The 60,948-nt window shown below is 40.7% G+C and overlaps 4 protein-coding genes across 4 annotated transcripts; all 4 read right to left on the minus strand.

The window, feature by feature from the left end:
* Positions 1–5,852: 5,852 nt before the first annotated feature.
* LOC143958102 (olfactory receptor 1G1-like) lies at positions 5,853–7,793 on the minus strand. The gene has a single exon (XM_077467554.1). It carries the CDS (start codon positions 7,690–7,692, stop codon positions 6,751–6,753), a length of 942 nt encoding a protein of 313 aa, XP_077323680.1. The 5' UTR covers positions 7,693–7,793; the 3' UTR covers positions 5,853–6,750.
* A 15,823-nt stretch (positions 7,794–23,616) lies between these two features.
* Positions 23,617–27,020, minus strand: LOC143958037 (olfactory receptor 5AR1-like). Its single transcript, XM_077467482.1, has one exon. It carries the CDS (start codon positions 26,912–26,914, stop codon positions 25,970–25,972), a length of 945 nt encoding a protein of 314 aa, XP_077323608.1. The 5' UTR covers positions 26,915–27,020; the 3' UTR covers positions 23,617–25,969.
* Positions 27,021–38,939: 11,919 nt separating this feature from the next.
* Positions 38,940–42,274, minus strand: LOC143958103 (olfactory receptor 2A12-like). The gene has a single exon (XM_077467555.1). It carries the CDS (start codon positions 42,196–42,198, stop codon positions 41,257–41,259), a length of 942 nt encoding a protein of 313 aa, XP_077323681.1. The 5' UTR covers positions 42,199–42,274; the 3' UTR covers positions 38,940–41,256.
* A 14,920-nt stretch (positions 42,275–57,194) lies between these two features.
* Positions 57,195–60,560, minus strand: LOC143958104 (olfactory receptor 1M1-like). The gene is made up of 2 exons (XM_077467556.1): positions 59,591–60,560; positions 57,195–57,526 (listed from the first exon to the last, which is right to left on the minus strand). The coding sequence occupies exon 1, from the start codon at positions 60,525–60,527 to the stop codon at positions 59,673–59,675; it is 855 nt and encodes a 284-aa protein (XP_077323682.1). The 5' UTR covers positions 60,528–60,560; the 3' UTR covers positions 57,195–57,526; positions 59,591–59,672.
* Between the last annotated feature and the right edge of the window lie 388 nt (positions 60,561–60,948).

Raw genomic sequence — 60,948 nt, forward strand, 5'->3', positions numbered from 1 at the left:
TGGCTTGCTTTAAGGACTCTGCGTACCCTGCCTGCTCTCTGTGTATGACCCTGGCTTGTATTAAGGACTTCCCCATTGCTCCATCAGCCTGATTACCTGTACATGACCCCGGCCTGTTTTATGGACTCACTTCTACCTACCTGCCTGATTACCTGCGCTTGACTCTAGCTTCCTCCAAATACTCTTCTACAGCAGTTACCAGCCTGATCATCTGGGTTAGAGCCTCAGCCGGGCTTCTTGCAAAACTTGTCATAAGCATTAAACACTGCACAGAGTTACAACCCTCTCAGGACTTATCCCCTTCCAGTGGTTTCCCAGTGATGATCACTCAAGTCCTGCAAAACCCTGCTGGCAACTTGTGCTTCTTTGTACCCTATACCCTTTGTACCACCTCCAGGGGTATAGCATGCTTAGCTGTGAGGGGAGCCGCTCTCAGCATCTCAGAAAGGTAGGTGACACAGGTAATTCAAGTCTTAGAATACCACTCTAACCATGGCTTCCAAAGGGCAGTTATTACATTGTATTTACCTATGGAGAAAGAAAAGAGTATTTGGTAGGTGGCGTGTGTTTGTATGATTTGGGTCACTTCACCTATTGTAGGGCGTTATAGTCTTTCCAATGTCTCACTAGTGCTAGGCACGCTGTGAGCAGTATGTGAGTTAGTACTACTCGAAGGTCCGGAGGCACTGTGTGAACCTCTAGTGATAATAAGGCTATTCCCAAAATAACAGGTATGGGTAGTTTTACTATCTGTGTGATTTGATGAAAAATTGCGGACTGGAAGACTGATAGGGAAGGACATGACCACAATATGTGGTAAAGAGTTTTTGTGGCTCCTCAATTCCTCCATCAAGAGGGAGAGACACGTGGTGAGAACTTGGAAATACAACGGGGCATTAGACACCAGGATAATTCACATAAGTTTACACTTTTTTTTACTGTGTATGTAGAGAAATGGAAGTGGATGGGTTGCTCTTCAGAAAGTGAGAAATCTGAAGGTATTTATAGTAATCTAGAGTGCGTACACCAAATTCCAATTGCAAGGATCTGAAGGTTTTGAGAGATGGACCTATCAAAAGATCTTCTGCAGTAAGGATACCTTACAGAGAATGGTTCTCAGAAGGCTTGGCAAAATGCCCAGAAAAATCGAAGATCAGCCCATTGAAATTAGCCAATGGTGCATAGAAATTCGCCAATGTGAATGCACATGCGCTCACGGGCACGAACAGCCGCAAGGATCTGGTGCCAAGTGGACTTTTTAACCGGTTCCCGACCGACGCACGCCGATGTACGTCGGCAGAATGGCACGGGCAGGCAAATGGGCGTACCTGTATGTTCCCTTTAAATTTGCCACCCTGCCATCGCGAGCGTGTGAGGTCACACTCTGTGAGGGGTGCTCATCTCTTATGGGGGAGCACTGAGGTGAATTGATAAAAGCACAGATTTTCGAGGATTTGTGAAGACTCATCAAGTTAAACTTTTTTTTCTGACAGTATTCATTAACTTTTTAATTGCACTTAAGCATGGGATTTATATTATTATAAGAAGAAACACAAATTAATTTATTATATTATTGTTTATTCACATGTTATTATGATGGCACTCATATTGGCACAGAAGAATTGAGACACTAAGTGGTTGGATACATTTATTAACACCAGCGCAGCATTATTTGTTGTGAGTTGTACTTTCGACAAGAGCCATTGATCAACTTAAAAAATAAATCAATGCATGTGATGTGATATAAAAGTTTTCTCTTTACTCACTACATTCAATGTTTTCTGATAATCTTTAATAAAATACTTGAACAAAAAAAAAAGTGAAGTTCCTTTCATTGGCATGAGTGCATCTCCATGCGTCACAAAGGTTGTTAGTTTAAATTGAATGTTGAAGAGATGGCGGGGCTCATTTTTGTGATGTGGTGAAGTCAATATTTGGGTCCAGGGTAAGATTAAAGTCTCCACACATCATCAAGGAACCTTGTTGAACTTAATTGATCTTGCAGGTTAACTTGTGAAAAAACCTTATTTGGTGCACAGGCATAGATCCCGAGTTAATGTCGCAAATATGGATTAAATAGCGACCATTAGGGTCAGCAATTGAGCTATGTAGAGTGAAAGAAACAGTATATTTTCCAGCTCTTAGGAGCCCATGATGATTGGTAGTCTAGCTGGTTGTAAAGATATGTGGAAAGCATTTAGGGGGTATTGCAAGTTGTAAGAAGAGCTTCAAAGATATTAGTGGTGAAGGTGCGGAGTTCTGCTTGTTGTACAGTTTTAGGTATGCCCCAAATTTTTATATTGTTTCATCTAGATCTATCTTCAGTGTCTGCCAATTTGGCCTTTATCCACTCGATATCATCATCTTTTGCTTTTTTAGCATCCACAAGATCATTTATGGTGCCAGAAAAGTTGCCTATTTTTGTTTCAATATGCTCTACTCTGAATTTAATTGCCTGTAATTCCTTGCTGAAATTGTGCATACAGAACGTCATGTCCACATGCAGAGAGCTTCTCAGTGACATGAGCATGTCCTTTAACGCTGTATTTAACACTGATTGGTAATTAGTGGGAAATTCCTCTATAGACTCAGGCAATTCCCTTGTATCTTCCCCAGAATCATTGGTTGTATTGTTAGGGCTCACCTCTATGCTTTGCCTTGATCCATCCATCCTAAATTGTGCTTTCTCTGGGCTCCCTAATAATGGAGTTGAGGAGAGAAATTTGCATTTTTTTTTTCAGAAAGTTGCCCTTGTGTGGCGAGGTACTTATTTGTAAGGCAGGTGGAGGGGATCGGGAAGCTGAGGGAGATGTGACGGCACCATTTTGTCTGCTCCCATGCTGCTGCTGAGTAAAGAAGGCAGTCAGATTTTGTGGCTTTTATCCATCCTCTTTCTGGACATGGCTGGTTGGCTGTTGTGTGCCGCTGTGTCCCATCTGAAAGCCTCTCATGCGGCCATCACGGTCCTTGGTCAGCCACGCCTCCCTTCTTCACACTTATTATTGGCTAGTGGACAGAGTGATCTAAAAGATTCTAAATAAATATTGCTTCTCTTTTAGCTTCCATCATTTTGTAGTTATAGGCTGCCAGTGAACTTGGAAATTGGATCGCACACAGATTATAGTCAGTAAGGAAAGCTACAAAATTACATTTTGTTGGGTAAAGATGTCCCAGGGTCACCACAATTTAGGAGGGGTGACTACAGACAAAAGAGTAGAAAAAGTAAAAGTCACAAGTAGCCATCATCCTAAAAACATTATCCTTCATTTATAGATGGGTAAAAATTGTCCAGTGGCTGCAGCAAGAGGTCTAAATGTGGGGAGACATGCCATAGTCAGCAATCTTCCTAAAAAAAATGAGTCCTACAGTCCTTTTGGTGGGTATATATTTTTCAGTACCACCACAGTTTGATGACAGCAAAGACAAGCCAAAATGCAGAGACAGGAGTCACAGTGGGATTGATTTACTAAAACTGGAGAGTGCAAAATCTGGTGCAGCTCTGCATAGAAATCAATCAGCTTGCAGGTTTTTTTTTTGTTGTCAAAGCCTAATTGAACAAGCTGAAGATAGAATCTGATTGGCTACGACTCGTCACCACCTACGTTAGATTCTCACCTCTATATGCGGAGGTGGGCCAAGATTTTACTTAACCCTTTATCCCTCTCACAGTGGCAGCAGATCTGGACTTCTATTGCTAAAGCTTCCAGGTGCGTGGAGCAGAGACAGACGGCCTATAAGGTCTTGATGTTTTGGTACAAAACCCCTGAAGTGTTGCATAAATATGACCCCTCACTATCTAGATTGTGCTGGAGATGTCTGCAGGCCGTGGGTACACATTATCACATTTTTTGGGACTGCCCACTAATTACACCCTTTTGGTCCTCGGTTCAATCTCTTCTCCAATCAGTACTGGAGACAGATGTCCCATTGAATCCTACACACTACCTACTGGGTCTTCCAATCCCGGGTATTTCTAAACATGCTAAGAAACTGATGGCATTTATTTTGCTAGCTGCCAAAAGAGTGATCCCTACCCACTGGTTGTCCCCCACACCACCGATGCAATCACAACTGATTTCGGCCATTGCACATATTCGCAGAATGGAACACATGACAGCCCAGATCCAAGACTCTCTACCCCAATTTTCTAAGACTTGGGATATATGGGATAATTTCCCACTTAACCCGGAATCCACACGTTAACACTTTGCCATGTGTTTTCTAGGACGACTGGTTGAGGTTAGGCCTCAGGATTTGTACTTCCTACCTCCGACAAATATCCTCTTTTCTTTCTCTTTTTTTTTTTTTATTATTTTCTTTTTCTTTTATTATGTAGTTACTGTACTCAGATCCATGGTGTTCCCTCCCCCCTTATTCTTTTTTCACCTTTATTGTTAGCTATATGTGCCTTAATAACTTGAAATTCTCACGAGGCTGACTCCTGTGTCGAGTCGGCAATGACAACATTGTCTGTTTGTACCGGATGTGTACTTTTCATGTATTGCAAAAAAATTTCAATAAAAATACTTAAAAAAAAAAAAAAAAAAAAAAAATCTGATTGGCTACTATGCAGAGCTGCACCAGATTTTGCAACATGCGATTTTAGTAAATCAGCCCCTGTGTCTTCCTATTAAAACTAAAGATTCAGTCCCCATTTCATTTAAGGAGGTGTTTTGGGAAAGTAAGGGAAGAAGGAGATGGAGGATAGGTATCAGAGGGTGGTTATGATGGTATTTGGCTGACCATTACATTTCACTAAGGCTTAAAGTGATTGTAAAGTCTCGTTTTTTGTTTCTAAAAAAAAAAAAAAAACATGTTGTACTAACCTGCTCTGTGCAGTAAGTTTTGCACAGAGCAGCCCAGATCCTCGTCTTCTCAGGTCGATCTTTGGATCTGCTGGCCCCTCCCTCCTGTTGAGTGCCCCCACAACAACCAGCTTGCTATAGGGGCACCCAAGTGGAGCTGCAGCTCTCTGTGTCCATGCAGACACTGAGCCCCGGTTTGACCCTTCCCCCTCTCTCTCTACTGATTGGCTAACTGACTTTGATTGACAGCAGCGGGAGCCAATGGCACCACTGCTGTGTCTTAGACAATCAGGAGGGAGAGTCTGCAATGGCCGAAGCAATTATGGACATCAGTGGAGAGAGATGAGGCTCAGGCAAGTATTAGGGGGGCTGCTGCACACAGAAGGCTTTTTATTGTAATGCATAGAATTCACCTTCTGCCTTTACAACCACTATAAATTAGAAGTCCAGTCAAACCCTAACTGAATTTAAAGCTACTCCCAACCCCATTCTAAACCTTTTCTATCTAATCCTTCAAAGAAAAAATGCCTATATTGTACTTACCTATTCTGAAGCTGCTCTGTTCCAATCACTTGATCGGGTCCCAGTGCTGCCTTCATTGTAGAGGAGAGACAGCAAACAACAGTTGCCCCATAGAAACGCTATGGATGATGTCAACGCATAAGTTTTGCAGCCATTTCTTGGTCTACGAATTTTTGAATTTACAAATTTATGAATTTTCGAGTTTATGAATTGCAATCATAATGAATGACTCGAAAAATGAAAGAAAAAGAATGACTGAAACGAAAATTAACAACTTTAACGGCAGTGCACATGTCTACTGGTTAATAAACAGTGCTACACTATTGACATTTCTGGCATCTCTTCCTCCCCATCCCATTTGTATAATTATACATAAACATTCTTGTATTTTTTTTTTTTTTTTTATTGACAAATTAAAAAGGAAGAAAATTCATTCCACATCATTGTATTGATGCCCTATGTTCAGTAAGTTTAAATAAATAACAGCAAGTGCATTTTATAAAGAATTGTCAACTTAAACTCCAGAAAAAAATAGTTTTTTAAATAAATATTTTGATGCCATGTGAGACAAGAAATGATGGAAAAAAACTTTCTAACAGAGAAAGGGAAAATTACTGCCGAATCTGATGGTCAATGTAATTCAATAGAGCTATTCTTAAATTATGCAATGCATTTGGTAGTTTTTAAATCATTCTTTTAATATAATTACTTCTGTTTTTAAACATCTGTTTGCAAAAATTTAATTTTTTTTGTTGTTTACATTTTATATTTACAATTTATATTTGAATTGACTAAATATTTAACAAAAATATAATTTGTGTTTTTCAACAGTGCCAAAATACGAAAATGAACACATTTTTCGGCAGGGCACATGCCTAATTATAAGCATTACACCTAAATTAATTTGAATGATAATAAGACCTTCCCCCCCCCCCCCCATGTAGAACAGAGGATTAAACAATGGATTAGTGAAGGGATATGTCACTAAAAATAGCTTGTTTGAATTGAACACATTGCTGGAGGTGTAAAAAATGTACGAACTATAAAAGAGGAAGGACATCACAATGTGAAATGTGCCGGTGGAGAGTTAATCAAACTAAAACAGAATTTTTTTTATATTATTCTCTTTTTGTTGGCTTTTAGAAAGAGAAAAAAACTGAGATAAGTGTGCATGAAACTGTATGCCTTTAGGAATCCTTATGTCCATAGAAAATTTTGGAATGTAAAATAGTTACAGAGTTATTATGAAGTAAAGTGATGTACATTTAATTTCCTAAATGTGGCCTGGACATCCAGGTAAAACTGACCCTTGGCCAGAAAAATGTTAAGCACAATAACAAGTGACTGACATTTTCTGAAAGGCATTACTAATATTTTTTAGTCAACTAGAAATGCAAAAGTGTCAATGGTCACATATTTGTTTTCAGAATGATGCCTGGATTAACCTTAAGTGATAATAAGACCTCATAAGTGCCTCCATAAGGTCCTTGTTCCTCAGGCTGTAGATCAGAGGATTCAGCAATGGGTTAATGAGGGCAGATATGACTGAAAACAGTTTGTTTAAATTGAACATATCGCTGGAGGAGGGAACAAAGTAAATAAAAAATATGGAGCCATAAAAGATGAAGACCACGGTGAGGTGTGATGAGCAGGTGGAGAATGCTTTCCTCTTTCCAGTCTTGCTATGGATTCTGAGGATGGTCCTGAAAATAAAGACATAGGGAATAAAGGTCAAAAGAAAGGCTCCCAATACAAGACCACCACCTGCTACAAATTCAAATATAATGTTTATGAAGGGGTCAGTACAGGTAATTTGAAATAAGTGTGGAAGGTCACAAAAGAAGCTGTGGATGGAAGCTGCTCTGCAGAAGGACAACCTGAGCAAAAATAAATTATAAACCAAAGAGAGAGACCATGCTACAACCCAAGACAGAGAGGCCATATGAGAGCAGACCCTCCAAGACATCATTAGTTTGTAATGTAGAGGGTGGCAGATGGCAATGTAGCGGTCGTAGGACATAGCCGAGAGCAAGAAAATTTCTGAGCCAGCAAAGGCGAGGTAGAAGAAGACTTGGGCTTTACAGGCAGGAACGGATATTGATCGGCTTTTTGTGACCAAATCAAAGAGCATCCTTGGTGCCGTCACTGATGAATAGGACATGTCCAGAAATGCCAAGTTCCCAAGAAAAAAAAACATTGGGTTGTGCAGATTGTAGTCAGTGAGGACCAAGAAAAAAATAAGAACATTTGTGATCAGAGTCATCAGATAGATCAGAAGGAAGAGCACAAAAAGTCCATTCATGGTCTGTGGATGGTCTGATAGGCCCACAAGAGTAAAATACATAATCTCTGTCACATTCCTCATATTATTATTTTTTTGTCTGTATAAATGTATTTTAATTGAACAGGAATACAATTATCTTTCTGGGGAATTATTCAAAGGAAAACAGATACATTCTGCCTACACATTATACATGAAGACATTTGTACCACCTAGAGTTTCATTTTAATATAAGATGTTGGCAGTCCTGAGGGGCCGTCTGCTGCATTGCAGGAACACAAAGCTGAAAGTCTCATTAAAGGTCTCTTAAGATATAATTTATAACACCTTTGTGACTTGAGAGTCATTTCAATATAATTTTGTACAATTATAAACATTTAAGTTGTAAATAAAATCCACTGAAATTGTTTTAATCTTTTTTTTCACACTTAAATTCAATATTCCATTTTTAAGTATTTGTAATCCAACACAAAGCTTTGTACCTAAAGAAGCCAATAAAGACAAATGAGGTATTGTCAAATACATGAGACTAAACTGAACAAAGGGTAACAGAAAGAAAACAAAGATACAGAAACAGATATGTATATATATATATATATCTATATATATATCTATATATATATATATATATATATATATATATATATATATATGTAAGAAGGCCAGTGTGGTGGCCTGAATTTATGGGAGGAGCCCGGAGGGTATTTAACCAGCCCGCTCGCCTGTGGTCTTTGTCGGTTTCCGGTGCGCGGCACTACGTCACTAGGCCGACGGCTCGTGTTTCGTTTCCATTCGGACAAAACGTCTCTCTCGTGGTTTGCTTTCCCGTTCGTTTTGTACAACGTCGCCGGCTCTGTACAACGTCGCCAGCTCGACTGCCGCGGGTAAGGGTCTCGATTGTCCTTCCTGTACTATTTTTAGTGTCGTTAAAACCTGAAATATCGAGTCGTTCGTTATGATACCGGTTGTTATCACTCAATACGCTCCAATTTCGCAGCGCCCTTCATTTCACGGGCGTCATTTCGGTAGATATTGCTGGTAGGAAAAAACTGCACTGTTTTAATACTTGTTATATAGTCTCGTTACCGTGTTCCACAGTCAAAATCGTTGCCAGTCGTGTCTCACGGCACAACGACTCCTACCTCTGTCATAGCTGGCTCACGTAGGTCATTTCATCATTTCACTCATTTTGTTACGCACGGCGCTCCGATTCGAATCCAGTCGCATCCGCTAAATGCGCCGATTCATTCCGGTGTGCCCCTAACTGCTTGGCCGCATTTCAGTACATGCTCCAGAGCTTGTTCGTGGCTAATCGATCGGGTCTCTGTCATGGGAATTCATTTCACTGTCACCTAGTACGTTCGAATCGAAACCAGTCGCAGTTCTCGAACGCACAGGTTCGATCGACGCGTCCCAGTTACGTTGGCCTCATTTCGGTACATGCTCCAGAGCTCGCTCGTGGCTAATCGATCGGGTCTCTGTCATGGGAATCATTTCACTGTCACCTAGTACGTTCGAGTCGAAACCAGTCACATTTCTCAAGAAAACGCACAGGTTCGATCGACGTGTCCCAGTTACGTTGGCCTCATTTCGGTACATGCTCCAGAGCTCGCTCGTGGCTAATCGATCGGGTCTCTGTCATGGGAATCAGTTCACTGTCACCTAGTACGTTCGAGTCGAAACCAGTCACATTTCTCAAGAAAACGCACAGGTTCGATCGACGTGTCCCAGTTGTGTTGGCCTCATTTCGGTACATGCTCCAGAGCCCGCTCGTTGCTAAGTGATCGGGTCTCTGTCATGGGATCATTTCACTGTCACGTATCACGTTCCGATACGAATCCAGTCGCGTCTATGATGCACCAATTCGTCCCGGCGTGCCCCAGGTATTTTCGGCCTCATTTCAGTACATGCTCCGGAGCCCCGTTCGTTGTCAGTCGCAATCGCGGCACGACCGATTCGGGCCTCTGTCATGGCAAACTTTTGTCACTCATTTCACTGTCACTTACCGCGCTCCGATTCGAATCTAGTCGCATCCGTGATGCACCGATTCGTTTCGGTGTGCCCCAGTTGGTTACGGCCTCATTTCAGTACATGCTCCAGAGTCAGGATTCATTATCGGTTGCAGGTTTTGGTTCTCTGATTCATGACTCTGTCATGGGAAATCAATTTCACTGTCACGTAGGACGTCCGATACGAATCCAGCCGCATCTACGATGCACCGATTCGTCCCGGCGCGCCCCAGGTATTTCAGCCACATTCCAGTACTTGCTTTAGAGCATGCACGATTAACGGATAGTCGCAACAGCGGCACGACCGACTCGCGCCTCTGTCATGGCAATCAAATAAATTTCTCCGCCGCGTACCGCGCTCCGTTTCGAATCCAGTTGCATACATGCACCGATTCGTTACGGTGTGCCCCAGTGCTTTAGCCTCATTTCAGTGCATGCTCCAGAGTCCGGTTCATCATCAGTCACAGTCACGGCATGACCGGCTTATGCCTCTGTCATAACAGGTTTTCATTAAATGGACCGTAGTATACAGTGCCCCGTTTCGAGTCGGTCGCATCTGACATGCAAACACGTCCCCAGGCACAGACTTATGGCAATCGTTGCAAGCACGCATTCAAGCATAGACTTCTTGCAATCTTTGCATACACGCATCCAAGCATGGACGCACACAAGCGTAGACTTCTTGCGATCGTTGCAAACACGCATCCAAGCGTAGACTTCTGGCAATCGTTGCAAACACGCATCCTAGCATGGACCTCTTGCAATCGTTGCTAGTACGCAGTCAAGCATGGACGTCTTGCAGTTGGTGCGAGTACGCATACAAGCCTGGACTTCTCGCAATCGTTGCGAGCTCGCATTCAAGTGTAGACTTCTTGCAACCGTTGCGAGCACGCATTCAAGCATGGACGTCGTACAGTCGTTGCAAGTTCGCATACAAGCGTAGACTTTTTGCAATCGTTGCAAGCACGAATCCAAGCATAGACTTCTTGCAAATCATTGCAAGCACGCATCAAGCATAATCTTCGTGCAATCGTTGCAAGCACGCATTCAAGCATGGAAGTCTGGCAGTCGTAGCAAGCACGCATACAATAATAGACTTCTTGCAATCATTGCAAACACGCATCCATGCGTAGACTTCTTGCAGTCATTGCAAGCATGCATCCAAGCGTAGAGTTCTTGCAATCGTTGCAGGCACGCATCCAAACATAGACTTCTTGCAATCATTGCAAGCACACATTCAGGCATAGACCTCTGGCAAATCATTGCTAGCACGCATTCGAGCATAAGACCTCTTGCAATCATTGCGAGCAGATGTCCAGGCACAAACTTGTTGCAATCATTGCTAGCAGGCAGTTCCGGCTGGCTCAATAGATTGCTTTGGGAAAACCTGGATACTTTCCTAAATGTACATTGTAACGGGGTACTTATTTTATAGGTAAAGTTGATCCAGGGAAAATCCGATTGCCTCTCGGGGGATCAGGAAGGAATTTTTTCCCTGCTGTAGCAAATTGGGCCATGCTCTGCTGGGGTTTTTTGCCTTCCTCTGGATCAGCTGTGGGTGCAGAATTGGGTGTGTCGGGTTGGGTTGTGCGATATTTATTTGTTTGATTTGTGGTTAGGACTGGATGGACTTCTGTCTTTTCCGACCTGGCTACCCATGTATCTTACCATAACTTCTTGCAATCGTTGCAGGCACGCATCCTGGCATAACTCCTTGAAATCGTTGCAGGCACGCATCCTGGCATAACTTCTAGCAATCATTGCACACACGCATCCTAGCATAACATCTTGCAATCATGGCTAGCACGCATCCTGGTGTAACTCCTTGCAATCGTTGCAGGCACGCATCCTAGCACAACATCTTGCAATCGTTGCAAGCACGCATCTTGGCATAACATCTTGCAATCGTTGCAAGCACGCATCTTGGCATAACATCTTGCAATCGTTGCAAGCATGCACCCAAACACATGTTCAAGCACAACTCCTGCAGTCTTCGCAAAGCACATGCGATAACACGTATTTCTCACAGTCACTATGAACACATTTCCAGTGACAAACTCCCACGCAATTGTCGCAAGCACACGTTTAAACACTACTTTTGGAATCGTGCCAAGGCTCGCGACTTAGCATAACGTCTTGCAATCATTCTTCTGCAAGCACACATTCTCAGTGGCACACAAACTGGCTACACGTCGTTTTCAGCAGCACTTAGTTGGCCACTTGTCTCCTGTGGCTTTTCTTACAAGCCACTCACCGTTTCCTGTCTGTCGGTCTCTCCCTTAGGATAGTTGAGTTCAACTTCCATCCAGCACCTGGATCGTGTCGACACACGCAACTGGCTTCTTCCTGTAACACGCTCAGGCTATACCTAGCCAGCGTTCAGCATTTCTCATCCTTACAGGGCCCGGAGAGCCACCTGTCTTTATGGCTCATACAGCAAGATCCCCACTTCGAGGCATCCAGAGGCATCACCCATAGCCAACGGAAAACGCTCGCCCATCACAACTGCCATCTTTAGGGACATGAAATCCTCGCATATTTCCCAGTCTGGTCATCCAAGCGGCCATCTACGTGGCCCTTTGTGGTTTTCCATGGCCTAGCCAATTTATTGTTGGTAGCACTGGCAGCCAGGTTCTACACAGACACTACCTGACGAATGTTCAAATCTGCAATACGGGCCATTCCCCAGGATCGATCTTTATGTCACGCCTCCTGGTCCTCCTCTCACAGACACAGGACCCTTCTCAGATCCTTAATTTAGATGCCGTGGCAATAGCAGACCTGTCAATGTCGGAAGGTTCCTTACTGCATGGATTGATGTATCGGTGTTTAAACCGTCTACGATGCCCCTGTCGCCCCTGGTAGTGACATATGCCACAGCTTTCACAGGCTTCGCGGGAATTTTTGGCCACCACGGGTTTACAGGACCATGGCATCAGGGATACTCCTAAACCCCGGTTTACCTGGACTTCCTCCCTCTTCAGGCTATACCCGGTCATGACAGCCTCTCGTATCTGGGGTCATGTCAGGACAGGACAGGCGGTGGCTTTCACCACAGACAACTGGGCCGAGGCTCATCTTGTTATTGAAGCCAGGTCTGGACCGCTCTCGGTTGTGTCCTTCCTGCGCAGACTGCTGCAGTTAGCCCGGTGGCACCAGTTTAATGTCCATTGTATGTTCATTCCAGGCCTTCAGCAATCCCGCAGGCCAAGTTCTGCATAGTCGTTACTTGGCTCGCTACCAACTTCATTTCATCCTCCTCCTTGCAGTGTCTAAAACCCAGCAATCTGACTCCAGGATGGACGTCCATTTCTATAGAGAAGCAGGGCTTGGTATCAAGTAACCGTACTCGACTACCTACTGTCACTCCTACCGGAACGCGTAGACTCTTGTTCCCTATTGCTTTCGTGCCAACACTTGTGTACCTGCCAGTTTCCAAAACACATGGGGTTCTTCTACACAGCCTACACCTCGACCCCGGTCCATACCGTGGACACTCTTAGTATTTGAGCACCCTTGGCAGCATGTTGGCGTGGGTCCCAAGTCACGTCATTGAAAGACTAAGCAGTTGGGACCCTGCCTACCTCGCCCGGTACATTCCCAATCCTCGGGTGGAAGTGGCACAAGCGTTCACCAAACTTGCTCAACTAATTAAGCTAAAACTAATAAAACTGCACCCCTACCTGAATGTTTTGCCCCCTTATTTTGGTATACCGACCATCAGACCAGGGCACACTTCAGGTCCATTTCATGTGGTTAATCTTATGGTAGAGGCAACTTGTTCATATCCGTATCGGCCATAGGGCTTTGACCATAAGTAAGAAGGCCAGTGTGGTGGCCTGAATTTATGGGAGGAGCCCGGAGGGTATTTAACCAGCCCGCTCGCCTGTGGTCTTTGTCGGTTTCCGGTGCGCGGCACCCACCCTCCCTTCCCCTTTTCAGGGCATTTCTCAAATTCATTTCTCTTCACATATATTAAATTCTAATCTAGGGTATGCCCCCTTATTTTGGTATACCGACCATCAGACCAGGGCACACTTCAGGTCCATTTCATGTGGTTAATCTTATGGTAGAGGCAACTTGTTCATATCCGTATCGGCCATAGGGCTTTGACCATAAATATATATATATATATATATATATATATATATATATATATATACACATACATATAGATAGATAGATAGATAGATAGATAGATAGATAGATAGATAGATAGATAGATAGAGAGAGAGATAGATAGATAGATAGATAGATAGATAGATAGATAGATAGATAGATAGATAGATAGATAGATAGATAGATAGATAGATAGATAGATAGAACATTTTCATTAAATTTTTTTCATTTCCATTTCCTTTTGATTTATTATTTTTGTGTTTTATCAACACTATTTTTTGGGTAGTTTATTGTTATCATTTATTTCTCCTAGTTTATTCATCATTTTTATTTTCTATTTCTGTTTAGTATATATTTTTTATATACATTTTAAATATAAATATATTTCATAATATGTGGATTTATAATTTTTTTTATTTATATTTTCTATGTATGCTACATGAGATGCCAACATTCAAATCGTCTGTGTATGCCACATTCATACCATGAGAGCTGCCCAGCAATCTTTCAGATTTTTTTGGATTTATTCTATATGATTGCCAGTGACTCCAGTCGCAATTCATGCAAATTGCAGTGTGAGGAGACCGAGGTATTACGATTGGTTCTCGTAGCCCCATGAAACGAGGCTGAAGGTCATTAAAGCTGTGGTTTCAATCAATCATGGCCACTAGGGAAGAGCCGAACATCCACCGGTTCGGTTCACAGCAGAAGATGCACACAGGCATGGGACATGAACATGAAAAACCAAAAGTGCTCATTTTAAAGGCTTATATGCAAGTTATTGCCATACAAAGTGTTTGGAGATCCTGGTCCTGCTCCAGGAGACATGTATCAATGCAAATTTTTTTTTATAAAAAATGGCTTAAAGTTAAACAATAAAAAAAGAGATAATCTATTAAATATTGTGCCTGTGGTCCCCTTAGTCTGTCTGTAAAGTGGCGCATCTTTGTCATGTTCATAACAGTACCGCAGCAAAATTATATTTCTAAAGGAAAAAATGTAACCTAAAACTGCTTGCGGCTGTAATATATTGTCGGATCCCTGCAATATAGATAAAAATCATTGAAAAAAACATTGTGAGTCCCCCTAGTCCATAACAGGTCCTTCGGGTATGGCATGGATATCAAGGGGAACAAAAATGATGTGGGGGTCCCCCCAAGAGAAACCCAGCTCCAAAATAAATAAAAAAAAGGTAAACCTGGCAGGCCGCAGGAAAAGGGGGGAGTGATGAGAGAGTGCCCCCCTGTACTGTACCAGGCCACATGACCTCAAATTGAGGAGGGTGCTTTGGGATCCCCCCAAAGCACCTTGTCTCCATGTTGATGGGGACAAGGGCCTCATCCCTAAAACCCTTGACCCTGCCCCCCTTCTGACACCATGTAACATCAAGTGATGTCAGACGGGGATGGGTCACCCCCTTGGCTATATAAGAGCTGTCAGTGTGAAAAGGCTGCTGTTGGCGGGACGCCTCCAATCGAGACAGAGTTTTTCCTTTTTTTGGGGGGGGGGTTTCAGTCCGTCGGCGCTGTGATTGAAGATGGATTTATATTGTGGTACACCTCTCACATTTTTTGTAAATATCTTCTTCTATCTTTTCATGTAATAACACTGAAGAAATGACAATTTGCTACAAAGTAAAGTAGCAAGTGTACAGCTTGTATAACAGTGTAAATTGGCTGTCCCCTCAAAATAACCCAACACACAGCCATTAATGTCTAAACCGCTGGCAAGTGAGTACACCCCTAAGTGAAAATATCCAAATTGGGCCCAATTAGCCAGTTTCCCTCCCCGGTGTCATGTGACTCGTTAGTGTTACAAGGTCTCAGGTGTGAAAGGGGAGCAGATGTGTTACATTTGATGTTATCGCTCTCACTTTCTCATACTGGTCACTGGAAGTTCAACATGGCACCTCATGGCAAAGAACTCTCTGAGGATCTGAAATAAAGAATTGCTGCTCTACATAAAGATGGCCTAGACTATAAGAAGATTACCAAGACCCTGAAACTGAGCTGCAGCACGGTGGCCAAGACCATACAGCGGTATAACAGGACAGGTTCCCCTCAGAACAGGCCTCGCCATGGTCCACCAAAGAAGTTGAGGTCACGTGCTCAGTGTCATATCCAGAGGTTGTCTTTGGGAAATAGACGTATGAGTGCTACCAGTATTGCTGCAGAGGTCAGTACTCAGACCATACACTGCACACTACATCAAATTTGTCTACATGTATGTCATCCCAGAAGAAGCCTCTTCAAAAGTGTCCTGTGGTCTGATGAGACCTACCAAGATAAACTGATTTGGTTCAGATGGTTTCATTGAAAGAACCATGAATACCAACATGTACTGTGACATACTGAAGCAGAGCATGATCCCTTCCCTTCAGAGACTAGGCCGCAGTATTCTAACATGATAATGACCCCAAACACACCTCCAAGATGACCACTGCCTTGCTAAAGAAGCTGAAGGTAAAAGTGATGGACTGACCAAGCATGTCTACAGACCTAAACCCTATTGAGCATCTGTGGGGCATCCTCAAACGGAAGGTGGAGGAGTGCAAGGTCTCTAACATCTACCAGCTCTGCGATGTCACTGTGGAGGGACGGAGGAGGACTCCAGTGGCAACCTGTGAAGCTCTGGTGAACTCCATGCCCAAGAGGGTTAAGGCAGTGCTGGAAAATAATGGTGGCCACACCAAATATTGACACTTTGGGCCAAATTTGGACATTTTCACTTTTCACTGACTTTTGTTGCCAGCGATTTAGACATTAATGGCTGTGTGTTGAGTGATTTTGAGGGGACAGGAAATTTACACTGCTATATAAGCTGTACACTCACTACTTTATATTGCAGCAAAGTGTAATTTCTTCAGTGTTGTCACATGAAAAGATAGACTAAAATATTTACAAAAATGTGAGGGGTGCACTCACTTTTGTGAGATAATGTATATTGCCGGGATCCGACAATACAGTAAAGCCGCGAGCAGTTTTAAATAAAATGTATTTGCTTTAGAAATGCAATTTTGCTGTTATCATTGATTACACTATGTACGGCAACTATGTAAGCAGCCTTACATAGTGTGGGGCGTGGACTTAGCTTAGCGCTGGCAGGACGTCAGGGAAAAGTCCTGCCAGCAGCTTCTTTGGAGCGGTGAAGGAGCGGTGTGTTTACCGCTCCTCCACCGCTGCTCCCTATTTAAATCAATGGGGCAGCGCTGTAATACCGCCGGTGTCTTATCATATAAGGTCCCCCATCAGATAGCATCCGCTGTGTACTGAGCATGCGCAGTACACAGCAACACAGATTCCGAAAATAGCCGAGGATGAACGGCGCCTGCACACTGAGTCCAGGTTCTAGCCCCACCATCCAAGTGGACATAGAGTAGGAATAAAAAAGAGCCGAGCGCAGCAAGGCCGAGCCCGAAGCGTGACGAGCGAAGCTCGCCCGCGAGGGGCCGTCTAATTTTCACAACCCTATGTCCGCTTGGATGGTGGGGCTACCACCTCCACTCACGGTGCAGGCGCCATTCACCTTTGGAAATTTTACAAAGCTTCTTCTGCCCCATACTGTGCATGCTATATGATGGCCGGACTGAATATGCCAGAACACTGGCAAAACGCCGCCATTGCGGCGTATTGCCAGTGGTTTTAACCCTTTCTCGGGCCGCTAGAGGGGGTAAAAGTGCGAAATGCGCCGCAAATATAAAAATAGCCGCGTTTTACCGCCCGCGCTATGGGCAGTGTGGTGTGAAAGGGGTCTAACTGACAAATTAATAATAACTAACTATTAAATTATAGGTATTGGAATATCATTTCAAATTTGGTTGTTTATGACTGTAACAAATACAAATTTGTCCAAAGTTACAAATTATTCAAAATAACGAATGCCACTTTAAATGAATGGAATGCAAAATAATTTTTTTATTACTATTATTATTATTATTATTATTTATTATTATTAATTTGTTTTGTTTCATTCGTTTAAATGCGGCATTTGTTATTTTGGATAATTTGTAACTTCAGATAAATTCATATTCATTATGTTCACCAACAGCCAAATTTGAAAGGAAATTCCAATACCTATAATTTAATAGTTACTAATAGTTCTTATTATTAGTTAGTCAGTTATTATTTTGGATTCTTCAATTTTCCGATTTTTGTTTTATTTTCAGATTTTTATTTTCAAATTTTATGATTTTTCAAATTTACATATTTATGATTTTTCTAATTTACTCTTGTACGAATTAACGCATTTTCAAATTTACGAATTTTTGTTTTTGGAAAAACTTGTTTTTATTAATTCAAATATTTCCGAATTAATGAATTTGTCAAATTTCGTCGAAAAATTTATTTGGAACTAAACAAATTGCACATGTCTATTAGCTTTAATAATAAATTGCTCTACTAAAGGATTCTTTACAATGTATTATTTATCAGGCAACAGAAAACAACACATTTTTACTTAACATATTGCTAGAGGTAGAAACTAAACACATTCAATAAATTAGAAGTTTTAAAAAAAAAAGTTGGCAACTTCCTTATTTCACTCATCACAAGTTTCCTTTAAATTAAAAATACTAGGCAATGGAATATGTGTGTGGAGGAGCCAAGGAACCAAGATTTCCCATGGCCGCATTTGCCAATGTTAGACCAAACTGTCATTGAATGTATGGATTTTTTTAGTACCATAGATTGGTGCCATTCCACAAGTGTGCACAATTTTAAAGCATGACATGTTAGGTATCTATTTACTCAAACATCATCTTCCAGATTTTACAAAAAAATGTGGGTATAGATTGGGTCGGAGAGCACAACAGGGAGGTGGAGATCACTGGGGGGGCTGAAGAGCACTGGAGGAGCACTGGGGAAGAGGCAGAGGGCAGAGGGAACAGGGGAGCAGTGGAGAGCATGGGGGGAGGTGGAGAGCACAGGGGGAGGCAGAGATCACTGGGGAGCTACAGAGAGTCCTGGGGAGAGGCAGAGGGCACATAGGGGCAGCAGTGAGCATGAGGGGAGGTGGAGAGCACAGGGGGCTGGAGAGATCTGGGGAGCTGGAGAGCACTGGAGGAGATGTGGAGGGCACAGGGGGACAGCGGAGAGCATGGGGGGTGGTGGAGATCACAAGGGGATGTGGAGAGCACAGGGGGAGGTGGAGAGCAGAGGGTGGCTGGAGAGCACTGAGGAAGAGGTGAAGGGCACAGGGGTCAGCAGAGAGCACATGGGGAGGTGGAGAGCACAGGGGGAGGAGGAGAGAACTAGAGGGCTGAAGAGCACTGGGGGGACAGGAGAGCACTGGGGGAAAGACAGAGGGCACAGGGGGAGTTGGAGAGCATAGAGTGGAGGTGGAGGGCACAAGGGGGCAGTGGAGAGCATGGGGAGGTGGAGAGCACAGGGTAGAGGCAGAGAGCACTGGGGGAGAGGTGGAGGGCACAGGAGGCAGTGGAGAGCATGGGGAAGGTGGAAAGCACTGGAGAGGCTGCAGAGCATTGGGGCAGGCGGGGGGCTGCGGAGAGCACAGGGGGGGGCAGAGAGTACTAGAAGTGCTGGAGAGCATGGGGGGAGGTGGAAAGCACTGGGGGGGGTAGAGGGCACAGGGAAGGGGGGTGGCTAGAGAGCACTGGGGGGCAGCAGTTAAATTATTTTTAAAAAGAAGAAAATTAATTTCAGATTATTGTATTGATGTTCAGTAAATTTACAAGTGCATCTTATAAAGAATTGTCAACTTAAACTCCAAAACAAATGTGTTTTTGTTATAAATATTGTGTTGCCATGTGAGACAAGAAATGATGGAGAAATCTTTCTAAAAAGAGAAAGGGAAAATGATTGCTGACGGCGGATGTAATTCAATAGAGCAATTTCTCAGATTATACAACACATTCTGAGCATTTTAAAGGATTATTTTAATATATTTACTTCTATTTTTAAAAATATGTTTGCAAAAATGTATTGTTTTTTGTTGTTCACGTGTAAAATTAATATTTGAATTGACTAAATAGTTAACAAAAATGTCATTTGTATTTCAACTGAAAATAGTGCCAAAATTTGGATAAAAAAAATAATTTGGGAGAAAACACTTTTTAAAAGGTCAGTTGAATTGTTCCTAGAGAAAAAAAATATATATATTTTCTGCCCCCTGTTATCACCAAGAGCAGACCAACCATCTCAATTTTGGTGGAGATTTCCATAGAAAATATATAAAAAATAGGCAGATAAAATAGATAAAAAAAAATTTTTTCCCTCAGTTTAGGCTGATACGTATTCTTCTACATATTTTTGGTAAAAAAAATCGCAATAAGCGATTATTGATTGGTTTGTGCAAAAGTTATAGCGTTTACAAAACAGGGGATAGTTTTATGGCATTTTTATTAATAATTTTTTTTTACTAGTAATGGTGGCGATCAGCAATTTTCATTGTGACTGCGACATTGTGGCGGACACATCGGAAATTTTTTCTACACATTTTTGTCATTTATACAGCAATCAGTGCTATACAAATGCATTGATTCCTGTGTAAATGACACTGGCAGTGAAGGGGTTAACCAGTGGGTGGCAGTGTAGGGGTTAAGTGTTCCTAGGGGTGTGTTACTAACTGTTGGGGGCTGGGCTTTCATTTAGTGAACACTGATCTCTGCTCCAATCACATGGAGCAGAGATCAGCATCACTAGTTGCTAGGCAGAATGGGGAGATGCTGTTTACAACAGCATCTCTCCGTTCAGCCACCCAGTGAGACGATCGCGGGTATGCCCGTGGCGATCGAGTCCGCGGGACCCACAACCGGACTCACGGGGGTCCCGACCAGCACGGCGCGCTCGCGATGGCAGGGCGGCAAATTTAAAGGGACGTACAGGTACGCCCATTTGCCTGCCCGTGCCATTCTGCCGACGTACACCGGCGTGCGCTGGTCGGGAACCGGTTAACAAGCTTTTTCGAATATTTAGTAAATTTAAATAATACCCAAAAACTCATAAATTTGTAAATACAAAATATGTAAATTCGTAAATTCAGAAATTCTAAATTCTAAAATCTGAAAACCCAAAAATTCTAAAATCCTAAATAATTATTAGCTAAAAATAACTGAACTATTACTAACTATTAAATTATAGGTATTGGAATGTGGCTGTTAGTGAACGTAACTAATATGAATTTATTAAGTTACAAATAATCCAAAATAAAGAACGCTGTATCTAAATGAATGGAACGTAATGAATTAAAAATAATAAATAATAATAATAAAAATGTTATTATTTTTTGTATTATTATTATATATTAATAATTAATTCTATTATATTTATTTAGATGCTGCAATCCTTATTTTGGAAACATTTGTATTCGTTACATTCACTAACAGCTAAATTTGAAAGGATATTCCAATTCCTATAACTTTTTTTTTTGCTTTAATTCTTTTTTTATTAAGAAAATACATTTGTTTTCCATTCTTATGACAACATTATTTAAATAATGTACATTTCACAATACCACACAATACTACACAATGCCTATAATTTAATAGTTAGTTATTATTAGTTACTTAGTTATTATTTAGAATTTTTTCGCATTTTAATTCTTTCAAATTTTTGGATTTCCTTTCTCACGTTCGGATTTTCGAATTTATGAATTTTTCGAATTTACAAATTGCTTTGATAATCAAGTTTAGAAAAATGAAAACAAAAACACAAAAGAACAATGAGACGCAAATGAAAACAAACAAATTTTTCGGCAGTGCACATCGCCTAATCATAAGCATTACACCTAAATGAACTTTAAATGATAATAAGACTTTTTCCCCCCAGACTGTAGAACAGAGGCTTAAACAATGGATTGGCAAAGAGATATGTCACTAAAAATAGTTTGCTTGAACTGAACACATTGCTGGAGGTGTAAAAAATGTAAGAACTATAAAAGAGGAAGGACATCATAATGTGAAATGTGACGGTGGAGAGTTAATCAAACCAAAAAACTGCATTGGGTTGTGCAGATTGTGTTAGTGAGGACCAATAAAAAAATAAAAAGCTTGTTCACATGTAAAATTTATATTTGAATTGACTAAATAGTTAACAAAAATTTAATTTGTATTTCAACTGAAAATAGTGGCAAAATTAGCATAAAAAAGAATTTGGGAGAAAGCACTTATTAAAAGGGCAGTTGAATTGTTCCTAGAGAAAAATAAAAAAAAATATTTTCTGCCCCCTGTTGTCACCAAGAGCAAACCAACCATCTCAATTTTCTTGGAGATTTCCATAGAAAACATATAAAAAAAAAAAAGGCAGGTAAAATGGTTACAGAGTTATTGGGACGTTAAGTAATGCATATTGAAAATGCTTAATGTGGCCTGGGCATACAGGTGACACTGACTCTTGGCCATAAATGGGTTTAGTACAACTGCAAGTTATTGTTTGTAGACATGTGCAATTTTTTTCATCAGAATTCGTTTTTTAATGAATTTCAACAAATTCGTTAATTCTGAAATAACTGAATTAACAAAAAAACAAATTTTTTCAAATATTCGTAAATTTGAATACTACTCGAAAACTCGTAAATTCCAAAATATACGTAAATTTGGAAATTCAGAAACTCGAAATTTGAAAGTCTGAAAACCCCAAATCTCGAAAATCCTAAATAATAACTAACTAATAATAACTTAACTATTACTATTAAATTATAGGTATTGGAATTTCTTTTCAAATGTGGCTGTTAGTGAATGTACGATGTATCCAAAATAACAAATGCCATATCTAAACGAACAGAATGAATTAATAATAAAAGGTAACAATAATTTAAATAAAAACATTGTATTATTATTATTATTGATTATTAATTTGTTCCATTCCATTTCTTTAGATGCAACATTCATTATTTTGGATAATTTGTAACTTCAGATAAATTCATATTTGTTACATTCACTAACAGACAAATTTGAAAGGAAATTCCAATACCTATAATTTAATAGTTAGTTATTATTAGTGAGTTAGTTATCCTTTTGAATTTTCGCATTTTCATTCCTTTTTTCAGATTTTCAAATTTTCAAATTTACGAATGTTCGAATTTATCAAGAGAGGAGAGCAAACAAAGGGCAGGTAAAATGGTCACAGAGTTATTGGGACGTTAAGTAATGCATATTGAAAAATGCTTAATGTGGCCTGGGCATACAGGTGACACTGACTCTTGGCCATAAATGGGTGTAGTACAACTGCAAGTTATTGTTTTTAGACATGTGCTTTTCGTCAGAATTCGTTTTTTAATGAATTTCAACAAATTAGTTAATTCTGAAATACCTGAATTAACGAAAAAACACATTTTTTCAAATATTCGTAAATTTGAATACTACTCGAAAACTCGTAAATTCCAAAATATACGTAAATTTGGAAATTCAGAAACTCGAAATTTGAAAGTCTGAAAACCCAAAATCTCGAAAATCCTAAATAATAACTAACTAATAATAACTTAACTATTACTATTAAATTATAGGTATTGGAATTTCTTTTCAAATGTGGCTGTTAGTGAATGTACGATGTATCCAAAATAACAAATGCCGTATCTAAACGAACGGAATGAATTAATAATAATAAGTAACAATAATTTAAATAAAAACATTGTATTATTATTATTATTTATTATTAATTTGTTCCATTCCATTTGTTTAGATGCAACATTCATTATTTTGGATAATTTGTAACTTCAGATAAATTAATATTTGTTACATTCACTAACAGACACATTTGAAAGGAAATTCCAATACCTATAATTTAATAGTTAGTTATTATTAGTGAGTTAGTTATCCTTTTGAATTTTCGCATTTTCATTCTTTTTTTCAGATTTTCAAATTTTCAAATTTACGAATGTTCGAATTTATCAAGAGAGGAGAGCGAACAAAGGGGTGGGACTTTATATGAAGCACGTGGTTACAATAGAGTAGTTTGGTGATCATAATAGGAATTTATTGATTGCCAAAATATACAAACATGGTATAAGATGTAAAAATACATTAAAATAGTGCGTGAGTAGAACAATACATCTTGGTTATAACTTAAGTACATACAGAATGGCAGAACAATCATTTTCCAAAGAACACCAAAAACACATTTAAAGTAAAACCATAATACAAGGTAATGCCTGCAAAGCTTCAGGCCTCTTGGATCCTTATATGGGATATTAAAGGTTAGCTAACAAAGCTATCTGGGCATAGACAAATATCAAATTGTATGGCGGCTCTATGCATTTCGTGGCTAGAAGGCCACTCGTCAGGAGCCAGCACTTGATGTACCTAAAAATAAAAATATTGGTGTAAATTTGGATAGTAAAGTAGACGCACATATGGGCAGGTGTAGAACTAGACACCCCCATACCAAATGCAACTTACTGGAGTTTGTGCGATGGTGGTGTGGTGCCAAGCTAACGCTAGCCATCTAACAGTATCCCCCGCCGGGAGCCGCGGCAGGCAATCGAAGGGGGGCATCCCACGGGCCCCACTCAGGGCGGGCATGAAACCAAAAGTAACGTATGTGTAAAGTGAAAAATAAAATGGACCAGAAAATTCACAACAAGAGAGTGAATGATTGATAAGGGTGAAGAGGAAGAATCAGTGCTGGGAACTAGAAGGAGTGATAAAGACTGATGCCTAAGGAGAGATGGAGTGAGGGGGGTTGAAGAGAGCAAGTTACCACCAGTGAAGTGAGAAGGTGACGGATACCACAGGAAACAAAGGTGAAGTTAGACTGAATACCTGTAGAGATTGGGTCAGTTAATTCAGGAGGAGAGAAATCCTCAACTGTGTTGAAGCCAGTGTAGAGTGGAGCCTCGTGTGTCACAGCCCGCCCGGAAGAAGTCCATATAAACGATTTGTATAGGGATGGAAATATGTGACCTTACCGGGCCACAATTTCATTTAAAGTCCCAAGGGATGGAAGAATTGACCTTACCAGGCCATACCTTCATTTACAGTCCCTTACTCCAGTCCTCTAATAATGTTCGAATTTATGAATTTTCTAATTATTCTGAATTGACAAATTTACAAATTGTGATCATAACAAATGACCTGAAAAACGAAAAAAAAACAAACAAAGAAAAACAAAACGAATCAAACCAAAACGAAAATTTACAAACTTTTTGCCAGTGCACACATCTACTACCCACCACCCATTACACTAATGAGTCAATTGGATTTCCTTTAATCCCTTGCATTTTTCAAATTTGGCTGTTAGTGAACAACATAATGAATACAAATTTATCTGAAGTTACAAATTATCCAAAATAACGAATGCCATCTCTAAATAAATGGAATGTAACAAATTAATAATAATAAATAACAAAAATTATATTTTTTTTATTATTTTTATTATTACTATATATTAATATTTAATTATGTTATATTTGTTTAGATGTGGCATTCGTTATTTCGGATAAATTTGTATTCCTTACATTCACTAACAGCCAAATTTAAAAGGAAATTCCAATACCTATAATTTAATAGTTAATAATTATTAGTTAGTTAGTTATTATTTCAAATTTTCGGATTTTCGTTCTTTAGAATTTTTAGATTTTGTTTCTCATGTTCGGATTTTCAAATTTTTGGATTTTCGAATTTATGGATGTTCTCATTTCTGAATTGCGATCATAATGAATGAATCGAAAAAAGAAAAAAAAAAAAAACAAGAAAAAAGAGACGAAAATGAACACATTTTTCGGCAGTGCACATGCCTAATTATAAGCATTAGATTAAAAATAACTTTTATTTATAATAAGATCTTTTCTCCCAGATTGTAGAACAGAGGGTTAAATAATGGATTAGTGAATGGGATATGTCACTAATAATAGTTTGCTTGAATTGAACACATTGCTGGAGGTGTAAAAAAATGTAAGAACTATAAAAGAGGAAGGACATCATAATATGAAATGTGTCGGTGGAGAGTTAATCAAACTAAAACAGCATTTTTTTCATATTATTCTCTTTTTTGTTGGCTTTTAGAAAAATAAAAAAAACAGATAAGTGTGCATGAAACTGTATGACATTTAAAACCAACCCTTATATGTCCATAGAAAACAAGTAAAAAATGTTTGGAATGTAAAATAGTCACAGAGTTATTATGAAGTTAAGTGATGTATATTGAATTTTCTAACTGTGGCCTGGACATCCAGGTAACACTGACCCTTGGCCATAAAAGCGTTAAGTACAACTGCAAGTGACTTTTATGGAAGGCATTACTAACATTTTTAGTCAACTAGAGATACAAAAGTGTCAATGGTCACATATTTGTTTTCAGATTTGACTTTAAGCGATAAAAAGACCTCATAAGTGCCTCCATAATGTCCTTGTTCCTCAGGCTGTAGATCAGAGGATTCAGCAATGGGGTAATGAGGGCAGATATGACTGAAATCAGCTTGTTTAAACTGAACATATTTCTGGAGGAGGGAATAAAGTAAATAAAAATTATGGAGCCAAAAAAGATGAAGACCACGGTGAGGTGTGACGTGCAGGTGGAGAAGGCCTTCATCTTTCCAGTCTTGCTACGGATTCTAAGGCTGGTCCTGAAAATATAGACATAGGGAATAAAGGTCCAAAGAAAGGCTGCCAATCCAAGAGTACCACTTAATAAAAATATGGCCACCATATCTATGAAGGTGTCAGTACATGTAATTTGATATAAGTGTGGAAGATCACAGAAGAAGCTGTGGATGGAAGCTGTTCTGCAGAAGGACAACCTGAGCAAAAATAAAGTATAAACCAAAGAGACAGAACATGATGCAAACCAGGACAGAGACACCATGCGAGCGCAGACCTTCCAAGACATAACTAGTTTGTAATGTAGGGGGTGGCAGATGGCCATGTAGCGGTCGAAGGACATAGCCGAGAGTAAGAAAATTTCTGAGCCAGCAAAGGCGAGGTAGAAAAAGGTTTGGGCTATACAGGCAGGAACAGATATTGAACGTCTTTTTGTGAACAAATCGAAGAGCATCCTTGGTGCCGTCGCTGATGAATAGCACAAGTCCAGAAATGCCAGGCTGGCAAGAAAAAAATACATTGGGTTGTGCAGATTGCGGTCAGTGAGGACCAAGAAAAAAATAAGAAGGTTTGAGATCACAGTCATCAGATAGATGAGAAGGAAGAACACAAAAAGTACATTCATGGTCTGTGGATCGTCTGATAGACCCACAAGAATAAAATACTTAATCTCTGTCACATTATTCATATTATTATTATTTTTTTGTCTGTATAAAAGTATTTTAATTGAACAGGAATACAATTATCTTTCTGGGGAATTATTCAAAGGAAAACAGATACGGTCTGCCTACACATTATACAAGAAGACATTTGTACCACCTAGAGTTTTATTCTTATATAAGATGTTGGCAGTCCTGAGGGGCCGTCTGCAGGAACGCAAAGCTGAAAGTCTCATTAAAGGTCTCTTAAGATATTATTTATAACACCTTTGTGACTTGAGAGTCATTTCAATATAATTTGGTACAATTATAAACATTTGAATTGTAAATAAAATCCACTGAAATTGTTTTAATCTTTTTTTCACACCTTTTTAAGTTCAATATTTCTTTATTAAGTATTTTTAATCCAATACAAAACTGTGTGCCTAAAGAGGCCAATAAGGACAGATGAGGTAGTGTCAAGTACATGAGACTAAACTGAACAAAAGAGTAGAAGAAAGAAAACAAAAGATATAGAAACACACACACATATATATATATATATATATATATATATATATATATATATATATATATATATATTCATAGAAAGATAGATAGATATATTTTGCATTCTCATTTCATTTTTTCATTCTTTCATTTTCCATTACCTTTTGATTTACTATTTTTTGCTTCCTATCAACACAATTTTTTGGGTAGTTGTTATCATTTATTTCTCCAAGTTTATTCATGATTTTTATTTTCTATTTCTATTTCCGTTTAGTATATATTTTTTTATAAACATTTTAAATATATATTTTTCATACTATATGGATTTATAATTTTTGGTATTTATATTTTATATTTTTATATTTTTTTTATATATTATATTTATTTTGGCATGCTACATGAGATGCCAATATTTAAATTGTCTGTGTATGCCACGTTTATACCATGAGAGCCACCCGGCAATCTTTTAGATTTTTTTTTTTCGGATTTATTCTATATGATTGCCAGTGACTTCTGTCGCAATTCACATAAGGCTGCATGTCATTACAGCTGTGGTTTCAATCAATCATGGCCACTAGGGATGAGTCGAACATCCCCCCCCCCCCCCCCGTTCTGTTCACAGGAGAAGATGAGAACAGGAAAAAAATCTGTGTGACTACCAGTTTATGGGACACGAACATGAAAAACCAAAAGGGCTCATTTTAAAGGCTTATATGCAAGTTATTGCCAGAAAAAGTGTTTGGGGGCCCAGGTCCTGCCCCAGGGGACATGTATCAATGCAAAAAAAGTTTTAAAAAACAGCTGTTTTTCAGGAGCAGTGATTTTAATGCTTAAAGTGAAACAATAAAAATTAAATAATCTATTAAATATTGTGCCTGGGGGTCCCCTTAGTCTGCCTGTAACGTAGACTAACACAGACTAACTTACTAAAGTAACGCATCTTTGCCATGTTCGTAACAGTACCACAGCAAAATTACATTTCTAAAGGAAAAAATGTCATTTAAAACTGCTTGCGGCTGTAATGTATTGTCGGATCCCAGCAATATAGATCAAAATCATTGAAAAAAACATTGTGGGCCACCCCCAGTCCATAACAGGCCCTTCAGGTCTGGCATGGATATCAAGGGGATAATTTTTTCCTTTAGAAATTGGATTTTGTTGCTCTCATTCATTACACTATGTATGGCCGCTATTTAAGCAGCCTTACATATTTTGGGGTGTGGACTTAGCCCTCTGCCTTTGGCCAATTTTGGCTCTCTCAGCAGATCATGCTGTGATTGGCCAAAGCATGCAAATTAGGTGCATGCTTTGGCCAATCATAGGACGCCAATGCAACGGGCAAACACCAGATGTTCGAGTCGAACGTAAGTCGAGCTCATCCCTAATGGCCACCAGTGTTTGTTTTTCTCTGTTGCCAGGCAACCGCATAGTATAAAGACTGTGAGGTGTAGTTAGATGGCACTTCTCCTGATGATGTAATGCTGATGAAACGCATAGGGTAGAGCTTGTAACGGTATCACGTCACTGCCAGTTTTGCAGACTCTGGCCCATGGAATGCAGGGTGTCCCAGACATTTTGTTGATTAGATTGATTACATTGGTCTGACTCTCCAGTACTATTGTGTGCAGTTTTTGGTATTTTAGTGAGTTTCTGTGGCTCTGGGATTCCTCCAACAAGAGGGAGAGACATGTGGTGAGAACTTGGAAATAAGCTGGGAAGCTAGAGGAAAATTTAGTAAATGTCATTTTGTTTTTAAGGGCATTGTAAATCAGTGGAGTGTCCTTTATATTGTTTGTGATTGCTCTATAACAGAGAGCAATGTGCCAAGGAAGAGCAATGGAAGTGGATGGGTTTCTCTTCAGAAAGTGAGCAATCTGAAGAAATTCATAGTGATCTAGAGTGTGTGCACCAAATTCCATTTGCAAGGATCTGAAGGTTTTGAGAGATGGACCTATCATAAGATCTTTTGCAATGAGGATACCTGTCAGAGAACGGTTCTTAGAAGGATTGGCACACATGAAAATGCCCTGCAAAATCGAAGGTTGGCACATTGAAATTAGCCAATGGCACATAGAAACTTGATGGTATTTGGCAGGACTATTACTTTTCACTAAGACTTAAAGCGATTGTAAAGTTTGAGTTTTTTTCTCTATAAAAATAGCAAACATGTTATACTTACCTGCTCTGTGCAGTTGTTTTGCACAGAGCAGCAGATATCCTCCTCTTCTCATGTCCTTCTTCAGCTCTCCTGGCACCTCCCTCCTGTCGAGTGCCCCCATAGAAAGCAGCTTGCTATGGGGGCACCTGAGCCGAGCTGCAGGTCTGTGTGTCCCTGCAGACACAGAGCCCCAGTTAAACCCCGCCCCCTCTCTCTCCTGATTGGTTAACTGACTTTGATTGACGGGATGGGCGAGGCACACATGGACATTGCTGGATAGAGATGGGGCTCAGGTAAGTATTAGGGTGGCTGAGGGGGTCTTGCTGTACACAGAAGGCATTTTATTCTAATGCATAGAATTCACCTTCTGCCTTTACAACAACTTTAAATTAGAAGCCCAGTCAAAACCTAACCAGACATTTACTCAAGTACCATGCTACGAAAGAAACACCAATGTGGGTGGCAATAGAATCTGTCGATTGCGACCCCATTTCCGTTGTGAATATGTTTTGGATGTATCTGGCCTATAGAACGAGCATATAAAATCCCATAACAAAACCCTCCCTATCTATTTGGGATAAACTTAGAGCCTCACGGAATCTACAATCAACTCATAACCCCCTCCTCTCATTCCTCAGGAACCCAGCATTTTACCCAGCATAGGAATCTCCAGGTGCATTTGCTGGCTGGTCTTCCACCAATCTCCTCGGACTTCACAACTTGGTCACCAACAATGCTATACACACATTCCCTAACTTATTTAGTTACTTTTTTCTTTTTTGTTGTTTATCCTTGCTTTGTAACAACAGCATCAGCTACTGAACCTGAACCACACTACCGACCAAGGGAAAACCTACCCACTTCTGTACTCCTCCAGTCTCTTTCCCCCATGGTCCATCCTTTATGCCAGTGAGCCGTACTTAGATTATACCAAGTACCCGCTGATTGGCTCACGCTGTGTGTGATCACAGAGGGAGCGAGCGACTGGTGGCACGCATTCATACACCCTACCCACAAGTATGGGATCACTTAAATATACGTGGTCCTGCACACAACTGTCCCCTGTAGCAACCAGTTTATGTGACATGTTCCCCAGTCATGATACAGAGGTTGTTCTCACCTGGTCACCTAAAATATTTAAACTTGGGATCAGAATACATGACTTCATTAACACTCCTCTCAAAAAAAATTCTTAGCCCTTGTACACACAGTCGGACCGTGTTGTCGGATAATCCGACTGTGTGTGGGCTCTATCAGACTGTTTCCGTTGGAATATCCGACAGACAAAGTTTGAGAGCTTGGCTATAAAATTTTCCGACAACATGATTCTATCGGACTTTGTCCAATTGTTTGTAGAGAATTCCGATTGGACAAAGTGCCACGCATTCTCAGATTAAATTCCTAGACCAAAGCTATTGGCTACTAGCCTGAACGTAGTCCTGTCGTAACGAAATAACGTCACCACGTTCCGAACAATTGGATTTTCAGTTTCGGACCAGTTTCGGGGCAAAATCCGACAGATTTTGTTGTTGGAATATCCAACCATGTGTACAAGAGCTTAGAGATCTCCTTGAGGCTTTACTCAACAATCCCATCACTGTCCTCCTCCGTACAGAACAGTTACCCATCATACATATGTTCACAGCCCCCAAGCTCATGATAGGAAGAGACAGGCAATTTCCCACTCTTAAGCCTCATACATACAATTGGATTTTCTGCAGACAAAGCCCCAGACTTTTGTCTGAAGGGCGTGTGCCATGAACTTGTCTTGCATACAAACGGTACACAATTGTCAGCCAATAAACATGAAAGTAGTGACATACTACGTGGAATTTTAGCTCTTGAGTGTCACCCTTTGGGCACCTTCTAATGTCGTGTTCGGTTAGCATTGATTCCGAGCATGCATGTTTGTACTTTGGACTTTTGTGTGACCGACTTGTGTACACATGTAATAGGAAAATCTGACAACAGACCGTTGTCCGCTGAAAATGTACTAGCCTGCCATCAAACATTTGTTGGTGGAAAGTTGGACAACGATTGTCTGATCGAGCGTACTAATGGTCTGATTTTGGGCATACAGTCTGTCATCACACAATTCCCTGCTGAAAATTAAATTGTGTGTACGAGGCTTAAGTTTCAATGCCATTAACCACTTGAGGACCAGCCGCTGCAGTTATACTGGGGCAGTTTGGCTCCCCTGGACAAATCACCGTAGATGTATGTCGGCCGCTTTAAGACCCTAGATCGCCCGCTAGTTTTAACCCCTTTCCTACCAGTGTAATTTATACAGTAATCAGTGGCTGATCGTTATATAAATACCAATGGTCCCAAAAAAGTGTCAAAAGTGTCCGATCTGTCCGCCGCAATGTCGCAGTTCCACTAAAAATCCCTGATTACTAGCAAAAAAAAGAATAATAAAAATGCCATTAATATATCCCCTATTTTGTAACTTTTGTGTAAACCAAACGATATACGTATTTTGTATTTTTTTTTTACTAAAAATATGTAGAAGAATACATATCGGCCTAAACTGTGGAAGAAATTATTTATTTTTTGGATAGCTATTATAGCAAAAAGTAAAAAATATTGTTTTTTCTTCAAAATTGTCGGTCTTTTTTGTTTATAGGGCAAAAAATAAAAACCTCAGAGCTGATCAAATACCACCAAAAGAAAGCTTTATTTGTGGGGGAAAAAAATGGACGTCAATTTTGTTTGAGTACATCGTTGCATGGTCGCGCAATTGTCAGTTAAATTGACGCAGTGCCATGTCGCAATAAATGGCCTGGTCATTAAGGGGGCAAATCCTTCCAGTCCTTAAGTGGTTAGAAACAGACTCAATATCATTATGCGGTAATGGAAATCTCTCGGAAATTTTAAACAATTTGCATGGGACATTTCTTAAAATATGGCAACTGTGGATATCTTATTCCTAACCACCTAATTTTGACCTAAGATTTCTGTGCCCTTGAAGTCATTCTTCTACCTTTTCTTATCCCAATTTTTCATATTATTGTACAATTGACAGCTTTTAACAACACCTAAGCTGGGAATTTATTAAGGTTAAACATTTCTCTGTCCATAACAAAACTCAAAACTAAAAAATAGTTTGGTAGACAAAACAGTCACCACGTTTTTGAGAGGTAAAGCAATGCATATTAAGACTGCTAAATGTGGTCTGGGCACCCAGATGACAATGACCCTTGATCATGAATGGGTTAAGTACAACTGTGAGCACCTGAAAAGTACACATTGTATCAATATGCCCCTGTTGAAGACCTATTGTTGTCGAAACGCGACGGGCCTGCATTTTTTGTACCCCACATTGCTCTAACGTTATTTTATGTTGATTTTATTTGTGATCACTGGTTGCTTTTTTTGTCATTTTTTTGACAAACTTTTTTCAATAAACCCAAGGGTTACCTCCTGACCTGCACCATTTGGAGCCTTTCTCTTTTGAACTTTTTTCTTATGATCCATCACATTTTGGATGCCATTTAACCACTTGCAGACCGGACCATTTTGCTGGTCAAAGACCAGACCACTTTTTGCGATTCGGCACTGCGTCGCTTTAACTGACAATTGCGCGGTCATGCGACGTGGCTCCCAAACAAAATTGACGTCCTTTTTTTCCCACAAATAGAGCTTTCTTTTGGTGATATTTGATCACCCCTGCGGTTTTAATTTTTTGCGCTATAAACAAAAATAGAGCGACAATTTTGAAAAAAACGCATTATTTTTTACTTTTTGTTATAATAAATATCCCCCAAAAATATATAAAAAAAAATTTTTTCCCTCAGTTTAGGCTGATACGTATTCTTCTACATATTTTTGGTAAAAAAAATCGCAATAAGCGATTATTGATTGGTTTGCGCAAAAGTTATAGCGTTTACAAAATAGGGATAGTTTTATAGCATTTTTATTAATAATTTTTTATTATTTTTTTTTTTACTAGTAATGGCGGCGATCAGCGATTTTTATTGTGACTGCGACATTGTGGGGGACCCATCGGACATTTTTGACACATTTTTGGGACCATTGTCATTTATACAGTAATCACTGCTATATAAATGCAGTGACTCCTGTGTAAATGACACTGGCAGTGAAAGGGTTAACCAGTGGGTGGCAGTGTAGGGGTTAAGTGTTCCTAGGGGTGTGTTACTAACTATGGGGGGGTTGGGCTTTCATTTAGTGAACACTGATCTCTGCTCCAATCACATGGAGCAGAGATCAGCGTCACTAGTTGCTAGGCAGAATGGAGAAATGTTGTTTACACAGCATTTCCTCCATTCGGCCGCTCCGTGAGACGATCGCGGGTATGCCCGCGGCGATCGAGTCCGCGGGTCCCGCGACCGGACTCACGGGGGTCCCGACCGTCGCGGCAGCGTGCCGCCGGCGGCGCGCTCCCGATGGCAGGGCGGCATTGAATATTGGACGTACCTGTACGCCAATATGCCTGCCCGTGCCATTCTGTCGACGTACATCGTCGTGCGCTGGTCGGGAAGTGGTTAAATGCGAGTGTTCGCGACTCTGTGGAGCCCTACATCAGGAGTTCCAGCCAACCGCTGACTTCAGAGATGATAGAGTGGCTACTTACCTTCAGGACCTGTTGAAAACGTATAACACCAGATTGAGACCAGCTATAATTCCAAGCGCTTGTGATTCACTGTCATACGACAGATGGGTCCTATCCTTCTGGTAAGAGTATTTAATTTTTTTATGATTGATATTACTCCAGACAAGCCGTTGACCATAGTTGACCTCTGTGGTGCCCACTCTGCTGCTGGGAAGATCAATACTGATACGCTCTATCTCTCAATGCATGTGGACTATATATTGAGACATACGTTCCAGTTGTTGATACTTTTTGGGACTCCTGTGCATTTTCACGTTGCACCCACATTTGCAGTGAATTATTGATTTCACCTATTTATTGCTTTACATTTTCATTTTATTTTTATTATTATCAATTTGTATTTCACATACGCACGTGATTGTATATGTGTGTTTTATAGGATTGGTTTCATTACCCCTTTTCTAAAACACAGTTTGAGATCATTATCTGATTTCTTTAGCGCTACACAATTTTTTTGTTCATCTTTATTAGACTTTGTTTGTTTGAGTGGTAGCAGCTAATCCTTATAGCAAATTATTTTTGGTTTTTAGCACAGCGTTTTCCCCCTTTTCCCCTTCCTATGAAACTAAGTTACTAAAACCTCCAAACAAATGAAAATTGCCTAAAAATACAAACGTCTCAAATTTCACAACTTTTCTTTTAACCATTGCACCCAAATTAACCGCTTGCAGACCAGCCGCCGTCATTATACTGTGGCAGGTTGGCTCCCCCTGTGCCAATTGCCGTAGGTGTACATCGGCCACTTTAGGAGTGGCAGGGGGATGCTGTATAAATGTCACTGGTCTCAAAAAAGATGTCAAAAGTGTCCGATCTGTCTGCTGCAATGTCCCAGTCCCGCGAAAAATCGCCACCATTAAATTAAATAAACAATAAAAATTCCACAAATCTATCCCCTATTTTGAAGAAGCGATAACTTTAGCACAAACCAATCAATATACGCTTATTGCAAACAAAAAAAAATCCAAAAATATGTAGATTAATACATATCAGCCTAAACTGATGAAGACATTTTTTTTTTTTATATTTATTGGATATTTATTAGAGAGAAAAGTAAAAAAACTTTTTTTTGATTTTTCAAAATTGTGGCTTTTTTTTTTTTTGGTACAGCGTAACACGACTGCGCAATTGTCAGTCAAAGCGACGCAGTGCCGTATCGCAAAACAATGGCCTGGTCATTAAGGGGGCAAAACCTTCCGATCCTTAAGTGGTTAACTTTAAATGATAATAATATTGAATATCGTAAGGAATCTCCTAAATGTGGCCTGGGCAGCCATCCCTTTGTTATTAAAGGATTAAAGAGGAAGTAAACCCTGATGGGTTTACTTCCTCTTTCATTCCCTGCAAAGGTAAAGCATAATGGACTACTATGCATCGCATCGCATCGCATCGCATCGTAGTCCATTATGTGTCACTTACGTGACACAGGAGCCAGCGAAGTCACCGCTGTCCCTTTGTGTACGGAGCGTCCATCTTCTTGGTGGGTCTCGCTGCTCCGGCGCTGTCATTCGTCGGAGCCACGATGACATCACTCCTGCGCATGCGCACGGGAGCCGCAACTTGCGGCATATCAGCGTTAACAGCGGCATGCTCAGTGCACCTGTGCGCCGCTGCATGCGCCATAGACAGCGGTGCCTGTCTTTCGGCAAACATCTCCTAAACCGTGTAGGTTTAGGAGATATTTCTTGGACCTACAGGTAAGCCTTAATCTAGGCCTTAATCTAGGCTTACCTGTAGGTCAAAGTGGTTTGTAAGGGTTTACAATAGACATGTGCAGACTAGAATATTTCGTTTCGTTTTTTCGTTTTCGTCCGTAAATTTTATTTATTTAGTTACTCCCGAAATTCGTTTTTATTTATTTCGTTTTTCGTGCAAAAATTGCATTCGTCTGAAAATCCACATGAATTACGGTCGAATCTGTCTTGGAAGGCTTATGGTGTCTGTCGAATGGATAAAGAAGATTCGATGGAGCTGCTAAACTATATAGCCTATAGGCGGAGCATTCGATTGCCGAAATGTACGATTGCAGTGTCGTATAGTTGCGACGATCCCGTCAAATATTATTATAAACGTGCAACGATCCCGTCGAATATTATTATAAACGTGCAACGATCCCGTCGAATATTATTATAAACGTGCAACGATCCCGTCAAATATTATCATTATTTTTTTTTAATTTACTTCCCCCATCCAATTCCAGTATCGTTTCTCTCTGTCGATTCTGTTCTCTCTATGTCTAATATTTACTCTCTGTCGAAGCTTTTCTATATAATAGGACTAATAGAGGTAAACGAAACTTAGGCACATTCGACCACAGGTTCAATAGACATATGGAGTCACGTCGAATCTCCTATTCTATATCGAACGGTCACTTCGAATCTCCTATTCTATATCGAACTGTTGTAACAACGAAAACGAAAAAAAGCATTTATTTATGTCCGATCTTTCGTTTTTCGGAATCTGCACTTTCGTTATCGTTTGTCAAAACGAAAACGAAAATACCTGAAATTCGGACGAAAATGCATTCGGACGAAAACGAATGCACATGTCTAGTTTACAACCACTTTAAGTATAACTACAAGAGACAAAGACATTACTGAAATACACAGTTCACATTTTATTTTTTTCAACAACAACATTTAATTCAACATTTAATTTTAAGTGATAATAAAACCTCATAAGTGGCTCCATCAGATCTTGGTTCCTTAGGCTGTAGATTGGAGGATTTAGTGATTTTCCAGATTTTTTCCTTCTGTAAGCTTATTAAAAAAATCGGAGCCGGGTATTGTTTTACTTACCGTTTATCTAGCAAGGTTACCTTGCGGTATAAGTAAGGAAGTTCACACCTCTGCAGTGTGTAAATGTGCTTTTACTGAACAAAAAGTGCTGTACGTACAAAACTAATACAATATTAGGAATACAAATCAAGACTGACAGATATCTATAGCAAGATGCCTAGCAAATAAGCAGAAACGATGGTCTGTAACATGGAAATGCACTTAAAAGTTACAGTGTTTTCTTCATCTCTGTTGACAACGAAGACTCAGTTGGCAGTTGCTTGAGAATCAGGCGAAAGCATCTTTTTGGTCTTTAGGCGTGATGAGAGCCTTCCTGGCTGGTTATAGACTTTTCCTGGTCCTAATGCATTATGAAGTCCTGTCCAGCGTATGAATGGCAACCTTTATATATCTCAGGTTGTTTACCATAAGGCTACTTTCACACTGGGGCGTTGGTGGGAAAGCGCCGCTATTTTCAGCGGCGCTTTACCATCACTTTTCCTGAGGTTTTTCGAGCGCTAGCAGAGCGCTTTTAACCCTCATTAACGTCCGAAAAAGGGTTAAAATGACCAGCAAAGCGCCACTGCAGCGGCGATTTGCCGGCGGTTCAGCGGCGCTGCCCATTTATGGCAGGGGCAAGGGTGCTTTAGAAGCGATGTATGCACCAGTCCTTCACCACTCCAAAGATGCTGCTTGCAGGATTTTTTTTAACGTCCTGACAGCGCATCCCCTCAGTGTGGAAGCACTCGGGCTTTCACACTAAGCCCTTGTACACACGGTCGGAGAATCCGTCGGAATGTGTCCTATCGGACCGTGTTGTCGGATAATCCGACTGTGTGTGGTATGCATCGGACTGATTCCGTCGGAATATCCGTCGGACCCAATTTTCCAACATGTTGGAAATATTTCCCGACCAACTGGGCCCGTCGGACATACTCCGATCATGTGTAGCGAATTTTGATCGGACCAAGTGCCACGCATGCTCAGATCAAATTCCTACATCAAAGCTATTGGCTACTAGCCTGAATGTAGTCCCATTGTAAGGAAATTACGTCATCACGTTCTGAAAGATCGGATTTTTTGACAACTTAGTCCGACCGTGTGTATGCAACAGTTTCAGACAAGATCCGACGGAGAAAATCCGATGGAGAAAATCCGACGGATTTGGTTGTCGAAATCTCCGACCGTGTGTACAGGGGCTAAGACTGCAGGGGAGCAGTTTTTCAGGTACTTTACAGGCTCTGTTTTTAGCCCAAAAGAACCTGAAAAATGCCTCAGTGTGAAAAGGGGTCTAACAACTGACTAACAGAAAGACATCTCTGTAGCTTTCAATTAGAGAGGCACTCTAAAATCCTACCTCAAGATGTTTTTTTAACAAATTTCAACAAATTTGTTAATTCGGAAATATCTGAATTAACAAAAAACAGTTTAAGACATTTTTCTGAATATAAGTAAATTTGAATATTCCAAAATTCTAAAATGTACAAATTTGTAAATTCGAAAGTTCGTAAAAAAAATTATTCCAAATTTGAAAATCCGAAAACCGGAAAATTTGAAAATCTGCAATAATAACTAACTGAATACAAATTTATCCGAAGTTGCGAATTATCTGAAATAACGAATGCCGTATCTAAACGAATGGAACATAACGAATTAATAATAATAAATAACAATAAGAAGAAGAAGAATAAAAACGTTTTATTATTGTTATTTAGTATTAATTTGTTCCATTTGTTTAGATACGGCATTCCTTATTTTAGATAATTTGTAACTTTGGATTAATTCGTATTTGTTTCGTTCACTAACAGCCAAATTTGAAAGGAAATTCCAATACCTATAATTTAATAGTTAGTTATTATTAGATAGTTTCAGATTTTTGTTCTTTTGACATTTTTGTATTTTCTTATTCTTATTTTCTGATTTTTGGATTCACAAATTTACGAATTTTATGAATTTTCAAATTTATGAATTTACGAATTTTCGAATTTAGAAATTTCCGAATTGCTATCAGAACGAAACAGAGTGTAAAAATGATGGTAAGCAGAATAGTCAATTTGAGGTAAACCAAAGCACACTAAAATTGCTTCATTTGGTCTGTGTTGTACAATGACCCCTGGTCATGCAAGGGTAAGTGCAAGTATGAACACCTGACATGTTTTTCATTTTATGAAAGACATTACTGAAATTTGGAATAAACTAATATATAAATAAAATAAAAAATGGCCCAGAAATACAAAAAGTGTCAAATTACCACAATGATATTTTTAGCATGATGCATGGATTAATCTTAACTGATAATAAGACCTCCCAAGTGCCTCCATAAGGTCGTTGTTTCTCAGGCTGTAGATCAGAGGATTCAACAATGGGTTAATAAGGGCAGATATGACAGTAAACAGTATGTTTAAAATGTGTATGTTGCTGGACATTGGAACCAAGTAAATAAAAATTAAACAGCCATAAAAGATGAAGACCACGGTGAGGTGGGATGTGCAGGTGGAGAATGCCTTCCTCTTTCCAGTCTTGCTACGGATTTTTAGGATGGTATTAAAAATATAGACGTAGGGAAGAAAGGTCAAAAGAAAGGCTCCTAATCCAAGAGTAGGACCCCGTTAAGAAGGTGACCGTCATGTTTATAAAGTACAGAGCAAGAGAGAGTGCACACCAGCCCTAGTGCATTAACGTTTATTAAATCAAATAAATAAGTAAAAAGCCAAGTATCACGCTCACACATTGCCGATATTGTTATGACATTGAAATCAAGAGCCTCCACGGCTGCCTCATCTCCCGATTTTTCCTGATCCCTATAATGGCTTGCAGCGGGGATAACCAGGCATTCAGTTCGCCTGCTTGTTATGGATACACTATCCCTCTCTCTGCGTCTCACACGCACGGACCAGCCGGCTGTGGATGACGTCACTCGCGGCCAGGGGGAGGCTCTCTCGGCATGCGTGCTGACTCCTAGGCTGAGTATCAGACTGTTTCCGTGACTACGTGTTTCGGAGGCGTGAATATATATATATATATATATATATATATATATATATATATATATATATATATATATATATTCACCACCAATTGCTTATTTGCAAAGTGCAATGTTGCAGAAATGCAGAAATAATCAAGTAAAAATAGTTACAAAGTCTATATAGGAATAAAGCCAAGTTCCACTCATACATCTATAATGATCTCCATTCTGAGTCCCACCACAGGTAAGAACAAGTTCCTTACCAGAAAAAATTTGACCCTTGCAGGTCAAAAATGTGTCAATGGATAAATATGCACAAAGGAATGTCTCTCAGCAGGCAAATCAAACATTAGGTTCAACCACTTGAAGGCATCTCCTCCTCTCCACAGCAAAGTGATGGTCTTCTCACAGGCCTATTTTAAGATTAGTTAGATCTATTCCAAGAGAACATTTCCATTGTCTACTGATTAGACACCAAGTACAAATGCCAGAAAAAAGTCCTCAACATGAGTAGAGAGTCCCTCTTGACTAAAAATGAAAAAAAAAAAAAACATCCTTTAGAGGTGAATATAGCATTTATCACAGGATTTAAGCGGAAATATCGAGATGTAGAAAAAAAAGCACTGGCCCATCCTTATGAAGGACAAAGACTTAAAAAAAATACCAGTATAGCAGTATAATGGCGGCAGCTGGTCAGCAAGTGGTTTAAAGGCAAAAGTTTTTTTTTAGCTTAATATATTCTATGCATTAAGATTATTTTTGTAAAAGAAGTACATTAATGCCATATTGGTACATGAGGGAGCTGGAATTTAGAAGAAAAAGGTGGATGTAGCCTTTAAGTACAATTACGAGCAACTGGCATTTTTATTATTCGTGAAAGATATTACTAAAGCCTTTAATAAACTGAAAATCCCATTTAAATATTGTGTTTCTGTCAGGAACCATGAAACAGACAGAGACAGAAGTACAATCAAATCACACTTGTTTATTAATAAAAATAAAAAGGTAAATAGAAAAAAGCGTAGTCAAGCATAGCCAGAGTCCAATAGCCAGATCGGGTAACCAGCCAGTCCAGACGTCAGGGATCCAAGGAGAGCAACTGCAAGCCAGGAGGGATGTCAGCAAGCCAGTCTTGAAACAAACAGCAGGAGATGGTTCCCTGTGATGTGACCAATGCGAAAGCAAAGGAAAGAGTGAGCTGGAAGGCTTTAAATAGGCAGGTCAGAGCATCATCGGGAACAGCTGGTAACTGTGGTAAGAGAAGAGAGCTGGCAATTAGCCAACAGATGAGTGGCCAGCCCAGAGGAGGAAGGGCTAAGCCAGCCCTGACAGTTTCCAAATTGTTATTTTCAGTAGCATGCCTTAACTAATTTTAAGTAATATATAGATCTCATAAGTGCCTCCATGAGATCTTTGTTCCTCAGGCTGTAGATCAGAGGATTCAGCAAGGGGTTAATGAGGGCAGATATGACTGTAAACAGTTTGTTTAAATTGAACATATCGCTGGAAGTTGGAACCAAGTAAATAAAAATTAAGGAGCCATAAAAGATGAAGACCACGGTGAGGTGTGATGTGCAGGTGGAGAAGGCTTTCCTCTTTCCGGTCTTGCTACGGATTCTGAGAATGGTCCTAAAAATATAGACATAGGGAAGAAAGGTCAAAAGAAAAGATCCTAATCCAACACTGGCACCTGCTACGAATACGGCCACCATGTTCATGAAGGGGTCACTACAGGTAATTTGATATACGTGCGGGAGATTGCAAAAGAAGTTGTGGATGGACGTTTGTCCACAAAAGGACAACCTGAGCAAAAATAAAGTATGAACCAAAGAAAGAGAACATCCTGCAGCCCAGACCAGAGAGGCCGTATGAGTACAGACCCTCCAAGACATAATTAGTTTGTAATGTAGAGGGTGGCAGATGGCAATGTAGCGGTCGTAAGACATAGTCGAGAGCAAGAAAAGTTCTGCGCAAACGAAAGAGAGATAGAAAAAGACTTGGGCTATACAGGCAGGAATGGATATTAATAGTTTGTTTGTGACCAAGTCAAAAAGCATCCTTGGTGCCGTCACTGATGAATAGGACATGTCCAGAAATGCCAAGTTGGCAAGAAAAAAATACATTGGGTTGTGCAGATTGTAGTCAGTGAGGACCAAGAAAAATATAAGAAGGTTTGTGATCAGAGTCATCAGATAGATCAGAAGGAAGAGCACAAAAAGTACATTCATGGTCGGTGGATGGTCTGATAGACCCACAAGAGTGAAAGATGAAATTTCGGTCAGATTTCTCATATTGATCTAATTCAATCATCCTTCTGAGGAATTATTAAAAGGAGAACATGTACAGTGTGCCTACACATTATTCACAGGTGTGTATGTAGGCATTTGTATCAGCTAATGATTTATTCTTATATAAGATGTTGGCAGTCCTGTAGGACAATCTGCTGCCTTGTAGGAACACAAAGTCTCATTAAAGGTCTCTATAGATCAAATGTGTAACACCTTTGTGACTTGAATGCCTTTTTCTCATAATTTGGTACAGTTAATAAATCTGAACTGTGAAAAAAATCCAAAGAAATTGTTTTAGTCTTTTTATAGAAAGAAAAAGGGGCACCAGGTCAATATAGATAAAAGCAACAACAATTTATTATATATTAGACATGTGCATGACGAAAAAATTAGTTTAGTTTCATTTCATTTTGATTCCTTAATCTAGTTATTTCATTTAGTTAAATTTGTTTTCAGAATTCATTTTCTAAATTCGTATTCAGAATTTTAAAATTTTCTTTGATCTTTTTTCGGTACAAAACAATCAAATCGATACATTTTGGAATCGATCGAAATGAAAATGTTATATTGTTTTCAATTTGAATGCAGCAAAGTGAACAAAAGAAAAATCTTCAGCAAATGATTACAATGAATCTTTAACCACTTGAGACCCGTGCTATAGCCGAATGACGGCTACCGCGCGGAACTCCTTTGCCGGGACTACGTCTATTGACGTTGTCCCGTGCACGAGCGGCCTGAGGGGCGCGCGCGAGGCACGCGCGGCGTGCTCTGTGATCGGCGAGTCTATGAGACTCGCCTGATCACTGATCCAAAGAAGGGGTCGATCCCGACCCCTTATCACGTGATCAGCTGTCAGCCAATGACAGCTGATCATGTGATACAACGGAGCCGGTAATCGGCTCTTATTCCTCCTCGCGCTGATAGCGCGAGGAGAAAAAAAAAGAGCCGATACACCGGCGGCCGTGATCGGGACATCAGTCCCGATCACGGCCAGCCCTGCCAGTGCCCACCTGCCCCCTGCCAGTGCCACCTCATTAAAAAATAAGTGCCCCCCGTCAGTGCCACCCAGCAGTGCCCATAGTGCCACCCAGAAGTGCCCACAGTGCCACCCAGCAGTGCCACCCAGCAGTGCCCACAGTGCCACCCAGCAGTGCCCACAATCTGCCTCAACAAAGGTGTTGCACCCCAGTGCCACATATCCGTGCCCATCAGTGTCATCTATCAGTGCCCATCAGTGCCCAGCAGTGCCGCCCATCAGTGCCCAGCAGTGCCACCTATCAGAGCCACCTATCAGTGCCACCTATCAGTGCCCATCAGTCCCATCTATCAGTGGTACCTATCAGTGCCCCTTAGTGCCACCCATCCGTGCCACCCATCCGTGCCATCTTATCTGTGCCCATCTTTGCCCATCAGTGCCGCCTTATCTGTGGCCATCGGTGCCGCCTTATCTGTGCCTATTAGTGCCGCCTTAACTATGCCTATCAGTGCCCACCAGTGCAGCCTATCAGTGCCCACCAATGCAGCCTATCAGTGCCGCCTCATCAGCGCACTTCAATGAAGGAGAAAAATTACCTGTTTGCAAAATTTTATAACAAACTATTAAACATGATTTTTTTTTTTGCATCTTTTTTTGTTTGTTTAGCAAAAAATAAAACTCGGAGCTGTAATTAAATACCACCAAAAGAAAGCTCTATTTGTGGGGAAAAAAATGATAAAAATTTCATTTGGGTACAGTGTTGTATGACCGCGCAATTGTCATTCAAAGTGCATCAGCGCTGAAAGCTGAAAATTGGTCTGGGCATGAGGGGGGTTTAAGTGCCCAGTAAGCAAGTTGTTAAATCACCTTTGGCTTAACAAAAACAGCATTATTTTGAAATAGTACTCTAATAACACACAATAACACACAATAACACACACACAGTCTTTGATTTCAGCAATATGTGTAGTGAGAATTCGATTGAGTTCAATGTATATTTTAATTCGAATTTCAGTGCGTATTTCTGAAATTCGGATGAATTTCGTTACGTTATTCGGAGCATTCGGTAAAATTGTAATTTTGGGTATTCAGATATATCCGAATAACAAAAAATCTGTTAGAATTTTAATTCAGAACGAACCACACATGTCTATTATATATTCACTTACATGAAAGAAATTTGCATGCTGTGTTCAGGGGTGGAGTGGCGTTCACAGGGGCAGTAGAAAGGATGGGCTGGAGGACCCCTGTAATCACAAGCCCTGGACCCACTGGGCTATGCATTGGGGATCGGCGGTGTCAGTGAGCTCCACAATCACCACTGTCAAAAAGTCAAGGAGTCAGAGCGCCGGATGCAGGGGTGGCCGCTCACACAAGCCGGACCCGCCGCATGGAGAAGCTGAAAAGCCGGCGTCAGCAGGCTCTCACATGCCCCTGCAAGCCTCAACCAGACCGGGCACAAGTTGGGGAGGGGGCGGGCCCGCACCGTGTTTCAGAGGCCCCGCCTCCTTCTTCAGGCCTGATCCATTGTATTTATTGGTCTTTCATACATTTTTTCACCTGATACCGGTGAGCGCTGACTCACTTTTTTTTTTAGTTGGTGATTTGTTTCTTTGCTTGTTTTAATCTTTTTGTCAACTATTTTACTTGTTGGCTACTTGACAGAGTGACCTAAAATATTTGAGATGAACAATGTTTTTTTCTTTTAGCTTCCAGCATTTTATGGTTGCATCAATTGTTTAGGATCTCCACAGTTCTGATAATTATATAGAAAGGTACTTCTGCGCTACTATATAAACTGAGTGAATTGAAATAAAGTTATTTTAAAATAGAGGTGGCTGCCCAACACCAACTGTAGTAAGCACAAAAAGTTGTGAAAAAAAAGCGCTACCTCATAAAATATGTACCATATTGCCACACTACATATATCAAACAATGAAGTGAATTATAATGACATCAGTGACCCCTAATGGAGTCTAAATAATAAAACAATCGTAGCTCCTTAATAAAACATATAACAGTCCATCTAACGGTGATGAACTTGGTATATACAATGTATACAGATCCGTCCCTGGGGGTCAGAAAATTATCTGCAAGTCCTTGGCCCTGCTTCCCTCATGGGTGATCGTATACTTCCTGGAAAAGCATGATGATGTCACAAGCTCCGCTCCGACGCGTTTCGTCATCAACCATGTCACTTTATCAAGGGATCACTTGCAGATGATTTGCTGACCCCAGGGATGGATCTATATACATTATATATACCAAGTTCATCACCTGTATGCACCAGGGCTAGTGCATTCGCAAATGTGAGTGGAAGATTTGTTTTGTTTTGTTTTATCAATAAATTGTGGTTACAGAACTATATTATGTTAGTTCCTTCTTTACCCTTATGTTGCCATTGTGTATGAGAGACTACGTTTGAAGGAGCAGGAGTCCAATGGTGTGAGCTTAAAGAGTACTGTATATATATACCCCTAAGGGGAAGGTGCCACTAGGCCTATTTGGGGCCATCCTTGAAGGTGAGCGCTTAGTGTGACTGGTGGAGGGTCCACTTGGTGTTTTTTCACAAATTGCCAATTATTCACAGTTGGATATCCTGTGGATTGCATGTTTACATAAGAAGATTGCACATCACAGATGGACTGTTTTATTAAGGAGCTGTGATTGGTTTATTATTTAGAATCCATTAGGGGTCACTGCTGTCACTATTATTCACTTCATTGTTTGATATATGTAGTGTGGCAATATGGTGCATGTTTTGGAGGTAGTGCTTCACTTTTTTCTTTCACGGTTTGGAAGCAGTGCCCAAAAGGCCGAAAAGTAGAAACAAAGGGTACAGGAAGCTCTCATCTTAAAAACAGGCAAACACAAATACAAACAGGGCACTGGATTCAGATTTTCTAAAGGTTGTTGAAAATGCCACTGGGCGCACTGGCTCCAGTTGACCACCACTTCCACAGATATCCCTCCAGAACAGGGAATGGAACCAGAGTTTTAAATCCATATACAGTACATAGTATAATCCAGTGATAGTGCCAAACTCTCTTGGATGTTTGTTTGGTGCTCTTTTTGGATTATATGTAGGGATGCGCTTTTAAAATTGCTTTCGGCTTTAAAAAAAAAGAACAAGCGCCCCCCCCCCCCAAACCATACCAGGCCACAAACCCTCCCTCAACATGGGGAGGGTGCTTTGAGGACAATGGCCTCATCCCCACAACCCTTGCTTGGTGGTTGTGGGGGTCTGTGGGTGAGGGGCTTATCGTCATGTGGAACCCCCTTTTAACAAGGGGGCCCCCAGATCCTGCCCCCCCCATGTGAAAGGGTAGAGGTACATTGTACCCCTACCCATTCACTAAAAAAAGTGTAAAAAAAATGAAAATGACAGGAGACAGTTTTGGACAAAAAAAAAAAACAATGTATCCTGCGATGTCCATCCATTTTCAATCACGGCGCCCCCTGGAAAAACTCTGCCTCCATGGGAGGCACCCCAGCGACTGCCGTCTCTTTGCTTTGACAGCTCTTATATATAGCCATGAACGTGGCCACCCGTTGATGTAACTGAGTGACCCCCCCTTCTGATATCATGTGACATCAGAAGGGGGTGAGGTCACATGTTTACATCACTACGTGGCCCTGCCCTTGACTATATAAGAGCTATCAAAGCAAAAATACGGCAGCCTCGGGGACGCTTCCCATGGAGGCAGAGTTTTTCTGAGGGTTTTTTCGGGACTGTTGGACGCTGTAATTGAAGAAGGATGAACATCGCAGGTCTCCTGTCATTTTTACTTTTTTGACACTTTTTTGGGTGAATGAGTAGGGGTACAATGTACCCGATAACCATTCACATAGGGGGGGGTGGGATCTGGGGGCCCGGATAAGCCAGACTCCAGAATCTGATAAGTCCCCCCGCCCCGAGAATTACTCCGACGGATTTGGTTGTCGGAATCTCCAACCGTGTGTACAAGGGCTAAGGAAGCAAAATATCAACAACTATTTTTACCTCTACTATCCCTTCCCAGGGATGAGTACCATAGCTGTGATTTTGTGTGATGGGGTGGGAGTTGGTCCTGGCTTGCAGCTACAGGAGTAACGAATATTAGCATTACAAAGATTTTTTATTGATCATGGAAAAAAATAGTAGCAAACACAATTTATAATAGTGAACTGTTTGACAACAAATTAAAACTGAAAGATAATTCCATTCCAACTCCGGGAAAAAAATGTATTTTTCAAATTATGAAGATTGTGGTGACATGTGGAATGGGCCGAGTGCCCCTGGAAAAAGTCCACTATAAAGCACCATAATCTATGTTTGGTGGCACTGCCCTAAAACATCTAAACCTTAATTCTGAATATACAACCCCATTCACATTCTTCCCTAAAAAAACATTACTGGAGATCCTTGTGAGGCTTTACTCAACAAACCTATCCCTGTCCTCATTACTTGTAAAAAAATTCACGCTGTTTATAACTTACCTACCTGCAGTATAGTAATGGTTGAATTTGTGAAATGCAGGCGTTCTGTCCAATCGTCATTTTATAATACAGGTGCTTCTGTATTATAAAATGACGATTACACACACACACACACACGTTTATTGACTCTACGGGGAATTTTTATCATTTTTCGCCTTTTAAAAACTACAACACTACCATTAGTGGGGGTTTCAATAGATTTTCGTTATTTTATGTAAGATTTATTTCTGTCAAGCTATACATATTACAATTTTTTTATGAATACGTCTGGTGAATAAATATCCTATTTTTAGTCTGTGTTAATATTGATTGATCCTGTATCCAGGGGCGGACTGACAACTCATGGGGCCCCCGGGCAATAGGAGATTATGGGGCCCCCAGACAATCTGAGATTATGGGGCCATACACACACAGTATACAATCACACAGTACATACAGTATACACAGACATGTTTCGATTGGCTGAGAAGGTACTGGAGAGGTGGGGCAGCTATAATCTTGGGATTTTTAGACCAAAAGGATGTCGGTAAGGGACATTTCAGTGACAGATGTAAAAAAAAACACAGATTTTTACATACTGTCCCTGGTTTTACTGAGGCTGGCCACCCTGATGGGGCCCCCTAGTGGCTCGGGGACCTCGGGCAGTGCACAACATCTAGGACCGGAGCAGGGTCCACCCATGCTATGCTCTAATCACAGATCTGCTTTACAATAGATCCATCACAACCAATGTTCACTTCTATCGGTCCAGCACTATCACACACATCGGGCATTAATGTTGTCCCAGGCTGGTTGAAGAATTACAGAATTTATGGACTTGTTTATTGACCAAAGGGCACTAACATATGCATCAAAAGCTGCCAATATTTGGGTTTCCTGTTCTCACTTTCACTATGAGCACCTCACATGGTTACATTTTTTAGAAAGACATTACTAAAATCTTTAGTCAACTGGAAATGTCCTACAAACGTAATAAAAGGGTAAAATTTCACAACACTATTTCTAGCAGTAAGTCTGAATTAATTTTAAGTGATAATAGGATCTCATAAGTGCCTTCATGAGATCTTTGTTCACCAGGCTGTAGATCAGAGGATTCAGCAATGAGTTAATAAGGGCAGATATGACTGTAAAAAGTTTGTTCAAATTGACCATATCATTGGAAGTTGGGACTAAGTAAACACAAATTAAAGATCCATAAAAAGATGAAGACCACGATAATATGCTATACGCAGGTGAAGAATGCTTTCCTCTTTCCAGTCTAAAAATATAGATACAGGGAAGAAAGGTCAAGAGGATGACTTCTAATCCAAGACCAGGGATGAGCTTGGTGTTCGACTCGAACATCGGCCGTTCATCTGTTCGGCAAATTCAGTACTTTGTGGACCGTTCCCACCAAAACGGCCCACAATGCACTACGCCATCGCAGTGCATTGCTGGCTCATGATTGGCCAAGCATGCACTGTGACCCCGCATGCTTGGCCAATCACAGTGCTGGCAGCGAGGAGAGACATAATTGGCCACAGGCAGGATGCCTGTGGCCAATTATAGCTCAGGGGGGTTTAGTACACGCCCCACACTATATAAGGCCGCCAGCGCGGTGGCCTTGTGTAGTGTGTTCTGGCATGCAGGGAAAGAGCAAGATAGGCAGGGACAGTGTGTTCTTTTCTCAGCCATCTGCAGGAGTTAGTGGGTGTTGTGTGCCTCCAGCACAGTATACACCTGTATCTACCCTTTATTGCTGGTGTTCTCTAATAAAGGCATCTGCAGGAGTTAGTGGGTGTTGTGTGTCTCCAGTACAGCACAGTATACACCTGAAGATACCCATTTTTGCTGGTGTTCTCTAATACAGGCATCTGCAGGAGTTAAAGTGGGTGTTGTGTGCCTGTAGCGCATTATACACCTGAAGATACCCCTTATTGTTGTCTGTTGCATAGCTTGCATATTAGCCTTTAAAATTAGCACTTTTGATTTCGAACGTTCGAATCCCATAGACTTATAGGGTTCTAAAGTTCATACGAATTTTCAGTCCGTTCGAATGTTCTGGTGCGAACCGAACCGGGGTGTGTTCAGCTCATCCCTATCCAAAACTAGGATCTGTTAAGAATATGGCCAACATGTTTAAGAAGGGGTCAGTACATGTCATTTGATATAAGTGTTGAAGGTCACAAAGGAAATTGTAGATGGAAGCTCTTCTGCAGAAAGACAACCTGAGCAAAAATAATGTATGAGCCAAAGGCACAGAACATCCTACAACCCAGACCGATGAGTCCATATGAGCACAGACCCAAGACATAATTCGTTTTTAATGTAGGGGGTGGCAGATGTTAATGTAACGGTCGTAGGACATAGCTGAGAGCAAGAAAAGTTCTGAGTCAGTAAAAGAGACAGAGAAAAATATTTGGGCTATACAGGCAGAAATGGATATTGATCGGCTTTTTGTGACCAAATGAATGAGCATCCTTGGTGAAGTTATTGATGAATAGCAGATATCCAGCAATGCCAGGCTGGCAAGAAAAAAATACATTGGTTTATTTAGATGGTAGTCAATGAGGACCAAGATAAAAATAAGAAGGTTTGTGATAAGAGTCATCAGATACATCAGAAGAAAGAGCACAAAAAGCACATTCATTGTCAATGGATTGTTTGATAGACCCACAACAGTTAGCCCTTGTACACACGGTCGGAGATTCCGACGGAATGTGTCCTATCGGACCGGTTTGTCGGATAATCCGACTGTGTGGGGTCTCTATCGGAATGTTTCCGTCGGAATATCCGTCGGACCCAATTTTCCAACTTGTTGGAAATATTTTCCGACCAACTGGTTCGATCGGACATACTCCGATCATGTGTAGAGAATTCCGATCGGACAAAGTGCCACGCATGCTCAGATCAAATTCCTACATCAAAAGCTATTGGCTACTAGCCTGAACGTAGTCCCATCGTAACGAAATTACGTCATCACGTTCTGAAAGTTCGGATTTTCCGACAACTTTGTCCGACCGTGTGTATGCAACAGTTTCGGACAAGATCCGACTGAGAAAATCCGACGGATTTGGTTGTCGAAATCTCCGACCGTGTGTACAGGGGCTAAGAGATGTAATCTCTGTCAGATTCCTCATAATATTGCTTTTTTTTTGTCTGTTTAAATTGATTATAAATGAACAGCAATGCAATTATCAATCTACTAAAATGATCTTTCTGAGGAATTATTAAAAGGAAAACATATTGTGCCTGCATATTATACTCAGTTTGCATATAGGCATTTGTAACAGGTAATGATTTATTCTTATATAAAATGTCGGCAGTCCCGTAGGACCGTCTCCCGCGTTGTAAGAACACAAAGCTGAAAGTCTCATTAAAGTTCTCTTAAGATTTAATTTAGAACACCTTTGTGAGTTGGGAGCCTATTTTATAATATCCATTACATGTGTAAAAATTGTTGAGAATAAAATAAAATACACTGAAATTGGTTTAATCTTTTTTGTCACTTTGTTACTGGTTAGTGGACAGAATGATCTAAAACACTTCACTATTACATTTTGTAAGGGCTGCCAATTGGAAACTCCATTGGATCGTTTCATGGGATTATAGCCAGTAAGGAAAGATGCATAGTTAGTAAGGTTGAATAAAGACACCAGTCCATCCAGTTCAACCTGAGTGAGTGTCTACAATTTTCCCTATCCCTGTACATTGCACACTCACATCAGTCCCTACCCTCAAGGAGCCCACAATCCAAGGTCCCCATTCACATACTAGGGGCCAATTTTGGACAGAAGCCAATTAACCTACCTGCATGTCTTTGGAGTGTGGGAGGAAACCGGAGTACCCGGAGGAAACCCACGCAGGCACTGCGCAGGCACAGTTACACCTTTAGGTTTGGTTGGGTAAAAACTGGTCAGGATCACCACAGTTTGGAAGCAGCAACAGCAGAATGAACTCTGTAATGCCGCGTACACACGGTCGGAAATTCTGATGGAAAAGGTCCGATCGAATTATATTGTCGGAAAATCCGATCGTGTGTGGGCTCTATCGGACTTTTTCCGTTGGAACAAAAATTTGAGAGCAGGATCCCAAATTTTCCGACAACAAAATCCGATCGGACTTTTTCCGATCGTTTGCAGAGAATTCCAATTGGACAAAGTGCCACGCATGCTCAGATCAAATTACGAGACCAGAGCTATTGGCTACTAGCCTCAACATAGTCCCGTCACAACGAACGAACGCCATCACGTTCCGAACGATCGGATTTTCCGACAACTTTGTCCGACCGTGTGTATGCAACACAAGTTTAGGACAAGATCCCTCTGACAAAAATCCGACGGATTTTGTGGTCGGAATGTCCGACCGTGTGTACAAGGCATAAAAGTTAGGTCTTAGCCCTTGTACACACGGTCGGACATTCTGACCACAAAATCCGTCGGATTTTTGTCAGAGGGATCTTGTCCTAAACTTGTGTTGCATACACACGGTCAGACAAAGTTGTCGGAAAATCCGATCGTACTTAACGTGATGACGTTATTTCAGTCGTACACTGCACAAATCTGGCCTTTATGGAAGAGTGGCAAGAAGAAAGCCATTTCTCAAAAATATCCATAAAAAGTCTTGTCTAAAGTTTGCCACAAGCCACCTGGGAGACACACCAAACATGTGGAAGAAGGTGCTCTGGTCAGATGAAACCAAAATCCAACTTTTTGCCCACAATGCAAAACGATATGTTTGGTGTAAAAGCAACACAGCTCATCACCCTCAACACACCATCCCCACTGTCACACATGGTGGTGGCAGCATCATGGTTTGGGCCTGCTTTTCTTCAGCAGGGACAGGGAAGATGGTTAAAATTGAGGGGAAGATGGATGCAGCCAAATACAGGACCATTCTGGATGAAAACCTGTTGGAGTCTGCAAAAGACCTGAAACTGGGACGGAGATTTATCTTCCAACAAGACAATGATCCCAAACATACAGCAAAATCTACAAAGGAATGGTTCACAAATAAACGTATCCAGGTGTTAGAATGGCCAAGTCAAAGTCCAGACCTGAATCCAATCGAGAATCTGTGGAAAGAGCTGAAAACTGCTGTTCACAAACGCTCTCCATCCAACCTCACTGAGCTCCAGCTGTTTTGCAAGGAAGAATGGGCAAGAATTTCAGTCTCTGGATGTGCAAAACTGATAGAGACACCCCAAGAGACTTGCAGCTGTAATCGCAGCAAAAGGGGCTCTACAAAGTATTAACGCAAGGGGGCCCAATCATTTTGCACGCCCCACTTTTCATTTTTTATTAGTTAAAAAAGTTTCAAAAATCCAATAGATTTCGTTCCACTTCACAATTGTGTCCCACTTGTTGGTGATTCTTCACAAAAAATTAAAATTTTATATCTTTATGTTTGAAGCCTGAAATGTGGCAAAAGGTTGAAAAGTTCAAGGGGGCCGAAAACTTTCACAAGGCACTGTGTATAACAAATTAAAATGTATTTCTAGTCTGATTCCTGTGCGCTGGTACCTGGCTCCGATCAGGGCAGCCAAAATGCATCCTTCTACATCGCCAAACTGTTTTCGACATTGTGGACAGTTGGGGACAATGCATTGCATCTGGTAGCAATGCCCCCTTATGATTAGGTTCTGGATCAGGATATTTAATCTTATAAATTCGGTGACAGGGATGAACATTCGCAGATCCCCAGAAGCAGCCCCTTTTCACAAACTGGCTGATGAAGTGCACAGGAAGTCGTGAAATGAATTACTGCCGCAAGAATCACAATTGCTAGGCATTGGAAGCGGTCGGTTATTCCGCCACGAGGTGAGATCTTGCATGGAGCCCCAGACCGAGGGAGATTGACAGTAATTTTGCGGTTCTTCCATTTGCAAATCATTGCTCCAACTGTTGTCACCCTCTCACCGAGCTGGTTAGCGATGGTCTTGTAGCCTATTCCAGCCTTGTGTATGTCTACAATCCTGTCCCCGACATCCTTGAAGAGCTCTTTGGTCTTGGCCATGGTGGAGAGATTGGAATCTGATTGATTCATTGCTTTTGTGGACAGGTGTCTTTTATACAGGTAACACGCTGAGATTAGGAGCACTCCCTTTAAGAGAGTGCTCCTAATCTCAGCTCATTATTTGTATAGAATACACCTGGGAGCCAGAAATCTTGCTGATTGACAGAGCCTGAGTGACAGAGGATGAGGAGGATGAGGATGGCTTAGTTACCCACTCAACCAACTCTTCTGCATGTTGTGGCTCAATAACATGGCCATCACCAGAAAAAAAAAACTTGCCATGTCTGCAGAGGGTGCACCATGTCCACGACCAGGGCCGGTGCTACCACTAGGCAAACTAGGCAGCCGCCTAGGGCTCCCTGCTGCCTAGGGGCGCCCGGTCACTTGTGTTCCTACTCTCTTCTCTCTAGAACAAGCAACTAAGTCTCAGCATCAGCAGTCAGCTGCTCCTCTGTTTGCACAAAGTGTCAGAGGCACGGTGGCACCGGAGGACGGTGTATGTGTCCCGACTCCCAAATTAATGGAAGCAAGCAAACATTCATTGATGGGCACTAGTAGGCTACATTGATGGGCCACTGGTGAGCCTGCATTTGATGGGCGCTTAATTAAAAAGGTGGGGTATACATGGGCAGAACAAAGGGGGTGGAGTCAGGGGTGGAGCCAAGGGGGTACGGCAAAATGAGGTTTTTGCCTAGGGTGTCAAAAATCCTTGCACCAGCCCCTGTCCACGACCACCACTTTTCTCTGTAGACACAGAGGCTGCTTCCCTTCTCTTAGTGGCCTGTGAGCGTCTGCCTCTCCTTGGTGGCCTTTCGGACATGATGGGAATTTTTTTAGGGGGATTTTTATAACTTTTATTATAGTGTTTGATGGAAATATGGTGCTTGAGTGCAATACTTTTATGCTGGGTGTGCGATAAACCGTTTTGTTATAGTTTACATTTTTTTTTAAAAAAGATACTTTTGACTTTCTGTTATAAAACATGTCCAATCAAATCAAACAAATTCATAAATTTAGGCCAAAGAGTTCTGGCATGAACCAAACTGGGGGGGGGGGGTGTTCAGCCCAACTTTAGTCTTTGGTAAAAAAAAATGCTAATAGGTGTACAGTAAACACCCGCTCTATCGAGGTTCAGTTTTTGCGGTCCCGTTATATTGTGCTTTTTAATTAGGACCTGTTATTCTGATATCGCGGTAATATTTCGCCCTTTCGCGTTTATGTAGCAGTGAATCAGAGCGAGGCTGCGGTGGAACGCATGCTTCGCTCGTGGACCGCACCGAGCGTGGTGACGTTAGAAGGGGCGGTAACATGCCTAGGGTGTATTTAAATAGGGTCTTTCTATTTCGCGGTTTCTCACTTTTCGCGGGTGGGACCGGAACGTAACCCCCTGCGATGGATGGGGGTTTACTGTATATTAATCGGTTTGTGTTAACGTTATGGTGTCTACAAACTATGGTATATACAGTATACAAGAATTTACTCAGCTTATACTTTCTGACGGCCTATCGCATTTCTTGAGGTGCTAAAATGCCAGAGCAGTACAAAGACCTCCCTAAATGATCCTTTTTGTAAAGTGGACACCCCAAGGTATTTGCTGAGACTTATGTTGAGTCCCTTGGAGATTTTATTTTATGCTACAAATTTTTGAAAAATTACAAAAAAAAATATCTTATTTTTTATACACAAAGTTGTGACTGTAATGAGATATTTCTCACACATTCCACTGGTATATATGTGGAATTACACCCCAAAAGACATTCTGCTACTTATCCCTGAAAATACCACATGTGTGAGAATTTCTGGGAGCCTATTGTATGTATTTATACATATTGATAATATCCCCCCTCATGTATATACAGTGGTGTGAAAAAGTGTTTTCCCCCTTCCTCATTTCCTGTTCCTTTGCATGTTTGTCACACTTAAGTGTTTCGGAACATCAAACCAATTTAAACAATAGTCAAGGACAACACAAGTAAACACAAAATGCAATTTGTAAATGAAGGTGTTTATTATTAAAGGTGAAAAAAAATCCAAACCATCATGGCCCTGTGTGAAAAAGTGATTGCCCCCTAAACCTAATAACTGGTTGGGCCACCCTTAGCAGCAACAACTGCAACCAAGCGTTTGCGATAACGTGCAATGAGGCTTTTACAGCGTCCTGGAGGAATTTTGGCCCACTCATCTTTGCAGAATTGTCCTAATTCAGTTACATTAGAGGGTTTTTGAGCATGAACGGCCTTTTTAAGGTCATAACACAACATCTCAATAGGATTCAGGTCAGGACTTTGGCTAGGCCACTCCAAAGTCTTCATTTTGTTTTTCTTCAGCCATTCGGTGGTGGACTTGCTGGTGTGTTTAGGATCATTGTCCTGCTGCAGAATCCAAGTTCGTTTCAGCTTGAGTACACAAACAGATGGTCGGACATTCTCCTTCAGGATCTCTTGGTAGACAGCAGAATTCATAGTTCCTTTTATCACGGCAAGTCTTCCAGGTCCTGAAGCAGCAAAACAGCCCCAGACCATCACACTACCACCACCATATTTTACTGTTGGTATAATGTTCTTTTTATGAAATGCAGTGTTCCTTCTACGCCAGATATACTTGGACACACACCTTCCAAAGAGTTCCACTTTTGTCTCATCGGTCCACAGAATGTTGTCCCAAAAGTCTTGGGGATCATCAAGATGTGTTGTGGAGAAATTGAGACGAGCTTTGATGTTCTTTTTGCTCAGCAGTGGTTTTCTCCTTGGAACTCTGCCATGCAGGCCATTTTTGCCCAGTCTTTTCCTGATGGTGGAGGCATGAACGCTGACCTTAACTGAGGCAAGTGAGGCCTGCAGTTCCTTGGACATTGTTGTGGGGTCTTTTGTGACCTCTTGGATGAGTCGTCGCTGCGCTCTTGGGGTAATTTCGGGCGGCCGGCCACTCCTGGGAAGGTTCACCACTGTTCCATGTCTTCGCCATTTGTGGATAATGGCTCTCACTGTGGTTCGCTGGATTCCCAAAGCTTTGGAAATGGTTTTATATCCCTTTCCAGACTGATAGATCTCAATTACTTTCTTTCTCAATTGTTCCTGAATTTCTTTGGGTCTCGGCATGATGTGTAGCTTTTAAGGATCTTCTGGTGGACCTTACTGTGTCAAGCAGCTCCTATTTAAGTGATGCCTTGATTGTGAACAGGTGTGACAATAATCAGGCCTGGGTGTGGCTAGAGAAATTGAACTCAGGTGTGGACAACCACAGTTATAGTATGTTTTAACAAGGGGGGCAATCACTTTTTCACACAGGGCCATGATGGTTTGGATTTTTTTTCACCTTTAATAATAAACACCTTCATTTACAAATTGCATTTTGTGTTTACTTGTGTTGTCCTTGACTATTGTTTAAATTGGTTTGATGTTCTGAAACACTTAAGTGTGACAAACATGCAAAGGAACAGGAAATGAAGAAGGGGGCAAACACTTTTTCACACCACTGTATACATGGATACAATTGCTGAGTAGAGCCTCAAGTAGAAGCACCCAAACCTAGGCATAAAAAAGTACCGTCATCCAAAATGATATAGGAAAAAAAGGGGAGGGTTAAGAGCGTGAGGGTAGCTGCTGAGGTTAGCCAAACAAATACACAGACCCTCAAATTTGGTGGCGGATTATCTCGGTACTGATAAATGCAATTACAATTCTTAGATAAAAAATGAATTTATTACATATAAAAAGAAGAAAAGAAAGATATACAGAATATCACATTAAAATGATTGCATAAATAATTTACAAATACTCAGAGGTTTCCCCTAGAGGTATCTGTTGGTGGAGTGTTTCCCGTAGATTAACCAGACCTCAACTAGTTTCACGGCACAAACACCGCTTCGTCAGGAGGAGTCATCTATAAGACAAGTAGTCGGATGAAACACAAGAACATGCAATGAAATTGTATAACAACATCAAGTATATAGATACAGTTCAGCAAAAACAATGGAAGCGTAATTACCTAACAAGTCAATTGCCGGGCACAAAACATAGTCACTCAAAAATCGCCCCCCCCCCCCCCCGCGGCAGACAAGGAGGATTGTGCAGAATTAAAATCTACACGAAAATAAGGGTACAGTGGTAAACAATACTAGCTCAGATATTACCCATATGACAAGAAAACGTGCTTTGGGGGGTGAGGGGGAGAAAGAAGGGGACGTGGGGGGGAGGGGGAGAGAAAAGGAAATAGTGAGAAAGGAAGGGGGGGGGATATATGTACGTGGTGATCACATCCCCTTATGTATTTATACATGGAGATCATATCCCCCTTATGTATTTATACATGGAGATCGTATCCCCCCTTATGTATTTATACATGGAGATCATATCCCCCTTATGTATTTATACATGATGATCATATCCCCCCTTATGTATTTATACATGGAGATCATACCCCCCTTATGTATTTATACATGGAGATCATATCCCCCCTTACGTATTTATATATGGAGATCATATCCCCCCTTATGTATTTATACATGGAGATCATATCCCCCTTATGTATTTATACATAGAGATCATATCCCCCTTATATATTTATACATGGAGATCATATCCCCCCTTATGTATTTATACATGGAGATCATATCCCCCTTATGTATTTATACATAGAGATCATATCCCCCCTTATGTATTTATACATGGAGATCATATCCCCCTTATGTATTTATACATGGAGATCATATCCTCCCTTATATATTTATACATGGAGATCATATCCCCCTTATGTATTTATACATGGAGATCATATCCCCCTTATGTATTTATACATGGAGATCATATCCCCCTTATATATTTATACATGGAGATCATATCCCCCTTATGTATTTATACATGGAGATCATATCCTCCCTTATATATTTATACATGGAGATCATATCCCCCTTATGTATTTATACATGGAGATCATATCCCCCTTATGTATTTATACATGGAGATCATATCCTCCCTTATATATTTATACATGGAGATCATATCCCCCTTATGTATTTATACATGGAGATCATATCCTCCCTTATGTATTTATACATGGAGATCATATCCCCCCCTTATGTATTTATACATGGAGATCATATCCCCCTTATGTATTTATACATGGAGATCATATCTCCCCTTAATCTCCTCTTCTCAAGACTGAATAGATTCAGTTCCTCTAATCCTAAACCATAGCTAGTTTAGATGCCCTTCTCTGGAGCCCAAAATTGAACTGCATATTCCAGGTGAGGTCTTACTAATGATTTGAACAGGGGCAAAATGATATCTCTCTCTCTGGAGTCCATACCTCTCCTAATACAAGAAAGGACTTTGCTCGCTTTTAATACTACAACTTGGCATTGCATGCTACTATTGAACTTATGGCCGCGTACACACGCGGGGACTGTTCGCCCAACTTTGTCCGCTGAACAGTGTTTCGGCGGACAGTCCGCTCGTGTGTGGGCTTTCAGCGGACAGTTTCAGCGAACAGTCTGCTGAACAAAGTTTTTCGGAAATTCCGAAAAACTGTCCGCTGAAACTTGGTTTGAGCGGACAGTCCGCCCGTGTGTAGGCTTGTTCGTCAAACTAAGTCTCGCCGAACTAAACTTACACGCCGAAGGTTGCATTGCAGTGTATAGGACGTCGTTTTCTAGTCCCGTCGTACATGCCGTTCACGTCATCGCGCACGGTTTCAGCGGACTGTTCGTTCGTCGTGTGTGGGCAAGTCCGTCCATGCTAATTTTGAGCGGAGTGTCCGCTGAAACTGTTTGACGGACAAAGTTGAGCGAACAGTCCCCGCGTGTGTACGCGGCCTATGATCTACCAAAACACCCAGATCCTTCTCCACCATTGATTCTCCCAGTTGCACTCCCCCTAGTATGTGTGATGTGTATTCTTAGCCCCCAAGTGCCTAACTTTACATTTATCAACATTAAACCTCATTTACCACATAGTGTAAGTTGGAGACACCCAACTGCATTGCATGAAAGTTATTTCTATCTAAATCTAGTTCTGGATTGGCTTATTATTCAGGGATTGATTGTCCTCCTGAATGCTGCCTTAAGGTCGTTATTCCTCAGGCTGTAGATCAGAGGATTAAGCAAAGGGTTAATGAGGGCAATTATTACTGAAAACAGCTTGTTTATGCCAAACATATTAGCGGCAGTGGGAACCAAGTAAATAAAAATTATGGAGCTGTAAAAGATGAAGACCACCAAGAGGTGTGATGTGCAGGTAGAGAAGGCTTTCAGCTTTCCGGTTTTGCCAGGAATGTGGAGAATTGTACTGATAATTCTAATATATGGAAGAAATGTGAAAAGAAAGGCAGTTAATGAAAAGCTGCCACCCAATGCAAAAATGAGCACTATGTTTATTGTTGGGTCAGTACATGAAATCTGGAACAAGTGTGGGAGGTCACAGAAGAAGCTGTGGATGGAATTTGGACCACAGAAGGACAACCTGAGCGTACAAAGTGTATGAACCAAGGAATAAATAACCCCAAAGACCCAAATTATAACAGCTAAATGACTGCACATCCTCCAGGACATAATTTGTGTGTAATGTAGGGGGTGGCAGATGGCGATGTACCGGTCATAGGACATAGCCGAGAGCAAAAGGACCTCAGAGACGGCAAAAGAGGCAAAGAAAAAGACTTGGGCTGTACAGGCAGGGAGGGATATTGATCGGTTTTTGGTGACCAAGTCAAAGAGCATCCTTGGTCCACTCACTGATGAATAGGACATGTCCAGAAATGCCAAATTGCTGAGAAAAAAATACATTGGGTTGTGTAGATGGTGGTCAGTGATGACCAAGAAGATAATAAGAAGGTTTGTGATCAGAGTCATCAGATAGATGGGAAGGAAGAGCACAAAAAGTCCATTCATGGTCGGTGGATGGTCTGATAGATCCACAAGAATAAGAGTGATAAAATATCAATCTTAGAAATTATTAATAAGAAAACATGTAAGGTGTGCCCACATGTTATATTCGGGATTCTATGGAGACATTTGATTCAGTGAATATCTTATATAGATATAAAATGTTGGCATTTCCCACAGGACAGTCTGCTGTGTTGTAAGAATACAAAACTTTAAGCCTTGTTAAATGTCTCTGAAGATCTCATTTAAAACACCTTTGTCACTTGAGAGTCTCTTTATTAACAAAAATAAGTTTACAGTTCATAAAATAATTTCTGAATAAAACTCAATTGAAATTCTATTTTTTTTTTTTTTTAGTTCTGTATTTATTTATTGGTTATAGGACAAAGCAAGTACAAAACACTTTAAAAAAGAAAGTTAAAATAAT

The sequence above is a fragment of the Lithobates pipiens genome, unplaced genomic scaffold, assembly GCF_037356315.1.
Source record: "Lithobates pipiens isolate NorthernLeopardFrog02 unplaced genomic scaffold, aLitPip1_a1.2 Scaffold_56, whole genome shotgun sequence".
NCBI classification, from domain to species: Eukaryota; Metazoa; Chordata; class Amphibia; order Anura; family Ranidae; genus Lithobates; species Lithobates pipiens.

Coding starts and splice junctions, on each gene's coding strand:
- LOC143958037 (XM_077467482.1), bottom strand. CDS start 26,914: ATGAATAATGTGACAGAGATTAAGTATTTTATTCTTGTGGGTCTATCA.
- LOC143958102 (XM_077467554.1), bottom strand. CDS start 7,692: ATGAGGAATGTGACAGAGATTATGTATTTTACTCTTGTGGGCCTATCA.
- LOC143958103 (XM_077467555.1), bottom strand. CDS start 42,198: ATGAGAAATCTGACCGAAATTTCATCTTTCACTCTTGTGGGTCTATCA.
- LOC143958104 (XM_077467556.1), bottom strand. CDS start 60,527: ATGAATGGACTTTTTGTGCTCTTCCTTCCCATCTATCTGATGACTCTG.